Raw genomic sequence first — 60948 nt, 5'->3', positions numbered from 1 at the left:
ATTTGCAACTGACTTTGGACCAATTTAACTACAATGCATATTTACTGGAATTTAATTGTAATTCGTAACAGTCTGACAAACCTATCCCTAATTTTCTTTAGACATCAATGAGTGGCATTACAAAATTAACACTTGATTATACATAGAACGCAAAAAAACACGACTGCCAATACAGCTGTTTTTTTTTTTTTTAAGTTTATTTTTCCCCCAAATGTTTTAAATTATTTATATTATCTACAAAGTAAAAGTTACATAATGGTCAGGTGAGAAGTGGGATCACAATTAATAATGTTTGTCCTTTAGGCCAAACTTGTTATTAATTACAGGAAGATTTTAATTAGTTTTAGTTTGGCTAAAACCTGTTCTGAAGTCTTGAATGCAGCAGCTGTTAAACAGTAACACTGTTTAAGTAGGAAGAATTTCCATATCAAGGTGCAGATCATTTTATCTTTCTCTCAATTGGCAAGCTGAATCAAGTTTCATTAGGGACCCTCTGCAGGTTTCTTAAAAAGGTGTGTGTGGGGGGAAGAGAAAGGGTATCCTTTGTTATTAATAAAACCTCTCCAATGCAACAACCTGTGGAACATTCTTTATGACTGGGAGAGGAAAGAATGTGTAGTAGCATGACAAGAGATCTGCGTCAAGACCCTTGAAGAGAGCGAGGGCTGGATAAGGGGTCCATGTTCTCAGTAGCACCCTCCACAGCTGCTACTGATGGTGCTGTTGCACTGGAGGGACACAAAACGGAGGAAATCAGTGAAATTGGCCAGTCGTGGTTAGAATATTTATCATCAAATGTGAAATGCTTACTTTACAAGCCCTTAACCAACAATGCAGTTCAAGAAAGAGCGTTAAAATATTTACTAAATGAAGTAAAAAATTCTAATCAATCAAAAAGTAACAATGTACATAACAATAACGAGACAATATACCGGGGGTACCGGTACTGAGTCAATGTGTGGGGGTACAGTTTAGTCGAGGTAATTTGTAAAGTGACTATGCATAGATAATAAACAGCGAGTAGCAGCAGTGTAAAAACAAGGGGGGGCAGTGTAAATAGTCCGGATGGCCATTTCATCAGTTGTTCAGCAGTCTTATGGCTTGGGGGTAGAAGCTGTTAAGGAGCTAAATGTATCATTAACGATAAGGCTGGGGAAAATTAGATCAAACATTGACGTGATGAACAAACATATTTGCCCCAATTTAATACTTGGAAGTGTGTTTAGTTGAACAAGCAGTACAGAGACATATGTCAGGTGATTAGAATAGTCCCACCCCTGAGGCATATAGGGATGGGGTGATGTACCTTGGGGGTGTGCCAAGTAAGAGAAGTGTGTAGTGGAGGACACTGGGATGGGGTTGAGGGCATTCTGGGGGAGTTGGGGGCCGCCTGGCTGCTGGGTGGCCATCAGCATCATCTGAGGGTGGCCAGGGTGGGAGGGAACCATCCCAGACTGCATATGGGCCTAGGAGGAAGAGAAAGCGAGAGAGAACATTAGTAGAAAGAGATACATACAACTGTTACTGACTCCATAAAAAGGTTTTGTGTTTTTGTTCCTGGGACCACTAACCTGTTCATATAGTATGTACTCAGAGTGAAGTGAAGGGCTTCTGAAGGTGGAGCTCACCTGCTGCATGTGGGCCATGTGGGAGGGGTTGTAGCCGTGCTGCATCTGCTGGGGGTGGAGGTAGACGGCCTGCTGGGCCGAGGGGAAGCTGCCCTGGGGGGACTGGGGGTTGGTCCCCGAGGTCATGGAGGGCGGGGTAGGGGCCAGGGCCTGGTACATCTGCTGCTGGGGCTGGTTGCCCATGTGCAGGGCCTGGGCGGCTGCAGCCTGGTGCTGTTGGACGGGGCTGGGAGCCGGGTGGTTTCCCCCATGCTGCCCGCCCTGCTGGGCCTGGCCTGTGGGCGTGGCCGAGGGTTGGGGGTGCTGGTACTGCTGCGGCATGGGGCCTTGTGACACTGGAAGCACAAAACAAAGACTGGGTTATTGGCATGGACCAGATTGAATGTAGAGTGTTTGCTTTACCACAAGAAAGTTATCTAAACGTACATATTTTTTTTTTAACTGGGGTGAGTATGCAACGCTATTACAAATCTCTCAACTTCCGGTCCCAGAACATAAATTATGTAGCTAATTTTGTTCTGTGTGCCAAGATAAAGTACACAAAGACAGAAGACTAAACAAAGTGACAATAGAGTGACACACAGAGGGTGGTGGGGGGCGTTGCTTACCATACATGGTGTGAGTCTGCTCGCCATACTGGGTGGTGGAGGAGACCAGATGGCCGGGCTGGCCGTGGTTGGGAGGGGCCATCATCCTGGCCTGACTCTGCATCACCGGGCTGAACACATGCTGGGCCTGGGGGGGGCACACATTGCTTGTGCCCTATTCACAATACACTGCTAATGACTTAAAGGCATACATGCCAATCTTTTGTGATACCTTTATGGACCGTGGAAAGCTGTGAGTCGAGTTGTAATTTTGGCAGATTGTTACCTGTGACTGGTAGTGGGGCATCTGCTGCATCAGTTGCTGGCTGGTAAACTGCTGTGGGCTGCAGGTGAAGTACTGGGCTGAATAGGTGGGGCTTTGGGCCACAATGGGCGGCCCCGCGGCTTGGGCTGGGTGCATCATTGTGGGTGTGCCCTGGGGGTGGTGCTGGTCTGACCTCTGCTGGGGCATGTTGGCTACTGCAACAGCCAGTGGAACACAACATCCAGGATTACAGGAAAGTTGAAGTTGGAAGTTTACATACAGTTAGGTTGGAGTCATTAACACTCATTTTTCAACCATTCCACAAATGTCTTGTTAACAAACTATAGTCTTGGCAAGTCAGTTAGGACATCTACTTTGTGCATGACACACGTAATTTTTCCAACAATTGTTTACAGACAGATTATTTCATTGTATCACAATTCCAGTGAGTCAGGGGTTTACATACACGAAGTTGACTGTGCCTTGAAACAGCTTGGAAAATTCCAGAACATGATATCATGGCTTTAGAAGGTTCTGGCTAATTCATATTATTTGAGTCAATTGGAGGTGTACCTGTGGATGTATTTCAAGGCCTACCTTCAAACTCAGTGCCTCTTTGCTCGACATCATGGGAAAATCAAAAGAAATCAGCCAAGACCTCAGAAAAAAACATTTATAGACCTCCACAAGTCTGGTTCATCCTTGGGAGAAACTTCCAAACGCCTGAAGATACCACGTTCATCTGTACAAACAATAGTACGCAAGTATAAACACCATGGAACCACGCAGCCGTCATACTGCTTAGGAAGGAGACGTGTTCTGTCTACTAGAGATGAACTTACTTTGGTGGAAAAAGTTAAAATCAATCCCAGAAGAACAGCAAAGGACGATGTGAAGATGCTGGAGGAAACAGGTACAAAACTATCTATAGCCACAGTAAAACTAGTCCTATATCCACATAACCTGAAAGGCCGCTCAACAAGGAAGAAGCAACTACTTCAAAACCGCCATAAAAAAAATCCAGACTATGGATTACAACTGCACATGGGGACAAGGATCGTACGTTTTGGAGAAATGTCCTCTGGTCTGATGAAACAGAAATAGAACTGTTTGGCCATAATGACCATCGTTATGTTTGGAGGAAAAAGGGGGATGCTTGCAAGCCGAAGAACACCATCCCAGGGGTGGAAGCATCATGTTGTGGGGGCGCTTTGCTGCAGGAGGGACTGGTGCACTTCACAAAATAGATGGCTTCATGAGGAGGGAAGATTATGTGGATATATTGAAGCGACATCAGTTAGGAAGTTACAGCTTGCTCACAAATGCCTCTTCCAAATGGACAATGACCCCAAGCATACTTCCAAAGTTGTGGCAAAATGGCTTAAGGACAACAAAGTCAAGGTATTGGAGTGGCCATCACAAAGCCCTAACCTCAATCCCATAGAGAATTTGTGGGCAGAACTGAAAAAGCATGTATGAGCAAGGAGGCCTACAAACCTGACTCAATTACACCAGCTCTGTCAGGAGGAATGGGCCAAACGCACTGTGGGAAGCTTGTGGAAGGCAACCCGAAACGTTTGACCCAAGTTAAACAATTTAGAAGGCAATGCTACCAAATACTAATTGAGTGCAAGTAAACTTCTGACCCACTGGGAATGTGATGAAAGAAATAAAAGCTGAAATAAATCACTCTACTATTATTCTGATATTTCATATTCTTAAAATAAAGTGGTGACCTAACTGACCTAAGACAGGGAATTTTTACGAGGATTAAATGTCAGGAATTGTGAAAAACTGAGTTTAAATGCATTTGGCTAAGGTGTAAGTAAACTTCCGACTTCAACTGTATGTGCACGGGGGGGGGGGGGGGGGGGGGGGGGTCCACAGCCTTCTTAAATTCAATATTAGTCTACAGTACTGAATTTACCCTATGACATGGTCTCCAAAAGCACTGTTAATCAGAGCAGCTCCCCAGCAGTTCGCTTCCCAGCAGACTAGACAGCAATATCTAATGTACCTGCACACGTGATCTTATTCTCTTTTGACTCCATCCATTCGACTCCATACGTATTTGTGTGTCGGACATACCCAGATGCTGAACTGTGCAATTAGTGAAGACAGGGACAGACAGAGTTGGCAGTGAGCATTCTCACCTTTACCTGGTCTGTAGGGCTTGGACTGGCTCACCGTCATATGAGGCATCTGGACATGGTACATGGCTGGAGATTCAATATTAGTCTACAGTACTGAATTTACCCTATGACATGGTCTCCAAAAGCACTGTTAATCAGAGCAGCTCCCCAGCAGTTCGCTTCCCAGCAGACTAGACAGCAATATCTAATGTACCTGCACACGTGATCTTATTCTCTTTTGACTCCATCCATTCGACTCCATACGTATTTGTGTGTCGGACATACCCAGATGCTGAACTGTGCAATTAGTGAAGACAGGGACAGACAGAGTTGGCAGTGAGCATTCTCACCTTTACCTGGTCTGTAGGGCTTGGACTGGCTCACCGTCATATGAGGCATCTGGACATGGTACATGGCTGGAGACTGAGAGATGAGATCAGAAGCAAACGTTTAGCTAACTGAAACCTTCCATTGATTCTCCGACCCCCACCCTTTCAACTTTTGACTCCCTTCTCATCCACCCTCACTCCTTGTTCACAGCATGCCGTGTGGACTTGAAGTGAGAAGAAAGGTTGGCTGGGTAATTACCTTAGGCCACATGGATACAGTGCAGCTGTCCACCAATGGGTTCCAACATAGCCCATTTACTAACCTGGATGACCATGCACTTCTTATTCTATATCTATCTGCAAACATTAATGAAGGCTTATCAAATAAAGACGTGAGAATTGCTCTGCATTGCGTCAGTGTTTGTAAACTCTGAGCAAGAATGGCATAATACTAGTCATATTATTCTAGGCCTGGGAGAAAGAGTAAGAATGTCACTTAAGAAAGCTGTTAAAACAAGAATGAGGTTAAGTTCTTGATAACTATTGCCAATTGCAATAACAAATTGGCAAACCAACATCTGATGAGACATATTCAAGCAAGCAAAACATCTCATACGGATTTTGGCAAAAAAGGTAAGAAACAAGTAGATAGCTTAAGAAATGCACGAACCTTCCAGATAATGCTTTTCTAATGGAGAGAGAGGAAAGGGAGAAAAGAAAAAAAAAAGAACCATTCTTTAGTTGCTCGTTTTTTTTTCTTTAACCAGGAAATTACTCTGAACTCAAATGACTGATGATGTTGGATTACCAACAATTTCTTATAGCAAATTCAAAACCAAAATATATTTTAGAACAATAAATCACTTAGCGACAGCGACTCCAGAGAAATCACAATCACACCATTATATTATTTCACAACAGATTAACTTGTCTCACAAACTGCATTCACTCAGAGCTCTATATTACTTCCAACTACCCTATAACAAAACACTTATCTTCAAGGCTACACAAAAGTTTAAGAATGAGACATTCAAGTCAGAGAAAACATTAATTCAACCTCGACTTGAACCAACCTAAAGACTCTGGAAATGTCACAAACCAATATAAACAAGCAATAGGCTACTGTACATGACGATGAGTTTATGGCTGTGGAATGGTGAAGACCGCTCAAAGTGGGGAATGGTGAAACGGTGACCAGACAGGCCAAAGTGTGGAATGGTGAAACGGTGACCAGACAGGCCAAAGTGAGAGGAGAGAGCCTCTAACAAGTGCATGCCACAACTGCATATCCAAATTCAGCTGGACCACACAAATACACCCCCCCCCCCCCACCCCCCTCCTGTTGCATGATACATTCCTTGCAAGGAGAGAGATGCAACAGAGAGGAGAGGACAACAGTGAGAGATATGACGGGAAAGGAGGCCAACTAAATATTTTAGAACACTCATACATTTTCCTTGCTGCTTAGGAACTCTGCATGCCAATCATGAACCAATTATCATTCAAGGGTATGTCTGAGCTTCCACAAGTACTCTTCTGAGCTGCAGAGGCATGCAGGTGGGATGGAGAGTGTGTGCATGTGTCTCACCTGAACTCCAGGGCTGACTGGGGTCAGAGGGTACATCTGGGGGAAGCAGACCGTCTGGCTGTAGACTTGTTGGGGCTGCTGCACCACGATGGAGGGGCTGGGCTGGCCCTGTGGCCGCGGGGGGGTTGGAGTGGTGGCCGGTTTGTGCTGCAGGCCACACACACACACACGACAGGGAAACTCTATAAAAGTCACTACAGCTTAAAAAGGAATGTCTGTCAAGTGGCAAAGTCAAAAAGCAGGATGAGAATAGTTACTCGGGCAGTCAGACAACTAACCTGAGTATTGAACACCCTGGGTTTGAACTCATGGGCATTAGGATTGAGAGTCGACTTTATGATTTGACTGCGGACCGGGAAAAAAGAACAGTTAAGAGAAAATCATTTTTTCCCTCAACGTGAGCAATCCCTTGAGTTCAAGGATGATACATTTTTCGCTGGTCAGTTGTCTTTTTGAGCCACGTTCCGTTATTTGTGCTTACCCTCAAAGAGGCCCATTCTAAAACACCAACTCAAATAGAAATAATGGGAGCAAATACGTGGCCATGACACTCACTCTTTGATTGGCTCCTTTTCTTCTTTGTCCTCAGGCTTGGCCCCTCCGCTGAAGGTGGGTGCAGACGTCTGGACACCCTGCGAGGTCACGTCAGGCCCCTTCTTCTGCTCCGGGGCAGGACAGAGGGTAGAGGAGGATGGTGCTCCAGGGCTGCCTGCCTTGCTGCTCCCGGTGGGGGCCACGTTGCCCTCCTCAGACCCCTCCAAACCCTTGTCCAGAGGAAGCTCCTTGGGCTTCTCTCCCGCGGCATCTGGTGGAGGCTTGGTCATCTGCTCAAACTGTGGATCTGGGTTCGAGCTGGACTGCAACTGAGCGAGAGAAAGAGCGTTTTGATCGCAAGCCGATAGTAAGTCAATACGACTAGCAATGAAGAATTGGTAGTTAGCTATCCACGAAGAATTGACAGCATAATATTAGTTTTAGGTTGGGTTTTCCCCCCCAACTAGCTGGCTAGATATATTATTACGATTCACAAACAGCTAGCAGATAATTATGAAGTAAAACATTTTCTTTGTGTATATACAGTGGGGCAAAAAAAGTATTTAGTCAGCCACCAATTGTGCAAGTTCTCCGACTTAAAAAGATGAGAGAGGCCTGTAATTTTCATCATAGGTACACTTCATCTATGACAGACAAAATGAGAAAAAAAATCCAGAAAATCACATTGTAGGATTTTTTATGAATTTATTTGCAAATTATGGTGGAAAATAAGTATTTGGTCAATAACAAAAGTTTCTCAATACTTTGTTATATACCCTTTGTTGGTAGTGACAGAGGTCAAATGTTTTCTGTAAGTCTTCACAAGGTTTTCACACACTGTTGCTGGTATTTTGGCCCATTCCTCCATGCAGATCTCCTCTAGAGCAGTGATGTTTTGGGGCTGTTGCTGGGCAACACAGACTTTCAACTCCCTCCAAAGATTTTCTACGGGGTTGAGATCTGGAGACTGGCTAGGCCACTCCAGGACCTTGAAATGCTCCTTTACGAAGCCACTCCTTCGTTGCCCGGGCGGTGTGTTTGGGATCATTATCATGCTGAAAGACCCAGCCACATTTCATCTTCAATGCCCTTGCTGATGGAAGGAGGTTTTCACTCAAAATCTCACGATACATGGCCCCATTCATTCTTTCCTTTACACGGATCAGTCGTCCTGGTCCCTTTGCAAAAAAACAGCCCCAAAGCATGATGTTTCCACCCCCATGCTTCACAGTAGGTATGGTGTTCTTTGGATGCAACTCAGCATTCTTTGTCCTCCAAACACAACGAGTTTTTACCAAAAAGTTATATTTTGGTTTCATCTGACCATATGACATTCTCCCAATCTTCTTCTGGATCATCCAAATGCTCTCTAGCATTCTTCAGACGGGCCTGGACATGTACTGGGTTAAGCAGGGGGACACGTCTGGCACTGCAGGATTTGAGTCCCTGGCGGTGTAGTGTGTTACTGATGGTAGGCTTTGTTACTTTGGTCCCAGCTCTCTGCAGGTCATTCACTAGGTCCCCCCGTGTGGTTCTGGGATTTTTGCTCATCGTTCTTGTGATCATTTTGACCACACGGGGTGAGACCTTGCGTGGAGCCCCAGATCGAGGGAAATTATCAGTGGTCTTGTATGTCTTCCATTTCCTAATAATTGCTCCCACAGTTGATTTCTTCAAACCAAGCTGCTTACCTATTGCAGATTCAGTCTTCCCAGCCTGGTGCAGGTCTACAATTTTGTTTCTGGTGTCCTTTGACAGCTCTTTGGTCTTGCCCATAGTGGAGTTTGGAGTGTGACTGTTTGAGGTTGTGGACAGGTGTCTTTTATACTGATAACAAGTTCAAACAGATGCCATTAATACAGGTAACGAGTGGAGGACAGAGGAGCCTCTTAAAGAAGAAGTTACAGGTCTGTGAGAGCCAGACATCTTACTTGTTTGTAGGTGACCAAATACTTATTTTCCACCATAATTTGCAAATAAATTCATTAAAAATCCCACAATGTGATTTTCTGGATTATTTTTCTCATTTTGTCTGTCATAGTTGAAGTGTACCTATGGTGAAAATTACAGGCCTCATCTTTTTAAGTGGGAGAACTTGCACAATTGGTGGCTGACAATACTTTTTTGCCCCACTGTATCTTGTAAAGTTTCTATTGCCATTGTCCTGGCAGGAAAAAGGTTCAGTAAATGGTGAGGTGCAGCCAGCGAGAGGTAATACAGCAGGGAGGAGTGCGAGTGCCTCTCAAATGTAGGTTGTCCACCCACTCTGCCCACTCTGATGGTGATTATGGTGATTAAATTTAACATCCTTATGTTCTAAAATACATTTTACCAAGACAAATATGATTAACCATGTTCTGAATCGTTTAGTGGGGTCTTTCATTAAGAACCAGTTTGCGCTGTTCTGTGAAGGGAGTAGTACACAGCGTTGTACGAGATCTTCAGTTTCTTGGCAATTTCTCGCATGGAATAGCCTTCATTTCTCAGAACAAGAATAGACTGACGAGTTCCAGAAGAAAGTTCTGTTTCTGGCAATTTTGAGCCTGTAATCGAACCCACAAATGCTGATGTTCTAGATACACAACTAGTCTAAAGAAGGCCAGTTTTATTGCTTCTTTAATGAGCGCAACAGTTTTCAGCGGTGCTAACATAATTGCACAAGGATTTTCTAATGATCAATTAGCCTTTTAAAATGATAAACTTTGATTAGCTAACACAATGTGCCATTGGAACACAGGAGTGATGGTTGCGGATAATGGGCCTCTGTACGCCTATGTAGATATTCCATAACAAAAATCTTCCGTTTCCAGCTACAATAGTCATTTACAACATTAACAATGTCTACACTGTATTTCTGATCAGTTTGATGTTATTTTAATGAACAAAACATGTGCTTTTCTTTCAAAAACAAGGACATTTCTAAGTGACCCCAAACATTTGTATATCAGAAAAAACGTACTTCATAACCTAATATATCCGATAATAAGCACCGAGCTCTGTTGCCATATCTGTGCAGGTTTCGGCGAACAACTTGAGAATTTTACATGTTGTGGTGGTTGTCGTCTTTAAAAAGTTGTTTCAACAGGTTACAAAAATAAAAATTAGCATAACACGAGCTGAATTCAATAGAAAAGGCTTTGAAAATAAAAAGCTTGTCGTATGCTCAGCATTCCGTTGACATCTCACAGAGATCAGCTTGTTTTTCTGAGAAATATATATTTTTAATGGAATTTTAAAATATGAAAAGCATATACTAAAATACTACATCGTCTCTCAAAATTGATATCCATCTTACCGCTATATTGTTTTATGTCCTGCGGAGAAGATGACGAGTTCAACAGGAAAGTGAGCCTGTCAGGTAGTCAGTAGCATTAATTATTGCACAGAATCCAGCCTAGCTGATATTTTTAACCACTTTTTCTCTGGCCTCCATTGATTTAGTCACCCAAACTCTTGCCATCCTACAAGGGTAAAAACTTTTGAACAGATTATGAAAGAGACATGAGGTTTGGACCATTTGTTTTCTTAGAGGATTATCTACAAAATTAACATTATTTTACCCATTGGTAAAAATAGACACTTTTGATTGGACACCCTATCCTAAATGTAATATTTGATGCATTCTCCACATAAGAACATTCTCAAGAGAACGTCTGCTGAGAATGCACTCAGAACATGAGGGGAGACAGTAGTATGTATATTGAGAAACACCGTAAGATTCTTTGTGACAACTTCTGTATTTTACTGTCAATACTTCTTAATGAAGGAAAGTGACACTACAATAAATGCCTGATAGTGAGGACACTTAACTTACCCTAAAATCAACACTAAATTTCTTTAAGTTGTCTATTTGTTTTCTGTGGTCTGGTGCCATGGAGGGGGGTCCTGCAGCGAAAGAGAAATAAAGAGAGAGAGAGAGAGGAGACATCGATCATTTCCCCGCTACAATTTCATTTGAGACTTTGAAATCTAATCTTCCTAAAAAGTGAGCTGTGTCCACGCTGCAGACCTTTAGAGAGGGGTCTGCTGATACTAGGGGGACTCTCCAGGGGCTTCATGTTCTCCTTGTTGGCCGTAGGGGAGTTCTGTCTCGTCTCCTGGACCCGAGACTCTTTTGCTAAAATCGAGGGAAGAAAGAGAGGAAAAGAGTCATCCTCAGTTCTATCGTCGAGTGCGGCTGCTTTGCTTCGGACGGTTTAGCCTGAGCTACTTAATCACAGCAAAGGGGAGTCACAATTTCACCATTGTGTATCAACTCTTCCCAAAATGTTCTACGTATAAAAATGTTTAAGAACAGTCTGCATGGATGTGGAAAACAGACTTACCCTCTGAGGGAGTGGCGGCCATATCCCGGGCAGGGCTAGCAGCAGTGGGTAATGGGGCTGACTGCGTGGTAGCAGGTTCTACGGGGGTGGTCCCAGTCTGGCCCAAGGGGAGGGAGGAAGAGCCAGGGGAGGCCCCGCCCATGCTGTTCTGCCGAGGGGAGCGAGGCCTGTGTGCTTTAGGAGAGAGTAACGAACGCTGTTAACTGAAAGTCACACAGAACTACATCCCTTGCACTACATAGCCTTCACAGCTACAATACACACACACCTAGTATGACCATGCAGTGGCTATTTGAGTAACATTTCTGTACAATCCAAGCTATTTTGTCAGGGGGTACCATTCCCATCCCAATCCTGAGAGACAGAGTGGTCTCTTACCTCCGCTGACCACGGAAGACCAGGTGCCACCGGAAGAGGTGCTGCGGGTTGGAGGGGGCACAGGCACCTCTCCTGGAGCATTGTGGGGCATGAAGTCTACTCCCGGAGGGACTCTACCCCCAGGGGGAACTCTGTGGGTGCGTGGGGTGCGCTGTGTCTTCGGTGACATCCTGGGAGGGCCTGGAGGGAGAGAGATTGTCGTGAGACATCACATCATTTAGATAGAAGCGGAGGTAGGGACTGCAATCATCCATTAGTACCAGTAGTGCTCCGTCTGTTGGACCAGGGATAGCCAAAGGAACAGGTTAAATTAAATTAGCTGTGGGCCTCCCAAGTGGCGCAGCAGTCTAAGGCACTGCTTTGCAGTGCTAAAGACGTCACTACTGACCCAGGTTCGATCCCTGGCTGTGTCGCAGCCGGCCGTGACCGGGAGAACCATGAGGCGGTGCACAATTGGTCCAGCTTCATCCGGGTTAGGGGAGGGTTTGGCCGGCTGGGATGTCCTTTTCCCATCGCGCTGTAGTAATCTCATAGCAAAGGGTCTGAATACTTATGTAAATTTGCAAAATTGTATAAAAACCTATTTTCACTTTGTCATTATGGGGTAGTGTGTGTAGATTGATGAGGAATTTTTTTAAAATTATTTTTAGAATAAGGCTGTAACGTAAAATAAAAAAAGGGCAAAAGGGAAGGGGTCAGAATACTTTCCGAATGCACAGTATTAAATGTATTTTCTAACATTTTCACGATGGTAAAACGTTTTCAGTGTAAACTTTAGTGTAAACCTATTTATTTTTCTATAAAAACATCTTTGAGAACAAACAACCACCAGTATAAAAACTAGACAGTCAAAGAGAATCTAAAATTCCCAAAATGTTGTGGAATCAGGTCCCCATTGATTTTGTTACAATATTTGAGTCACTCAGATAGCAAGGCATAAGCCATGGCAAAATGTGTAGAATTCCAGGAAAATTGCTTTTAAACTAAAATTTCTTCTCTCAGACCCAGACAGAATGTGTAGAATTGCATGAAATTTGCTTTAAAACATATACATTTGTCTCTGCACACAAGAGGGCCTCAAATTTTTCGGTTGGAGACCGCACCATTGGCCATGCCCAAACACCCCCCCCCCACCCAACAATAACTGTCACCACTGCTGAAAAAAAGTGCTAGGGGAAACACTGATCATGAATACATACACCATATTTACATTCAACAATACAATGGCCATCAATTCACCCAGTGGATATAAGCACTCACCAGTCTGCCTGACAGCAAGACTTTCACTAGTTTCTGGCGGTTTCAATGCCACACATGGAGGTATTACCGGTGAGTGAGACACACAGAGACCCAGCCCCCTGGGAGACTGCCATGAGTGACCAACACCACACACAATTTACACTACAATGCAATCTGTGTGAGTTGAGGAGAGGGAGAGAGAGAGAAAGAGAGCACGAGAGAGAAACAGTGAGTGAGAGGAAGAAATGTAGAGGTAGGGTGAAGACAAAAACACACAACAACAACAAAACATCTCAAAGTCCAAAGCTGTGACTCAAAAGCAGTGTCAGGAGATTAGTGAGCGAAACACTACGAGAGTAGCACAGGTAGCCCAGTGTCAACTTAGTTCAGTGAGCCCAGCGGTGCATGTGGCTCTGTGTTCGCCACTCTGTTGGGAGGGAGGTAGCTACCTTCGGAGGACATGCGTCTATTGGGCATAGTGGAGACGAGAGCTGGAGTGCCGTGAGCGGAGGGGTGAGACGAGGGCCGGGAAGCCCGCAAGGGAGGTCTGGAGGGAGGCCGGGTGGGTGTGGCCACCCTGGTTGGGAGAGAGGAGGGCCCTGACTGGTAGCAAAAAGGAGGACGTAAGGAGGGAGATGGGCAGGGAGATGGCCACGAGGTGGTACCTAATAAGGACAATTGAGAAAGCAAAGAAAGAAAGAAGACAAAATATTAAATAATGACAAATAATAGGGAGAAGTGGTAAATAGGAGGGATGAGGTCTATGAGGAAAAGGAGGGTGATTCAAGGAAAGGCGGAGAATGGTTTAGGTAGAGATAGAAACAGCGTAGCAAAGAAGAAAGAACTCCTGATTTTCTGATGAAAACGGTATAAACTTAAATGGTCAAAGAAACTTAAGCAGGTGCAGAAAAAGAAGGTTCAGGAAGCGAAACTCAATTGACATTCAAATTGTTAATGTGGGACGACATGCATGTAAGTAATGAAGGTTTTTTTGACAAGAGGATGACCCTTGTCCCTGAAACGCGAGGCCAAACCCATATGGGCCAGTTTCGCAGACACAGATTAAACATAGGCCTGGACTAACAAGCACGTTCCATGGAGATATTCATTGTCAAAGGAAGGTTTCACATTTTTAAACAAATCACACTGCAGGATTAAATGAGGATTACAGTGTCAGCATAACCTGAATCCTACAGGTGAAAGTCTTAAATAAAATGTTGCATTTCGGGAAAAGGAAAGGATTTATATTCAAGAAAAACTGTTCTGAAGACTGGTAAGCATACCGGTGAACTGAAAACAAGGAACGCTGAAAACTAGCGATTGGGTAGATTCAAGAGTCTGAGATGGACGCATGCAGGGACAGCCAAAGCGATGTCCACACAACTGCCCTCTAACTATAAGATGCCTATAACAACCCACTCAGGGTGAGAATCTCAATTGCATTTCCTTGATTCTTCATGTTCTCTCTCCTCACCTCCTTCTCAAATCATATCAAATTGTATTGGTCACATACACATTAAGGCAGACGTTAATGCGAGTGTAGCGAAATGCTTGTGCTTCTAGTTCCGACAATGCAGTAATAACCAACGAGTAATTGCAGTAGATGGTATCGAGTACAGTATATACATATGAGATGAGTAATGTGGGGTATGTAAACAAAGTGGCATAGTTTAAAGTGGCTAGTGATACATGTATTACATAAAGATGCAGTAGATGATATAGAGTACAGTATATACATGTGAGATGAGTAATGTAGGGTATGTAAACATTATTAAGTAGCATTGTTTAAAGTGGCTAGTGATATATTTTTACATCAATTTCCATTATTAAAGTGGCTGGAGTTGAATCAGTGTGTTGGCAGCAGCCACACAATGTTAGTGGTGGCTGTTTAACAGTCTGATGGCCTTGAGATAGAAGCTCTTTTTCAGTCTCTCGGTCCCTGCTTTGATGCACCTGTACTGACCTCACCTTCTGGATGATAGCGGGGTGAACAGGCAGTGGCTCGGGTGGTTGTTGTCCTTGATGATCTTTCTGGCCTTTGTGACATCGGGTGGTGTAGGTGTCCTGTAGAGCAGGTAGTTTTCCCCCGGTGATGCGTTGTGCAGACCTCACTACCCTCTGGAGAGCCTTACGGTTGTGGGCGGAGCAGTTGCCGTACCAGGCGGTGATACTGCCTGACAGGATGTTCTTGATTGTGCATCTGTAAAAGTTTGGGAGTGCTTTTGGTGACAAGCCAAATTTGTTCAGCCTCCTGAGGTTGAAGAGGCACTGCTGCGCCTTCTTCACAAAGTTGTCTGTGTGGGTGGACCAATTCAGTTTGTCCGTGATGTGTACGCCGAGGAACTTAAAACTTACTACCCTCTTCACTACTGTCCCGTCGATGTGGATAGGGGGGGTGCTCCCTCTGCTGTTTTCTGAAGTCCACAATCATCTCCATTGTTTTGTTGATGTTGAGTGTGAGGTTATTTTCCTGACACCACAATCCGAGGGCCCTCAAGACATCCTGGTCCGCAACAGGGCTGGTTTTCTTTTTGTAATCCGTGATTGACTGTAGACCCTGCCACATACCTCTTGTGTCTGAGCCGTTGAATTGTGAGTCTACTTTGTCTCTATACTGACGCTTAGCTTGTTTGATTGCCTTGCGGAGGGAATAGCTACACTGTTTGTATTCGGTCATGTTTCCGGTCACCTTGCCCTGGTTAAAATCAGTGGTTCGCGCTTTCAGTTGAATGAGAAGGTCAGAGGTCCCTCCCCTCTGACCTCATCTAATGAGGAGGCGAGATGACAAGGAATCAAGGAAATGGCTCCCGAGTGGTGCAGCGGTCTAAGGCACTGCATCTCAGTGCAGGAGGTGTGCGTCACTGCAGTCCCTGGTTCGAATCCAGGCTGCATCACATCCGGCCATATTTGGGAGTCCCATAGGGCGGCGCAGAATTGGCCCAGCGTCATCCGTGTTTGGCCGTCATTATAAATAAGAATTTGTTCTTAACTGACTTTTCTAGTAAATGGTAAAAATACAAAAAATGCAATTGTGGTTCTCCCAGGTTGACCTGACACGCATACTTCCTCTAGCTTTGACAATAGTGCCATCTCATTCTCAGTCATTGTGGTATCATTATTGTTCTGTGCTCTAGGGTACAGGGGGTCCTTACCTCCGTTGACAACCCGCTGGTCGGCTCGCTGGTCGGGGCTGTAGTCATGGGGACCTGGCCGCGGAGATCCGCTGCTGCTCTGGACCAACTTGGGGGAGTTCTGACGACCCACTCCCCATGACATCCCCTCTCTGTTCCTCTGGCCCGGGGGAATGTACTTGTTTTCTCTATGAAGAGATCAGAGACCCAGGTGGACAAACTAATGCAATTGCCACAATGTCAAAGCATAGTTGTGAATTGGTGGAATCCTGCAATAAACCTACAAGCTCTCTTCTGAAATGTCCACAATGGAACAAGAGCTTGAAGACACTGCAGTATGCCAGTATGCTAACCCTTCATGACTAAAGGGACGAGTTACGAGTGACTGTCTGAACATGGCTGTAGAAACCCTTACAATCGGCATTTATCCTAGTGGTTAGAGTGTTGGGCCAGTAACTGAAATGTTGCTGGATTGAATCATCGAGCTGACAAGGTAAAAATCTGTTGTTCTGCCCAAGCAAGGTATTTAACCCACTGTTCCCGGGTGCCGAAGACGTGGATGTCAATTATGGCAGCCCCCCGCACCTCTCTGATTGAGAGGGGTTGGGTTAAATGCGGGAAGACACATTTCAGTTGAATGCATTCAGTTGTACAATTAACTAGGTTTCCCCCTTTCCCTAAAGTGTTGGTTCCATATTTCATGAGCTGAAATAAAATGTCCCAGAAATGTTCCATATGCACAAAAAGCTATTTCTCTCAAATTTGGTTCACAAATGTGTATACAATGCAGAGAATTGAATGTTCCTTTCTCTACCATAAACCGCCTACAACTTTGTTGGAGGATTTGGCAGTACGTCCAACCGGCCTCACAACCGCAGACGTGTATGGCGTTGTGTGGGCGAGCGGTTTACTGATGTCAACGTTGTGAATAAAGTGTCCTTATGGTGGCGATGGGATTATGGTATGGGCTACGGACAACACAATTGCATTTTATCGATGGCAATTTGAATGCACAGAGATAGAGTGACGAGACCCTGAGGCCCATTGCCCTGCCATTCATCCGCCGCCATTACCTCATGTTTGAGCATGACAATGCACGGCCCATCGCAAAGATCTGTAAACAATTCCTGGAAGCTGAAAATGTCCAGGTTCTGGCTTGCATACTTACATGTCACCGATTGAGCATGTTTTGGATGCTCTGCATCGACATGTACGACAGCGTGTTCCAGTTCCCGCCAATATCCAGCAACTTCACACAGCCATTGAAGAGGAGTGGGACAACATTCCACAATCAGCCTGATCAATTATGCAAAGGAATTTGTTGCGCTGCACGGACTGGTTTCTGATCCATACACCTACCTTTTTTTAAGGTATCTGTGACCAACATGCATTTCCACTCATGTGAAATCCATAGATTAGGGCTTAATTTATTTATTTCCTTATATCCTACTTGCACATCATCATCTGCTCATTTATCACTCCAGTGTTAATCTGCTAAATTGTAATTCTTCACTTCTATGGCCTATTTATTGCCTACCTCCTCATGCCTTTTGCAAACACTGTATATGGACTTTCTTTTTTTCCTACTGGGTCATTGACTTGTTTATTGTTTATTCCATGTGTAACTCCGTGTTGTCTGTGTCACACTGCTTTGCTTTAAATTGGCCAGGTCGCAGTTGTAAATGAGAACTTGTTCTCAACTAGCCTACCTGGTTAAATAAAGGTGAAATAAAATAAAAAATATGAACTGTAACTCAGTAAAATTGTTGTGTTTATATTTTTGTTCAGTATAACTATGTTGAACTCCCCTACCTCAGAGAGACCCACCTGTTGAGTGTGTGTGGCTCCCGCTCTCCACGCTCTCCCTTCTCTCCGCGCACCACAGCTGAGTACTTCTCCTCCTCGGTGCGCTCGTCGTTCTCCAGGGCCACGCGGGCCTTGTAGGTGGCGCTGGCCTCAATCTCCTGTGCCAGCTGGGCTGCCCGTGCCTCCCGCTTCAGGTACTCCTCTGAGTTATCCCGCTCCAGGGCAACACTGCATGGGGCAACACAGCACAGGGCAAACCATAGACACACACCCGTCCCCAAACACACAAACAAAGCTAGGTGGGTGCTTCACACTGGTAGTGGATGAGGCGAGTTCCACCTTGATACACTTGACTGTGCCTGTATGACGCATGAGTGGAATGAGAGAAGCAAGTGCTGCTTACGTGTAGCTAGACAGGCTGCTGTCGTAGGTCGACATGATGCCATACTGCTCTTCGTTGTACTTGAACATGTCATTCGGGTCCCATCCATTAGACTGGAGAGAGAAGAAAAAGAGAGCAGAGGTTTTTGGTCAGATGGCGTAAACTGATGGTGAGTAGGGAGTAACAGCGTTTTGCTACGGTGTGCAGTAATGAACACACCCCAGTACATGCAGAGCACTAAATGGAAAGCAATACCACGTCTGTGTCCAGGGACTCCAGGCTGCCTGAGACAACGTGCTGCTGCTGCTCCCCTCCATCCCACGGCTCCAGGTCCTTCTCCTTGTGCTCCCCGTTGATTCTGCCGCTCACCGCCGTATCCGTGAAGTTGTCTACATGTTACATCACACATTCACATTTATATACAGTAGACAGACACGCATGCAAACAGAGGGGCCAAACAGCGGAGGGGAACCACATACACGCAAAGCGCAAGTGCACTCTCTGCTTTGGCAGTGACCATGTCAGGTTAGCCAGTCACAACCCAGAGGTAGCAAAATCAAAGGGTTGACATTAGGGAGAATGAGTACAGAAATCAATGAGGGTAAGCAACAACAAAAAGCATGCACTTAGATTGCAGTCATGTAGGATGAAATATTTGACTTATGGCCTGCCTGGAAATGGGATAAGGCAGAATTGAATGACTAAGCAAAATGAATGTTAGAATGCACAAGCCAGACTCTTATAATTGAGATCAGAAGAGAAAAGTGCCATATTTCAGCACAAATCTTTGCGTTGTACACTGGTGTAAATACTTTGATGTTTCAGTTGCATTTATTCATTAGATTCGTCCAAATCACGCTTTGTTTTTCTAAAATCACCCCTCTGGCTTTACTTCGAAGAATAAAGCTCTTTAGAGAATAACGAGACTCGGGTGGGGTACTGGTGGGTCCTCCATTGAAATACAGTCTGACTGAAACAAGTTCAATATGAGGATTGTCCATTAGCAGAGTTTGCATTTCCGCAACGCTTTAGAGATATGACAGCTTAGTCCCTTTCAAAATGATAATGTGTCAACAAACAAAAGTGCAAGAGCAGAAAACAGACATATTACCTGTGTCGGTAGAGACTACACCCATTTGAAGAGAGAGACATGGAAGAGAAGGTCAGTGGAGAGAAGACAGGTAGCCTAAACCTAGCCTACCCCTAGGGTTCCCAACCTTTTTCCTAAAGCACCACTGTATGTTGAGGTTTCCATTCCAACCACTTATTTATGTTTCTTTCATTTTCAAACCAAATGGGTTACTGATAAGGTTACGGGTTAGCTGTTCAATATGGCACATGGCCATCACGTTTTGGAGATATTGTATGCATCTACAATGATTGGCAGACGTGTGCAAGCCTTAACATGTGGCATTTCCTGTTTGTCAGCTGGAAACGGTCGGCTAGAACAAGAACACTGATTCAAGATCATATCCCTAGACACTCAGGAATGCTTCAGAATTGGAAGTGGGGAAGCCCTGATCTAACCCATCTTTACTTCACACAGTGCCACGTCACTAGTTGATTTGATTACAATGCTAACTCCCAGAAAGAGTATCATAGTTCACTGTGAAGTGTATGGGCCCTGACAGGTTTAGAGGTGATTTATGGTGTAGTCAGAAAGTATTCAGACAATCCATTTTAGAAAAAGTAAAAAAGGTCCAATTATTTTCTTCCTCATCAATCTACACACAATAGCCCCATTATGACAAAGTGAAAACAGGATTTTAGAAATGTTGGTTAATTTATTAAAAATAAAACTGAAATATTCAGGCCCTTTGCTATGAGACTCAAAATTGAGCTTAGGCGCATGTTTTTTCCATTGATCATCCTTGAGATGTTTCTACAACTTGATTGGAGTCCACCTTTGGTAAATTCAATTGATTGGACATGATTTGTAAAGGGACACACCTGTCTATTTAAGGTCCCACACAGAGCAAAAAAAACAACAACAAAAAACAAGGCATGAGATTGAAGGAATTGTCCGTAGAGCTCAGAGACAGGATTGTGTCGAAGCAACATCATGCTGTGGGAATGTTTTTCAGAGGCAGGGACTGGGAGACTAGTCAGGATCAAGGGAAAGATGACCGGAGCAAAGTAGAGTGAGATGATCCTTGTTGAAAACCTACTCCAGAGAGCTCAGGACCTCAAACTGGGGCGAAGGTTCACCTTCCAACAGGACAACAACCCTAAGCACAATCTTTGTATTGGCCAACAAATAAAACATCTATTTGTGCATCCAGTCAACTTTAGGGACAGTGACAACCTGGAGTGTAAAGGTCTTGACAGTAGGCCTTACTTTTACTGGCAAAATTGAGGTCCACGTCTCTGAAGTGCACCACCACCACGTCAGAAGCCTTGAAGATGATGCTTTCCACAATGTCTTCCTGTCGCGGGCCCTCGCTGGGTTTAGGGATCTTCCTGTGGGCTGCATCGAGGACCAGGTCACACTGGGTGGACAAAGAGTGGTGAGAGCTAAATCACTTACGGTTGTAAACGCTTGCGTTCGCCTACTTCCTGGAGCAAATGCATGGTTATGTTTTACATTTTATTTTGGTTTTGTGTGCTTGACGTGAGATTATGACCACTGTCCGTAACTGAGCCATGCAATGCATTTATTCTGAATGAATTAATGACAATGCTGTTAAACTTGAACCTAATGTAGGCTAAAGCCCTATTCGCACGGGACTAATTACTATAGAACGTTGGTTATGTAATAATTACCCCAGCATATCAGTTTCTCCAGTGGATGATTCAGACAGGATTTGTTTTAACCAAACTACCCCTGTAATTCTTTCCCCCCCCCCTTCACAATTGACCATTTTGACAGAAGCCTGGAGGCTCTTCTAGGCGTGAAGATATTTCAAATATAGGCCTAATGACCTTCAGAAAGTCTAAATAATAATGTATATCAATAAGAACCATGAACTGTAACCTATACAGATATTACCTGATGTATTTGGCAATTAATTAATTAATTGGCACAATATCGTACCCTTCATCTTTTAAAAGAGAACTAGGAATAAAAGAGCACTAGGAATAAAAGAGCACTAGGAATGTTAATGACAAAACAGATAATTTATCTGTAGGCTATGTAGCAATTTGTTTTAAGCATCAATTTGTTCCCATGTTCTTACCCAAACTGGGTGCTGCACTTGTTAAACTCTAAATATCCCTCAAAACACAGGTATGACAATTCGCATAGGATACTGTACGTGTTATCAGAGAACTCTAGAGTTTGCTGAAAAACAGTAGGTTTAGGGCTGTGATAACCTTCCTGCCAAGTAAAAATTACTGACATGGCAGATTCGAACAGGACAAAAATGACAGTTGTGGTGATTTGTGCTTGTGCACATAATTACATTACTTGAGCTCCCCCAGTAAAACTTATCCCATCCGAATAGGGCTTAAGGTCCAGTTTTTTTTGTGTGTAAGCCTCCTTTTTTATTACCAAGAAAGATTGAATATGCTGGACCTCAGGTTATAGAACACTGCTCCAGCCACAACAATGAATTGACTTGACACCTAATAGGGAAAAGGAGGGAGCAGTATGTATTCCACTGTGGTGAATGTTGAAGAGTTGCCATTGTTTTATGTGATCCTCCTCCTTACCTCTGGGCCATATGTTTTGAACACTCCATCATAAACCAATCCATTTTTAACCTTCAGTTCGCATTTGGATCCCTGAAAATTAGAAAAACATTTTATTTTCATACACATGAGTTATACTGTTTTGTTTAACTCAACTATGACCTTTGCCATGACATTATGAATAACTCCATTGGCAGTCTGAACAACACATTTTAAAGACATACTTACTAGTCAAAGTTATGGAGCATGTTTTTAAACTTCCCGCTTTGGGCTGGATGTGCCAATGTGTAGTTCATACTAGGGCTGGGCAGTATACCATATACCGTATTGATGCACGGGCTGGATTGGGTTTTTACTTGACCTTGTATAACGGTATTTCAATGTTTGGTTTGTTAAATGTCTTATGCCACTCCGTCCTGTACAATAACGTCCATTTCCCTCTCTCCTTCCAAACACCAAGCCCCGCCGCATGTCACTCAAGGAGAGCTGTTTATTGCGCTACCACCAGAGATGGAAGAGAAAGCAAGACATCCCACTCGCTGTTTTTTTCTGGTTCAATGAAAGTAAATGAAGTAAGTAGACCTGCTGTTATAGCATTGGCGTCTATGGGAGACCCACCCCGTTAAGTAGACCGGAACTGACCTTTTGCTCTCAATGGTAAACAACCTGAGTGAATTATCTTCATTTGTCCACCATCTTTGCTACCACACCGAGTCACAACAACCACACACAGTGAGTCTGCATGGTCAATGAATGCAGTGAAGATGCAATGCTGCAGATGGTGACAATGCTGCTTTCCACTTTGCATCTTAATATAAATCCACAAGCATTCTGTAAGCACAATATTTGTTTGTTACTGTCTGTGAACAGCTAGTTTGTCTTTTCTTAGCGAATTGTCTAAAATAAATATTGTTAGCCACTAATGCTAATCGCTAGTTAGCTGGCTAGCTAGCTAAATGTACTTAGTCAGAGCAAAGGTAGCTAGCTAGCTAATACATCCCGATACCAGTACTGGTGTATGCCTAGATCAGTTTGTGAAACGGTACATTCTAAATCGAAGAGGAATAGGCAAAGCATTAATATTTTAGCAACAATATGAGACATTTAATGTAACATTAGTGTCCACTGGGAAACACTGACCAACACTTTGGTTCCTACCCTGTCACAATAGCCTCTCCTTGGCTTTTTCATTTTATGTCATGTCAAACACTATATTCAGTGTCCACTATATTCCAAATTTTGGTTAAAGTTTCATTGAACAGTATTTAACAATTAGAATGGAAAAAGCCTAATTAAAAACCCTTTGACTGTATTTGTTGCCACCAATGATTTATATATACAATTGTTTTATATATTTTACTAGGCAAGTCAGTTAAGAACAAATTCTTATTTTCAATGACGGCCTAGGAACAGTGTGTTAACTGCCTTTTCAGGGGCAGAACGACAGATTTGTACCTTGTCAGCTCGGGGATTTGAACTTGCAACCTTCCGGTTACTAGTCCAATGCTCTAACCACTAGGCTACCCTACTGAAGGGGGGTACTATTTTGAAGCCACCGCACCTCCATCTTGGCACACCCCCACCCTTGTAAAAAATATTTTGGAAGATATAGAAATGAATTTACTCATGTCCACTTGTTTTTTTCCCATGTCTATTACATTAGACACATTAAAGCATACTTTTAAATTACATTATGTGAGCAACAAACACATTTCCTTTAAAGTATATATTTTTTTAGAAGTTACTGTCACCACTACCACAAAGAAATACTTAGGGAAACATTTAATTTTGTCCATGAAATACTGTAGAATTCCATATTGTTTTTCTGAGGAGAGCCAATATGGCCAACCGGTGGCTTCAAAGCCTCATTGGCCAAAACATAGCATCAACAATCCTGGGTTTATATATACAGTGGGGCAAAAAAGTTTAGTCAGCCACCAATTGTACAAGTTCTCCCACTTAAAAAGATGAGGCCTGTTATTTTCATCATAGGTACACTTCAACTATGACAGACAAAATGGGAAAAAAAAATCCAGAAAATCACAATGTAGGATTTTTTATGAATTTATTTGAAAATTATGGTGGAAAATAAGTATTTGGTCACCTACAAACAAGCAGGATTTCTGGCCCTCACAGACCTGTAACTTCTTCTTTAAGAGGCTCCTCTGTCCTCCACTCGTTACCTGTATTAATGGCACCTGTTTGAACTAGTTATCAGTATAAAAGACACCTGTCCACAACCTCAAACAGTCACACTCCAAACTCCACTATGGCCAAGACCAAAGAGCTGTCAAAGGACACCAGAAACAAAATTGTAGACCTGCACCAGGCTGGGAAGACTGCATCTGCAATAGGTAAGCAGCTTGGTTTGAAGAAATCAACTGTGGGAGCAATTATTAGGAAATGGAAGACATACAAGACCACGGATCGATCTGGGGCTCCACGCAAGATCTCACCCCGTGGGGTCAAAATGATCACAAGAACGGTGAGCAAAAATCCCAGAACCACACGGGGGGAGCTAGTGAATGACCTGCAGAGAGCTGGGACCAAAGTAACAAAGCCTACCATCAGTAACACACTACGCCGCCAGGGACTCAAATCCTGCAGTGCCAGACGTGTCCCCCTGCTTAAGCCAGTACAGCCTGTCTGAAGTTTGCTAGAGAGCATTTGGATGATCCAGAAGAAGATTGGCAGAATGTCATATGGTCAGATGAAACCAAAATATAACTTTTTGGTAAAAACTCAACTCGTTGTGTTTGGAGGACAAAGAATGCTGAGTTGCATCCAAAGAAGACCATACCTACGCATGGGGGTGGAAATATCATGCTTCAGGGCTGTTTTTCTGCAAAGGGACCAGGACGACTGATCCGTGTAAAGGAAAGAATGAATGGGCCATGTATCGTGAGATTTTGAGTGAAATCCTCCTTCCATCAGCAAGGGCATTGAAGATGAAACATGGCTGGGTCTTTCAGCATGGCAATGATCCCAAACACACTGCCCGGGCAACGAAGGAGTGGCTTCGTAAGAAGCATTTCAAGGTCCTGGAGTGGCCTAGCCAGTCTCCAGATCTCAAACCCATAGAAAATCTTTGGAGGGAGTTGAAAGTCTGTGTTGCCCAGCAACAGCCCCAAAACATCACTGCTCTAGAGGAGATCTGCATGGAGGAATGGGCCAAAATACCAGCAACAGTGTGTGAAAACTTTGAAGACTTACAGAAAACATTTGACCTCTGTCATTGCCAACAAAGGGTATATAACAAAGTATTGAGATAAATAAGTATTTGGTCAATAACAAAAGTTTCCCACCATAATTTGCAAATAAATTCATAAAAAATCCTACAATGTGATTTTCTGGATTTTTTTTTCTAATTTTGTCTGTCATAGTTGAAGTGCTGTTGTTCTGGGATTGATTTGTACTTTTCGCACCAAAGTAAGAAAAGTACAAAACAATCCCAGAACAACAGCAAAGGACCTTGTGAAGATGCTGGAAGAAACGGGTACTAAAGTATCTATAGCCAAAGTAAAACAAGTCCTATGTCGACATAACTTGAAAGGCCGCTCAGCAAGGAAGAAGCAACTGCTCCAAAACCGCCATAAAAAAAGCCAGACTACGGTTTGCAACTGCACATGGGGACAAAGATTGTACTTTTTGTAGAAATGTCCTCTGGTCTGATGAAATAAAAATACAACTGTTTGGCCATAATGACCATTGTTATGTTTGGAGGGAAAAGGGGGAGGCTTGCAAGCCGAAGGACACCATCCCAACAGTGAAGCACGGGGTGGCAGCATCATGTTGTGTGGGTGCTTTGCTGCAGAAGGGACTGGTGCATTTCACAAAACAGATGGCATTATGATATAGGAAAAATGTGGATATATTGAAGCAGCATCTCAAGACATCAGGAAGATAAAGCTTGGTCACAAATGGGTCTTCCAAATGGACAATGACCCCAAGCATACTTCCAAAGTTGTGGCAAAATGGCTTAAGGACAACAAAGTCAAGGTACTAGAGTGGCCATCACAAAGCCCTGACCTCAATCCTATAGAACATTTGTGGGAAGAATTGAAAAAGCGTGTGCGAGCAAGGAGGCCTTACAAACCTGACTCAGTTACACCAGCACTGTCAGGAGGAATGGGCCAAAATTCACCCAACTTATTCTGGGAAGCTTGTGGAAGGCTAACCGAAACATTTGACCCAAGTTAAACCATTTAAAGGCAATGCTACCAAATACTAATTGAGTGTATGCAAACTTCTGACCCACTGGGAATGTGATGAAAGATAAAAAAGCTGAAATCACTGAAATGTCAGAATAATAGTACATTCTGAAAATAAAGTGGTGATCCTAACTGACCTAAGACAGGGGGTTTTACTAGGATTAATTGTCAGGAATTGTGAAACTGAGTTAATGTGTTTGGCTAAGGTGTATGTAAACTTCCGACTTCAACTGTATGTGATGTAGTACGCAATTTTCGAGGACCCTTTTGTTTCATGAGCGTTACTTTCAGAACTACTGACTAAAAACTATACAAAAGTACCAGAGAATCATTTTAAAACAATGAGTAATCACACATGGCGTAATTATCGCAAGTGCAGATTTGGTGGACAAACATGTGACTATTTCTTGCTTGATATGCAATACAATGCATGTGACCCCTTCAGTGACTCGACAGCTCTTGTAGCGTTCTGTCATCAGGATTCCAGCAACCATTAACTAAAACTATGTCCAGTATTTCCCCTGCGCTGAGGAGTGGGGACAACTTCCATATATAGCTTGCTCTGCCTCCTCTGTCTATGGAAATGTGTCCTCAGTTTGGTTTTGCCAGCCTTGATCATGTATAAAGTGATGGGGGGTAGCTAAGAATAAGAAGAACAGGAGGGTACATACCACTACTGATGTCAAGACATGGACCATCCTCATGTTTGCATATACACCGTTGAAGACAACCTGAAAGACATTTTTTTTTTTTTTATCATAGAATTCAAACCTGAGAGTCCAAAACAAAATAACTCCAAAGAAAACATCTGCACTCATTGTGGACAAAGCCTGTGACAAACCGAGCAACCGAGTACGTACCACTGTGCTGTTATTTTTTCTCTCATTAGGAAAGAAACCAATAGTAAATAAGATACCGTTCAATTTCACAATCTAGGCTCTCCCCCAACTTCACCTGCCCAATACAAATAAATGGGATTGAAAAATGTAATAAATTATTAAACTTAACTTACTGCTGCCGAAGTACCTTTGGTACTATGCCGTCCCCTGAATAAAGAAAAACATAATGGTCAATATAATTTGTCATTAGGGCAAGTTTTACTAGAAATATGGCCTGCTCACTAGGTGTGCAGTGGTTACTTCACTTTAGAACAAACACACAATCATTTCCTTTTGGATTAGGAAATATGTGACTTGAATTACATTCATACTAGACCCCCGCATATGATGAGAGCTTCATTGTATATTATATGCATGGGTCTGGACTCCAAAGTGAAACATGACCAAAAACACAAGCATCGCTGGGACGTACTGTAGTCCTGCCAATAGTTCAGTCAAAATAGACTGAAATGCTGCTGAAATCAAGCCCATCGGGTTAACGGTAGTTCTTACAAATGTCATCTTTCAAGGGCACAATTGTACATAAGCAGCAGCGACAACGCCAAGGTTGAAAGCCCGTCGTCAGACTCTAAATTATCTTTGACCCAAAACCCCCATCTCACACGCACGCACCCACTTATATTACAACTTCAGAATGATTGCAACACTATTGCTGTGATTGTGGCTTCACAACAAAAAAGGTAGCAAGCTATTGAAGGCAATTTTTTTCCTGCAATTGTCGGTGCCAAAGCCTCCATCTTGCAACAAGATGTAAAAGAAAAACATTGCTTAGAAAGGTGGTGGTATCCAGACATAGCCTTGCTACATAATTGGTAACGGGACTTGTGATTCTCCATACCCGTTAGAGCACGTGTCAAACTCATTTCACAGAGGCCGAGTGTCCACTGCTTTTTGCTCCAACCTTGTACTTGATGAATTAAGGTCACTAATTCGTAAAGGAACTCCCCTCACCTGGTTGTCAAGGTCTTAAAAACAAAAACCCACAGACAGTAAGCCCTCCGTGGGACAAGATTGACACCCGTGTTAGAGGTTCACTAATGAAAAGCCTCGCAACTGTTTTCCAACTGTTATTGGCGATACTTTCTTTGTTCCCGATTCGGTGACCAGTTGCAGTTGGTTTTACAAAATCCAGTGAAAACTCAGCAAGATATTAAATCCACATTTTGCACAGAGTGAAGTTCCCTCACCATTTTAGCTGCCAGACAACTTGCATTTCCCAACATATTTGCAGGAACTAGTCATTTCCAGATGATGTGGACACATCAAAGACGATACAGCAGGGTTCCCCAACTGGCGGGCCACATTTTATTAGGCCCCTCAAGTTTTCTATTGGACATAAGAGTGTAAAAACACCAGCAAATCAACTCGAAGTGATAAGAATTTTGGAAATCTGTTCCAACGTATTCCCATGCATAATAGAGACATATGTGCTTGTATACAAATGTAAGCAAGGTTTGAAATGATTGTTTTTTGTTTGGGAATTTTTACGTTCAATTTGCAGTCTACATATTATTTGTAATCATGTTCCGGACCCCCTGACTATCCTCTCCAGGAAAAATAAGATTATTATTTATTTTTTTAAATCGGCCAGCGGCTGAATCTAGTTGATGATCCCTGCAGTACAGTATGAAGACATCACGAAACTGCTTCTTCAATAGAAGCGATGTCATGGCAACGTTAGCAAGCATGGCGCATAGGCAAAAACACATCAACGGGTCTTGCGGTCATTTCGTGCTGAGCTGCGCATGTGCAGGCCATCAAATGAAAGGCACTCTTTCAATATAAATTAGTTTGACAAAAAAATGAAAACATGCGTTTGTCACTTTCACAAGGTCGTTGTATTGACAGGTTCAGTTACTTAAGACATTTACTCGAATCTAGGTTTTGCCTATTGAATTAGAGAAAATATGAACTAGAGACTAATTTTTACTTCTCCCATTTACTTTCCAAACCCGTCTGGTCTGTTGAGTGCGCTTCTCGTGACATGTCCCTGAAAGTATTGCGATGTTGCGCCAAAGATGGTGGATAAATGAAGACAGTTCACTCAGGCCAATAACCATTGAAAAAAAATGGTCAGTTACTGTCTGCTTAACGGTTTTTTTTTTTTGTTTTTTTTTATTTCAAATCAATACATAAAGCACATGAGGGAACACAAGCATACATAGACTACAAACAATAGACAATCAAGCTAGGGGGTACAATATCACATTACAATTACACAAGGACCTTAAGGGACATGCATATACTTACAATTCTAACAGCTTTTTTGTTAGTAGAGCATTTAACTGTATTAAAATACAGTTCAATTTATTTTTGTAGGGTACGAAAATGTGGTTTTCTGTTTGTAAATTTACATTTGTGTATATGAAATTTGGCCAAAAGAATAATGAAATTAATTACATAAAAATTATTCCGCTTATTTCTATTGTATGTAAAGAATCCAAACAGTACATCTCTCCACAATAGTGTAAAATCTTCATAAATGTGTTCAATTATAAACCTACTGATGTCTTGCCACAGTTTTCTTACATGCATACAATGCCAAAAAAGATGCACAACTGTTTCTGGGTGGTCATTACAAAAGGAGCAATTTGAGTTGATGTTTTCCTTAAACTTCTTCATATAGTGGTTGGCAGGATAATATTTATGAATAACTTTAAAGGAAACTTCCTTAATTTTGTTAACAAGTAGGTATGTGTGTGGCAACATCCAAACTTTTTTCAAACAGATATTCTCAATAAATCCATTCCAATAAGGCATGACATAAGGTCATACAACATCCTGCTGAAACAAGGTTCGTATAGCTCTGTTGTTGAATGGACCAAAAGAGAAACAAATCTTTCCTACTGATGAGTAAACAGGGTCAACAGAAGGTAGGCTCTGAGGGTCAGGTCTTGACAGGTTCCTGAATAACATAGCAACACCTGAGGGAATGGCATCTAAAACAATTGCAAAATCTTTAGGTGTTACAGGGACCTTGTAAAGTGATAAAAATTCTTTATAACTGAGTAAAAGACCCTCTGCATTTACCAGTTGGCTCACCAATAGGATATTATTTCGGAACCAATATTCTAAAAACAGAGGTATTTTTATACAATATATCCCGATTATTCCATATATAATATCTGTGTGGAGAAAAATTGTGTTTATAAATTAAGGACCATGACAAGAAAACCTGCCGATGAAAAGCAGAAAGTTTCACTGGAACTTTGTCAATATTATAATTGCAAAACAACATGAAGTTAAGGCCACCAAAAGTAGAGAAGACATGATGAGGAATACAATTCCAGATAGAAGTGGGTCTTCTTAGGAATTGTTTTATCCAATTGATCTTAAAAGTATTATTTAAAGTAGTAAAATCCAGAAAATTCAGTCCTCCATTCTCATAAGTGTTCATTACAACAGTTTTCCTAATGTAATGGGTATGGTTTCTCCAAAGAAAGTTGAAAAGCATCTGGTCTATCTCCTTGCTTATTTTACGGTCAAGATATAAAGATAGCGCACCATATGTTAGTCTAGAGATACCTTCAGCCTTGGTTATTAGGACTCTACCTTTTAAAGATAGGTCCCTCTGTAGCCATTGATTTAGTTTCTTCTGTGTTTTTTTAATAAGAGGGTTAAAATTTAGTAAGCCTCTAGACTTCTGATCCTTTGTAATGGTTATGCCTAAATATGTAAGTTCTTCTTTTACTGGAATACCATAATATGAAGGTGTCGCACAATCTTTGACAGCCATGAGTTTACATTTCTTAATGTTAAGATATAGACCAGACGCTTTGGAAAAGGATTGTATCACATTGATCGATATGGGAATTTGGTTAGCGTCTTTCAGAAAAAGTGTAGTATCGTCAGCCAGCTGGCTTATAATAATTTCTTTACCAGCTATGGAGATACCTTGTACAGGACTATTATTTAAAGAATTTGCAAGAAGTTGGGTGATTAATAAAAACAGGTACGGAGAGATAGGGCAACCTTGCCTAATTCCTCTCTTTAACTCAAATCTAGGTGAGGTGCCATATTTCAATTTGATAGAGCTGTTACCATTTGCATAGAGTGTTAATAGCCTTACAGAAAAAATCCACAAAGCCAAGTCTCTCAAGGGAGTGGAAGAGAAACTGATGCTCTACTGTGTCAAATGCTTTATAAAAATCTAAAAAATAATATGAAGCTATCCTCAGTTATTAGGTCTGAGTAGTCAAGTATGTCTAATACTAGTCTGAAATTGTTAGAAATATGTCTGTTCCTCATGAAGGCAGACTGTGTTTCATCAATGATTGCATCCAGGAATTATTTAATTATTTTTGCAAGTAGTAAGGCTATTATCCTATAGTCATTATTAAGAAGACAAATTGGATGCCAGTTATCGATGAGCAGCACTTATTTTTTAGGCTTAGGTATCAGTGTTATTAACCCCTGACTCATTGTAGGAGGGAGAACATTGTTTTTAATACTCTCTAAAAAGACTTCAAATAGGAAGGGAGCTACTTGTTCAGAAAATAATTTGTAAAATTCTGATGTAATTCCATCAACACCTGGTGATTTATTGTTCTTTAGATGTTTGATAGACTATAATCTCTTCAACTTTGATGGATTCACCACACTGTTTAGATTCTATATCACTGAGAGAGTGAACATTAAAAAACATATCTGTGGAATCCTGACAATACGTAGAGCTATACAATTTTCTGTAAAAATTGTTACACTATTTAGTGATTCATTTTTGGTCATCTGTAATAACACCATCAATGTTTAACTTATGGATAGTGTTATTTTGTGAAATTTCTCAAGTCTAAAGAAATAGGATGAATTCTGTTCTCCCCCAATCCATTTTTTCCTAGATCTAATAAAGGCTCCTTCTGCTTTTAATTTATATATATTATCCCGTTTATTTTGTAACTCAATTGGTTTCATCTTCTCCTCCCCCGAGAGGTCGGCTGGGGACCTCTGAGAAAGGAAAGTTATCTTAATGATCACCTTTTCCTCCTCAGCTCTTCTGGTCTTAGCAAGATTACTACCATATTTTCTAAGGTATTTGGACACCTCAAATTTAAAGAGCTCCCAGTTCTTGCAATAAGATTTTTCTTCACAAGCCTTTTCCCAAAAGTGTGAGAGTAGATCTTTAACCTCAAATGTAACTATATCATTATTTAATAATGAGCTATTTAGCTTCCAGTAGGATGCTCTACCAAGGTTCGTATCAGGGGTAAATATTTTGATATCAATGTAAGCCTTAGCCTTATGGTCTGTGAGGGGAGTAGTACAAATATTTGTAGTAACACACTCACTATCAATACATTTGGATATAAGCCAAAAATCTATTCTGGATTGTCTGGAGCCTGTTTTGTTACTCCGAGTGAATGATCTTTCGGCCGGAAACCTCTCTCTCCAGATCAAAATTTTCCATAAAAAGTATTAAACCCAAATTCTGATTGGTTGGCCTACCTGGGGGCCATCTATCAGTTGAATTATCTATTGTAATGTTAAAGTCCCCTCCTATCAGTAATAACGAATTGGGAAATTTAGATAACCAATGAAGTATATGTTTCTCTATAGATTCAAGCAACTCATCATTCTCATGTTTGGTGTTGTACCCGTAGAAGTTACAGTAATGAGTGTAATGTAACGTAACTGATCACAAGACAAATAAAGTGACCAAAGGGGTCACATTCCGAGTGTAGAATATTACCACCAAAGGTATTTTTCATTGTAGTGACACCAGCAGAGCGTTCAGATCCATGGGAAAGCCAAATATCATTGCCCCACTGTGACCTCCAGAAGTTGGCATCAGCCAAAATTGAGTGAGACTCTTGAAAAAAGCAAAAATCTGTTCGAAATTGTTTAGCAAATAAAAATAAGGCCTTGCGCTTCACACTGTTTCGTAACCCCCTAGCATTAAGAGATAATATAGACAAAGACAAAACAGCAAAGATGATATAAAAGTACAAACTGTAGTAGGATGAGTCAAAGACGCAGGAGCAGTGAACGTAAACGATAAGGAACCGAGATCTGCACCATTTAAGTCAATTTAAAGTGAAAATAGCTTATTCCATAACCTTTGAAATTCAACTCAACTGGAAATTATGTTCAAGACCAAACCATGGGTTCTTGTAGTAAGAGAGACTAAAAACCCTCTTTAGTGTAATCAGGAACTATTCTGAGAAATAAAACAAATAATAATTTAAATAAAAGGGTACCTACTATTTTAAGTACATATGAAAACTGATCATAAAATAATTGAATAACAAAATGTTTTACATATAAACGTTCCTAAGACCTTTTTTGGAAATAAGTATTAATAACTAAATAGAACAATAACCGTGTAAAGCCAGAGCAGACCTGTATGCCATTTAAAACAGTATCTTGGTTACTGTATACATAAAACATAAATTCAGCTTTCAATCTTCTTCGTAATTTTGTAAACAAAATAGGTCTTCTGGTCATACAAGAACAAACTAATGAAATGAAATTCCTGAGTATTCCTGTAAAATAGTCACCTGATGCTTGTTAGGTAAACCACATAAGGAAAATGAGAATACCATGGCTGAAACCATCAACCTGTTCCTTCTGGTGATATTTTAGGGAGGAATATGGATTTCTGAACCGTTGATGAAACCTCGTCCTCCGACGAAGTAAGCAGCCTTCCCCTCACTTCGTGCTATCTTGATCGTTGGCCACAACTTGTTCTTTCTTCCGGGCTGAGATGCTCGTCGGAACGCATACCATGGCTCTGAAGGAAGGCGTTCTTCCTAGCAGCTTTCCAGACAGCATCCCTGTAGAATCTGGTAGTGAATAGGATGATGATACCCCTGGGTCTTGAATCGTTTTGCTGTTGCTTCTTGCCGAGGCAATGTACAACGTCGATGGTATCACCAACTTTGTTCTTTTCTGCAGGCAAAACTTCTTGGCAGATACGGATAGCCTCTCCTCGCACATCTTCATTCTCCACCTCTGGCAAGCCGTAGAGTCTCAGGTTCCATTTTCTTGTGTATTGTTCCAGATCAGTGAGACGTCTATGGTAGACATTGTTATTCTTTTCCACCCTTTCCACATTTTTTTCAACTTTTGCCACTCTCGTTTTCACATCATTAATTTCACCACATGCAAACTCCACAGTCTTTTTCAAGCCTTCGATAACCATGGTGTTCGCGCTTACCATTTTCTCAATGGCGTCACACCTGGAGTTGACGAGTAAGGAGAGGGTAGCCATGATGTCAGAGTTCATGTTGGGTTTTTTGGAGGGTGGAGGTTTGCACGGAGTAACCGGTGAAGAGGAGAATTCGTCATCTTCAGCATTCGAAAGCATGCTATTATCCATAGGCGAAGCGTAGTTATGGCAGTTGTCTATAAGCACGTTTCTCTCTTGTTGATTAGCAATAGAACGGCTAACTTCTTCCTTTCTTTTTTTGTCACGACTTTGCTTGGGCATGCTGAAATAAATGATCCAATTATCATTCCAGTCACAGGAAAAGTCTTATATCTTGAACAAATAAAAATAATAATGACTAAACTTTTTTTTTCACAATCTTTCTGAAGTTTGGTACGGAGCTCGGTAAAAAAAGCGTCTGTTCAAGCAGCCATCTTGGCACACTCCGGCTGTCTGCTTAACGTTGGCTATTCCATAGATGGGTTAGGTGACGTCATAAATTATGCGCAAGCTTCAATGGGGCATTAGTCCATGAGTTGATGTTATTCTGGATGGCCAGATAACTACCAACATTGACAAACTGCCACGTGGAAAATTGTTAAGTGACTCATTTCAGCTAGATTCATCTTGTTTTTGACTGATTTCATGTCAATGCTAATATGGCTAAAATCGCTAGCTAACAATGTATGAGAGACGTTCTCATTGTGAAAATGTATTTATGTTTTCAATAAACATTGGAGAAATATAGTTTACATGTTGGCAACCATCTAAGCCAGCCCAGTCTGTTTTGCCCCATAGTTTAGCAGGCTTCGGTTTTGTTAAACAACCAACCAACCCTTCAGTAGACACCAACGTGATAGCAGCTAGATCTGGCCTACTTATAAACTGAAACACATTTATATAAGTATTTAGACCCTTAGTACTTTGTTGAAGCACCTTTGGCAGCAGTTGCAACCTTGAGTCTTCTTAGGTATGACGCTACAAGCATGGTACACCTGTATTTGGGGAGTTTCTCCTATTCACCTCTGCAGATCCTCTCAAACTCTATCAGGTTGGATGTGGAGCGTTGCTGCACAGCTATTTTCAGGTCTCTCCAGCGATGTTCGATCAGGTTTAAGTCCAGGCTCTGGCTGGGCTAATCAAGGGCATTCAGAGACTTATCCTGAAGCCACACCTGCTTGTTTTGACTGAGTGCTTAGGGTCATTGTCCCTGTTGGAAGGTGAACCTTCGCCCAAGTCTGAAGTTCTGAGCGCTCTGGAGCAGGTTTTCATCAAGGATCTCTCTGTACTTTAATCCATTCATCTTTCCCTTGATCCTGACTAGTCTCCCCGTCCCTGCCGCTGAAAAACATCCCCCAGCATGATGTTGCCACCACCATGGTTCACCGTAGGAACGGTGCCAGGTTTCCTCCAGACGTGACACTTGGTTTCATCAGACCAGAGAATCTTGTTTCTCATGGTCTGAGTCTTTAAGTGACTTTTGGCAAACTCCAAGCAGGCTGTCATGTGCCTTTTACTGAGGAGTGGCTTATGTCTGGCCACTCTACCATAAAGGCCTGATTTGGTGGTGCTGCAGAGATGGTTGTCTTTCTGGAAGGTTCTCTCATCTCCACTGAGGAACTTTGTCAGTGACCATCGGGTTCTTGGTCACCTCCCTGACCAAGGCCCTTCTCCCCCGACTGCTCAGTTTGGCCAGGAGGCCAGCTCTAGAAAGTCTTGGTGGTTCCAACTTCTTCCATTTAAGAATGATGGAGGCCACTGTGTTCTTGGGGACCTTCAATGCTGCAGACATTGTTTGGTACCCTTCCCCAGATCTGTGCCTTGACACAATCCTGTCTCAGAGCTCTACGGACAATTATTTGGCCTCATGGGTTGGTCTTTACTCTGTCAACTGTGGGACCTTATATAGACAATTGAATTTACCACAGGTGGACTCCAATCAAGCTGTAGAAACATCTCAAGGATGATCAATGGAAACAGGATGCACCTGAGCTGAATTTCGATTCTCATAGCAAAGGGTCTGAACCTTATTTAAGTATCTGTTTAAATGTTTTTATAAATTTGCCAACATTTCTAAAAACCTGTTTTCACTTTGTCATTATGGGGTATTGTGTGTAGATTGCTGACAATTTTTTATCTTATCCATTTTAGAATAAGGCTGTAACCTAACAAAATGTTGAAAAAGTCAAGGGGTCTGAATACTTTACAAAGGCACTGTAGATGACAGCACGTTACACAGTGCAAACAAAACATATCTACCCACATGCAAGAAGCATATCTCACTCTGTACAAAACATGGATTTCATATCTTTGTGTTTTTGTTGAACCAAGGACATTTCGAAGATACTTTTTTTGCCAAATCGAGAACAAAGGCGGCATCACCAAGAACAGATTAGTTTTAAAATCTATGGCAGCGTATGTATAGGGCTTTCTTGTAACACCCAGTATGAAAACACATACTGAACAAAAATATAAACCCAATATGCAACAATTTTACTGAGTTAAAATAAGGTATTCAGTCAATTTAAATTAAAACAATTATGCCCTAATCTATGGATTTCACATGATTGGGCAAGGGCCCAACCACTTGGGTGCCAGGCAAGGCCAATCGGAATGAGTTTTTCCCCCAAAAAAGGGCTTTATTACAGACAGAAATAGTCCTGTTCCATCAGCTGACCAGGTGGTCTCAAACAATCCCACAAGTGAAGAAGCCAGATGTGGAGGTCTTAAGATGGCGTGGTTACACGTGGTCTTTAGTTGTGAGGCAGGTTGGACATACTGCCAAATTCTCTAAAACAATGTTGGAGACAGCTTATGGTAGAGAAATGAACATTTAATCCGCCAACAGCTCTGGTGGACAAACTTGAGACATCTGTGGCATTGTGGCCTTTTATTGTGTATAATGCCAGGTGGATGGATTATCTTGGCAAAGGTGATATGTCACTAATAAGGATGTAAACTAATTTGTGCGCACAATTTTAGAAAATATTTTGTGCAGATGTAACATTTCTGGGACCCTTTATTTCAGCTCATGACACCAACACTACATGTGCATTTTATATTTTTGTTCTGTATAATTATCACATTGCTGATTGTTGCAAAACGTTTTGCAACAAACCATTTACTCAAAACGGAAACTCAAAGAGTTTCTATTGGACAAAATCAGGTAGGTCCCTCCCAGTTTCGTTTGCTCCTTTTATTTATGGTTCTGAAATGGTAAACAGTTTCCGTAATGAATTACACCCCTGGCTTACAAATTTGTAGCTTGAAATAGCCGACTTATCCAATAATACCATTTGATGCTGATACAATGGCATGAATTAATGGTAGTCTGCTAACGTAGCCTAAATCTAGTGAAGAAGTTAGTTATGTAGTATATACGTTTGATTAGTTGCTGTATATACAACGTCTTGTCACAGGGTTATTCTGTGAAGCATTTGACACAGGACACAAACCAGCAACCACTGCTAGTTTACTAAATGTTCTCAATACTCGTTCGCTACTAACAAACAGATGGAGCTACCAAAATAACTAAGTACCGCAATACTGCTGGATTGTGTGTCAGCATGATTCGTAGGCCTAATTTGCTAGCTGGCTGGCTAAAAACTTGACCACCACCAACGACGTAGTAAGCAGTCAGGCCCCACTGAAATGTGCATTCACATAACACACGTTGACGTTTATCGCGGAAATGTCAGCTCCTGTAACTACGAGCATAATTAGCTTATGTTCATTTTCAAACGTTGGCATTATATTTGCTAACTAAAATGTCGACAATAAATCACCGACCTGCCCAAATTCTGTCGTCCGGCCCCAGCGGCAGCACCACCGCCGAGTTTGCGATTACCACCGGCCTGCTTCATTGACATTATCCCATAAACGACAACGTTTGCGGTGTGTTCCTAATATCTCAAAAACACTATACACTGTAACCAAATTATGAAAAGAATGTTAGCGAGCTAGATAGCGGTCATTAAAAAAAGCTAACGTCAACTTGTTAGTTTAGCTACTCGCGCATGTGATTCAAAACCTTAGAGGACCTTGCTAGCTATTAGCTTATTTAGCAAACAGCAGGCTAGCTAACGTATGTGTAATGCCTATTAAAATAGAACAGTTAGCTATCCTCTTTAAAAATAAATGACTTGAACCTCCGGTCAATTTATTTTTCGATTTGCTCAAACGGGATTTTCAGCTATCTCCGATTCTCTCTTCGTTGCTAACAGCGAAAGGAGCAGGTATAACGTACGCCGGCTTCTTCTTCTTTGAGGTTTGTTGGCAGACTCCGCTCAGCGTATTGTCGCCACCTACTGTACGGGGTTGTAAAACATCCCCAAAAACAAAAGATGTGATACACCTACTTTCCAGGCACAACCTGTTAAATCAAACACAACCTACGCCATTTGCTTGCGCATGTCATGATTAACTCTGATCATGCCCTCGAAGCAGGTGTTTGTTGGATATATTGTTACAGGGCAAACCGTGACAATATATCCAACAAACACTGGCTTCAAGGGCATTATCACTTTTATGCAACGGGTTACCAACATATTCAAATGATGATCGACATATTTTCATTAAACGTTATTTTTCTCAATTTATTCGCACTAGTTCATCTTTCCACAATATATAGTCCCGACACAAATCTAGGGGCGTAGGCCGTCATTGTAAATAAGAATTTGTTCTTAACTGGCTTGCCTAGTTAAAAAAAATGAAGGTTTGGTAAATAAAAAGAGACGCGACGCAGTCGTTCGTTATTTTTGTTCTGTATCTATAGACGCGACCCAGTCGTTCGTTCTAACTGTTCCGTTGCCATACTGACTGACTGGCAACGTTCTTATCCCTTGCTTGCTAACTAGCCAACTACGGCTAATTTACAATCATGTCAAAAAGTGCAGCCAGAATAACAGCAAAGTAGGCGCATTTGATTTTTTTAAGCTGTTTTCGAGTTAAGATTTATTTGGAAACATCCATAACAATGAGTTTATGATGTGCGACTTTGCCTGGCAGAAAAAAATGTGCTCTCTTGTCAGGACACAGTTCAGACAAAAGAAAGACAATCCATGGCCTTCATTTGAGCTGATTTTAATAAATTAAACCATACATTCGCGTTGTTATCCACCAACAGCTGACGTAGCTATGGCTACTTATTGTGTCACATGTATCTGTACATTCCCCTGGATTGTGCATTGGTTGAAATATCTGCTACTACTTCTGCTGCCTTGCTTCAGCCTTTTGGGTGTTGTGCCGAAAATCTCCCCTTGACAGAAGGGGTTCTGTCAAGGGGAGATTAAAGGCTGAAGCAAGGCAGCAGAAGTAGTATCTAATTTCCTTAATTTTGTGGCTATTCAAATACTTTGTGTGGCACACATCAGAGTCAAATACTTTATAAAGAACAAACTTCAGGATAGGGAACCGATATTTATAATTAATGTATGTGTGTTATATTAAACATAGAGGAGGGAGTAGGGCGGCACTTTGCCGGGGACGGCACCTGGGTGACCCCGGGTGCGGGAGAGCGCTGAAGAGGTGGGGTTCGCCCAGGGCGCCAGGCAAGCTAGAACCGCCACATACACTTGAAACAAATAGAAAACGAAAACTGCAGACAAAAATGCTTTCTGCTACTAAGATCAGTGAAATGTAGGCTAATCTGACAACGGGGTGAAGAGCAGAAATCTCAACTAGCAAGCAAGTCGCAGCAATGAAGAACGGGGGGATTCTTTGAGATGGTGCTGCAGTGTTCCCTGTTTTCGGCCAGGATGTTGCTTCAGCGTTTTCTGTCTGTCAGTGACGGACGCCTGTAGATATAGAGCGAACCTTCGTACCGATGCCCACTCACTGACATAATTAAATCAGGTTTTTATTTTATTAACTTGTCACATGCGCTGAATACAACAAGTGTAGACCTTACCTTGGAATGCTTACTTACAAGCCCTTAACCAACGGCGCAGTTCAATAAAGAGTTAAGAAAATAAAATAATAATAACGAGGCTATATACTGACAGGCTATACGAGTGTTGTGTTGTGTTGTTGTTGAGTGTGGTGTTGTGCCGAAAATCTACCCCTGACAGAATCAACACCGGTACCGAGTCAATGTGCGGGGGTAGAGCCATTGACCAGTTTCTGGACTGTGTGGTCCTGATGCTGTGATTTGTATATGTAATTGTTCACAGCCTATCAATGCCAAAAGAAACGGTGCAGAGGTAGCCTTAAAATAACATAAGATATATGCATGTTACGTACCGGACAGACGGCTAGCCAGCTATTCTCAAAATATTGGATTACCAATTTGAGCGGTGAAGTCTCAGTTTGCAGCACATTTATATAGACTGAACAAAAATATAAATGCATCACGTAAAGTATTGGTTTCTTTGGCTGAGGCAAGTAGCCTAGTGGTTAGACTGTTGGACTAGTAACTGAAAGATTGGAAGATCAAATCCCTGAGCCGACAAGGTAAAAATATGTTGTTCTATTCCTGAACAAGACAGTCAACTCACTGTTCCTAAACTGTAATTGAAAATAAGAATTTGTTCATAACTGACTTGCCTAGTTAAACAAAGTAAAAGATGCCAGACATTTCCATATCCACAATTTTTTTTTATCTCAAGTGTTGCATCCTTCCTCTGCTGCCTCAACAGTTTATACATTTTTATAAAACCTTTTAATCCAGCCTTTGTGGTTTGGAAAGTGTAGCGACTATTATTGCTTTGATTTATTTATCAAACAAACGGGGTTTTGGAAAAGTAGGTACTTTTCTCAAAACAATCCTATCTGGTGGATGTAAAGTGTAATTTTTTTCTACACATGGACTTAGAGCTTGATACTTCAGACAAGGAAAAATGATGGACAGATAATTAAAATAAGAAAATACCTTTATGAATTATGAAGCCTTTATATGCCTTTTTTCAATACATAATTATTTTGTTTTTATCATAAAATGTGACGTTAGCGACCAAATAAGTTCTCGGCAATTATCCAAAAACAACTCCTAAAACACCATTCCTTACCCAATAAGCTGAACAGGTGTAATGAATGCATGTAACAATGTGCCCTTAACACACGTTCTAATCACCTGTAAATGAACACTGAACAGGTGTGCATTTACCTTAGGTTGTTTTTTTAGTCTTTTAGTTTTAAATGGTTATTCTTTTGTTGTTTTTATCCTATTATGTTTCTTGCGTAGTAAATATTTCTGTTTTTAGTTTCATATTTATTTCCTGTGAAGTAAGTGAATTGTGTTGCATTCATGTCTGAAATGTGCTCTATAAATAAAGCCTGATTTGATTTATTACTTTGTTCCAGAATAAATGGGCTTTGGTTCAGGTTCTTCCTCCACTGCAGCTTCCTCAACAGTTTATTAATTCCTTTGTAAAAACAATATTTTCATCCAGGCTTTGTGTCTTGGAAAGGGTAGTGACTATTAAAACATTAATATAATGAAACAGATGTGGTTTTGGAAAAGTAGGTACTTTAGTCAAAACAACCCCATCTAGTGGATGTATAGTGTCATTAGAATGAGTAGGAAATCACTATTCAAGCTGGAGGAACATATTGTTTCTATAAAATAATGAATAAACGATGGAAGGGATTTGTTTTCACATGGCCTTATAGCTTGTAACTTCAGAGGCAAAATTGTTGAAGTATAGAAATTAAAAAAGATCAACTGTATTCGTGGCGTTGAACTCTAGAATGGCATTTACTTGTCATCAAAGGGAGCCTGTAGCGCAGTTTGTCAGTTGGACCCTTTTCTGATGTCAATGACAACAGAATTTGGTTTTATTACTCACAATAAAAAATATTAATAATACATTCTGAATTAACAAAATAAAAATAGCATTAAAAAAACAAACACAAAAAGAGCCAAATATGGATTACACAATGATTAAAGACACAGTATGCATCCCAAATGAGTCCATGGCCCAGAGGGCCAAATTTCACATTTTCACACATTTTCACATTTTGGCGTGGAAAAATCTAATGACAATTTTCATTAAGGCCCATGTCTGTGGGTTATGTTTTGGTCTGATAACCACATTTAGCTACCTAAAGTGTTTTTCACTGGCATTGGTTATTTGGACCAACATAACTGAGGATATGCAATGTAATGTTGTATTATAAGGGAACAATCATAGCAAAATAAGGCAATTGATATGTTATTAACTTGAGGTATGAAATAATGTATAACATAATTGGAATGTTAATGACATCTCCATGGGTCCATCTTGGGGGATCAAAGGTCATACCTGTGTGCATTTTTGGGTATATTGATGAGACAGAATGGGCAGCATTGGGATGTGCTTTATTATCACATCGTACCATAGATGATATCTACATCAAACTTCCCACAGAACACAGAGACCCATTGGAAAAGTTTCATAGAGTCATTATAGATTTAATGTCAAATCTGTCACAACAGCCTATTTTCAAGTTGGCCCCCATCCATTTTAATGTGGAGGAACTAGATTTTTCAGGGCATAAAATAAGATCAAATTCTTATTTTCAATGACAGTCTAGGAACAGTGGGTTAACTGCCTTATTCAGGGGACAAACGACAGTTCTTTACCTTGTCAGCTCAGGGATTTAATCTAGCAACCTTTTGGTTACTGGCCCAACACTCTAACCACTAGGCTACCTGGATGAGAGATGTCAGGGGCTAGACATTACACACCCACTATAGTGTTACAGTGCATCCTACCCGTGAGAGAAATCCCAAACAGTGCAGCACAATTACTCTCATACTCATGTCTCCCATAGCATTGATACAGAAACAGACGACTGCACGGACATGGATACACATGCACGCACGGACCCACACATACATACACATACACACAGAGTAGAACATTGAGACACAGGAAGTGACTCATATTCTACTAGTCAAAGGAAAGACTGACAGTGTAATAGAAAACTAGCTTGAGCGTTTGTTCCACATGATTTCAATCACTTTCTGACTGCAACCCTTTTGATTTAAACAAAACCTTAAATGCATGTTTGCCCATGGTGGAAGTGGTCAGAAAGTGGCTTGTGTCATCGGTTGAGGCACAACACTGCCACAACACAAGTCCTATGGAACGACCCTGAGGTGAGTCAGAGGAACAATTTGATTAACACAGAACACTGCAGGTAATGAAGCATGAACTATACTTACAGAAACCCATCAACAGGGTTGCTACAGATAGGACAACACAGTCTCAACAGAGAGCTGGGAATTATGTTTGAGAAAATCTCCTGTTGAAAATGTATCTTGAAAATGTATTTTTGTGTTTGCAAAGACAAAGCAAGTTTGTGATTTACCTCTTTCTGAATTCCAATGACATAGAACGTTTTCCCTTCAAACTTCAAATTACTGGAACAAAATTCATATTTGTGTAACACATACAGCTAATCCAAAACCATGATGACAGACTGTATGATAATCCTCTTGACAACATTATGAACCAATGCCAATATTCATGGTCCATACCAGCTCATCCAGTAGACTCCTGCCAAGACTCTACTGTATTACATCCAATCTCACTCTGCAGTACTGTACAGTGTACTGTAAATGCATGGTGACACACTGACTCAGGCTTAAGCCACAGCTGCAGTTCATTCCCGAATTAAAAGGTCTTTATGACACAAGCAGAACAAATAAGTGAATAATCAAACATAATAAATTAAATATCTCCTTTAATCAGCTTAGGTCGATTTGATACCCTGGCTGTTACCCGTTCAAACAGTGAGTCACAGAGAGGATGAGAGGGAAGCAGAGGAACACCGTCTCCATCACAACTGTCACGTTCTACTCATTAAACCTATCAGTCCCAAGACCCAAGCAAAAATGGGCTTTTCATTTACGTCCTGGGAATTCCTATTATCTATGTAGAAGAACCCATTGTCCAGCTTTTCATAGATAGATTTTAATAGTTTTAGCTCAAACCATTCGGACTACAGATGTTTGTTTTTTTAAGCCCCGGGCCCTTTCAGGATCCATCCACCCTTGTCTCACAAATGCAGCTCTAGCTCAGCTCCCATTAATCAAACAGACTACTGATTGGTATCTACGGATGCAGAAGACATAGACAAAGCCAATGGTACAGCCCAGAAGTCTGTAGCTCAAACATACCAGCGTTATGGTGGGACTCATTGAAAATAAAGGTGAGCGTTTGGGGGAGAGGTGGTGGGAGTTACCTTGCAGGGGTGAGGGTCCACTCCGTACGTCTCTAGAGTTTGTGCTCTCTGGAGGAGACAAAGCTCAGTTAGCAGCAACACTGCAGGTGGGTACTACACAATGGGGTTATAGCGGGCAGTTATTACTCCAACACAAGTGCTTTGTGTTTGAGGTGAGTGCTACATAAACACAAATCATCTCTATCATTACTTAATGTCAGAGTAATATAACAATACCGTTGAAATATATTCTAATGTTAGCTTTACATTTCTCTTGTTTTCGTTGGCCCAATGTAAGCCCGTCCCTAGATTGCCAGAGGTGTTGCTCAGCATCTTGTATTTGGACTAATGACAGTCTGCTTAATAAATTAATGGGGCACCATCCTTTTTACATGGATGATACACTGGAGATATATATACATGCCTGGACTATTTACATTTTAGGGAATTTCTTGTATAATGGGTTAAAGTTATGTATCGCAACCCTTATGTAATATAGCGACAAAACTAGGACCTGCCTTGTTGATAGTGTTTTTAGGAAGGCAGAGCAGCACTTTGTTATGGACATACTTCTCCCCATCTTAGCTACTATTGTGTCAGTATGTTTTGACCATGACAGTTTACAATGCCTGGACTATTTACAATCCAGGGATACTCCAAGCAGTTTAGTCATCTCAACTTGCTCAATTTCCATATTATTTATTACACGATTTAGTTGAGGTCTAGGGTTTAGTAAATGTTTTGTTCCAAATACACTGCTTTTAGTTTTAGAAATACTTAGGGCTAACTTATTCCTTGCCACCCACTCTGAAACTAATTTCAATTAAGTGTTGCAGTCATTTCAGTCACTTTAGTAGCTAACATGTATAGTGTTGAGTCATCCGCATACATAGACACTCTAGCTTTACTCAAAGTTAGTGGCATATCGTTAGTAAAAAAAAATGAAAAAAACAAGGGGCCGAAACAGCTACCTTTGGGAATTCCTGATTCTACCCGGATTATGTTTGAGAGGCTTCCATTAAAGAACACCATTTGTGTTCTGTTAGACAAGTAACTCTTTATCCACATTATAGCAAGGGGTGTAAAGCCATAACACATATGTTTTTCCAGCAGCAGACTATGATCGAAAATGTCAAAGCTGCACTGAAGTCTAACAAGACAGCACCCACAAAAATTTTATCATACATTTCTCTCAGCCAATCATCAGTCATTTGTGTGAGTGATGTGCTTGTTAAGTGTCCTTCCCTATAAGCTTACTGAAAGTCTGTTGTCAATTTGTTTACTGTGAAATAGCATTGCATCTGGTCAAACACAATTTTTTCCAGAAGTTTACTAAGGGTTGGTAACAGGCTGGTTGGTCAGCTATTTGAGCCAGTAAAGGTGGCTTTACTAATCTTGAGTAGCGGAATGACTTTAGCTTCCCTCCAGGCCTGAGATAACACACTTTCTAGTAGACTTAAATTGAAGATATGGCAAATAGGAGTGGCAACATCATCTGCTATTATCCTCAAAAATGTTCCATCCAGATTGTCAGACCCTGGTGGCTTGTCATTGTTGATAGACAATCATTTTTTCACCTCTTCCACACTGACTTTACGGAATTCAAAAGTACAATTCTTGTCTTTCATAATTTGGTCCGATATACTTGGATGTGTAGTGTCAACGTTTGTTGCTGGCATGTCATCCCTAAGTTTACTCATCTTGCCAATGAAAAAGTCATTAAAGTACTTGGCAATATCAGTGGGCTTTGTGAAGAATGATCTATGATTCCTACCTGACATGATGACTCCTTGCTGTCCCCAGTCCACCTGACCGTGCTGCTGCTCCAGTTTCAACTGTTCTGCCTTATTATTATTCGACCATGCTGGTCATTTATGAACATTTGAACATCTTGGCCATGTTCTGTTATAATCTCCACCCGGCACAGCCAGAAGAGGACTGGCCACCCCACATAGCCTGGTTCCTCTCTAGGTTTCTTCCTAGGTTTTGGCCTTTCTAGGGAGTTTTTCCTAGCCACCGTGCTTCTACACCTGCATTGCTTGCTGTTTGGGGTTTTAGGCTGGGTTTCTGTACAGCACTTTGAGATATCAGCTGATGTACGAAGGGCTATATAAATAAATTTGATTTGATTTGATTTGATCTGATTCAATGAATGATGGCATTTTCCCCCAACATTTCTTTATATAATTCTTTATATAATTTATCTTTATTTCATAGTAGAGTTTATTTTTATTTAATTTAGTCACATGATTTCTTAATTTACAGTACGTTTGCCAATCAGTTGGGCTGCCAAACTGAATTGCCATACCTTTTGCCTCATCCCTCTCAACCATAAAATGTTTCAATTCCTCATCAATCCAAGGGGATTTAACAGTTTCTACAGTAATTGTCTTCATTGTTGTGTGCTTATTAGTAACTGGAAAAAGCAATTTCATAAAGGTGTCAAGTGCAGCGTCTGGTTGATCCTCATTACACACCATAGACCAGCAAATATTCTTCACATCATCAACATATGAATCACTACAAAACTTATTTTTGTATGACCTCTTATACACTATATTAGGCCCAGTCTTTGGAACTTTGGTTTCCCTAGATATGGGTATTATAGTGTGATCACTACATCCTGTGGATGTGGATCCTGCTTTAAAGCAAAGTTCTGCATTATTAGTAAAGATGTGACCAATACATGTTGATGATTTAATTCCTGTGCTGTTTGTAACTACCCTGGTAGGTTGACTGACAACCTGAATCAGGTTGCAGGCATTGTTTTTATCTTGAGTGGGCGGCTTGATGATAGACCGTCAATATTTAAATCACACAGAAAATATAATTCTCTGTTGATATCACATACATTATCAAACATTTCACACATATTATCCAGATACTGACTGTTAGCACTTGGTGGTCTATAGCAGCTTCCCACAAGAATGGGCTTTAGCAGAGGCAGATGAACCTGTAGCCATATTACTTCAACAGTATTTAACATTAGATCGATCATCTCTAAGCTTTACAGGAATGTGGTTCTGGATATAGACCGCAACAACGCCCCTGTTGGCATTTCTGTCTTTTCGGTAGATGTTATAACCATGTAGTGCTACCACTGTATCATCAAAGGTATTATCTAATTGAGTTTCAGAGAATCAGAATATGAATGTCATCTGTTACAAGCTGTAACGAGTGCGTTGAGAGTCTGGAAGCAAGTTCAGGGAGTGTGTGTTTTATTAATAAACTCAACTAAATACAAAGCAAGAAACACAAACAACGCACAGACATGACACTGGAGAAGAAACAATTAGGAAGGGGAAGTAACCAAAAGGAGTGCCATAAATAGGGCAGGTAATCAAGGAAGTGATGGAGTCCAGGTGAGTCAGAAGATGCGCAGGTGGGCATAACGATGGTGACAGGTGTGTGCCATAATGAGCAGCCTGGTGACCTAGAGGCCGAAGAGGGAGCACACGTGACACAAGCAAGTTATTGACTTCATGGACCTTGTTTCTCAGGCTGCATATGTGCTTTTTAACACTTTTATGGGATGCTTGATTGTTTTTAATGCTTTGCTGGGGAGATTATCAGAAGTAGACTTACTCATGTTATTTATATTGGAGCTGATTGTGCAGGGTGAGCTGCACAAAGTGGTCTTCCTACTAGGGCACACCGCCTCAGTGCTAACAGTGTAACTCTGGATCATAGGCTCATGATTACTGCATACAATAGCTGTAGGAAAAACAGAAGTATTTGGTGCAATTAGGGGTACATAAATTTAGTTATTTACATTGTGTTTGCCAATGCCCCTAGGATCATGTACATTTGATGCAACATTATGATGACTCATTGTCACAATTGTAGGGATTAACTGAGCTGGTCTTAGATCATTGAACAGTCATTGTTTCAACGCACCCTTGAAATGCGTGGACAGAGTCCAGGAGCCAAGATGATTTGGATGGACTCCGTCATTCTTGTAGAGTATCTTCTGTTTCCAGAAGGTGTCAAAATTATCTACAAAAGTGACTCTAATTGAGCTACAGTAGTCCTTTAGCCAGATGTGTAATGCCAGCAGTCTGATTAATCTTTCACAACTGCGGCCCAACGATGGTACTGGACCTATAATGATTGACCGTTGTTTGTAGTCTTTTAATGCTGAAATCAGTTCTTTAAAACCAATTTTGAAATGTTTCAAGTTAGCCCTCCTGATGTCGTTTGACCCCCCCACATGTATTACTGTATATACAGGGTATACGATTTTGTGGCGGTCTGCAATTTTTTTTCTGAGGTCTTGGCTGATTTCTTTCGATTTTCCCATGAAGTCGAGCAAAGAGGCACTGAGTTTGAAGGTAGGCCTTGAAATACATCCACAGGTACACCTCCAATTGACTCAAATTATGTCAATTAGCCTATCAGAAGCTTCTAAAGCCATGACATAATTTTCTGGAATTTTCCAAGCTGTTTAAACTTCTGACCCACTGGAATTGTGATACAGTGAATTATAAGTGAAGTAATCTGTCTGTAAACATTTGTTGGAAAAATGACTTGTGTCATGCACAAAGTAGATATCCTAACCGACTTGCCAAAACTGTAGTTTGTTAACAAGAAATGTGTTGAGTGGTTGAAAAACAAGTTTTAATGACTCCAACCTAAGTGTATGTAAACTTCTGACTTCAAATGTACAAATCTCACCCTTTTTTTGGGGTAGGCTCAAAATGACTTACGTTAGTTTTGGCATAAAATTGGCATAAAAAAAAAAAAGTGTACCAGTTACACTCTCTCTGTACTTTGCTCCTTTCATCTTTGCCTCTGTCCTGACTAGTCTTCCAGTCCCTGCCTCTGAAAAACATCCCCACAGCATTATGTGGCCGCCACCACCATGCTTCACCATAGGGATGGTGCCAGGTTTCCTCCAAATGTGACGCTTGGCATTCAGGCCAAAGAGTTCAATCTTGGTTTCATCAGACCAGAGAATCGTGTTCCTCATGGTCTGAGTCTTTAGTTGACTTTTGGCAAACTCCAAGTGGGCTGTCATGTGCCTTTTACTGAGGAGTGGCTTCTGTCTGGCCACTCTACCATAAAGGCCTGATTGGTGGGGTGCTGCAGAGATGGTTGTCCTTCTGGAAGGTTCTCCCATCTCCACAGAGGAACTCTGGAGCTCTGTCAGAGTGACCATTGGGTCATCTCATCTCGGGAAACCAGCTCTAGGAAGAGTCTTGGTGGTTCCAAACATCTTCCATTTAAGAATGATAGAGGCCCCTGTGATCTTGGGGAACTTCAATGCTGCATAAATGTTTTGGGACCCTTCCCCAGATCTGTGCCTCAACACAATCCTATTTCGGAGCGCTACAGACAATTCTTTCGACCTCGTGGCTTGGTTTTTGCTCTGGCATACAACTGTGGGACCTTATACAGGTATGTGCCATTCCAAATCATGTCCAATCAATTGAATTTGCCAGAGGTGGACTCCAATCAGGTTGTAGAAGCATCTCAAAGATGATCAATGGAAACAGGATGCACTTGAACTCAATTTTGAGTCTCATAGCAAAGGGTTGAATACTTATGAAAATAAGGTATTTCTGTTTTTTATTTTTAATAAATTAGCAAAAATGTCTTAACCTTTTTTTGCTCGGTCATTATGGGGTATTGTGTCATGTTCTGACCCTAGTTCTTGTATTATTTGTTTGTTTTAGTTGGTCAGGACATGAGTTGGGTGGGCATTCTAGGTTTTGTGTTTCTAGGTTGGTTTTCTATGTTCGGCCTAGTATGGTTCTCAATCAGAGGCAGGTGTCGTTAGTTGTCTCTGATTGAGAATCATACTTAAGTTGTATTACTTTCTCTTTCTCTATTTTCTCTTTCTCTACATTGTTGAGAATGGCCCCTTAAGTAAGCATTTCACTGTTAGCCTACACCTGTTGTTTACGTAGCATGTGAAAAATACATTTGATTTGAGTGAAACACTTGAAGAAACATCAAATTTGGCTTCACTGCTATGGGCGGATGGAGTGGATTTAGATGCAGCCCATGCAAAGAAAAACGTATCTCTATCTTAAATAAACAGATTTTTTGGGGATGTTTTTATTATGCTAATTAGATTTCCTCATGGACATCAACTCTAGGGGCTTAATTTAACACTAGTGTTTACTTTCCCATCATCCTTTTCATAGGGCATTTAGTCATTAGAAATAGATGTGACTTTCCATGCCTTTCATTCAGATAAGTGTTAGGAATGTCTGACACCTTACCTATATTTCAGCACAACTGAACAGAACAGGATATTTAATTGTAAAAATCTATTCAATCGCATGGTGTTATTGTTACTTGACTGAGTTCACTTCAATGGATGTGCTACCTTATCCAGACCTGCTGTTTCACTCACACTCTCACACTGCTGACCTGTGGCCCCTTCTATAACCATTGTGCTTATTATTTGACCCTGCTGGTCGTCTATGAACCTTTGAACATCTTGAAGAACGATCTAGCCAAAGATTTTCATAACTAACCCAAGATAGACCAGAGCCTGTCGTTTCCAATGGGAGCAAATTAATCATAGTGGGCAGAACAAGCAAGGAGGTGGGCAGAGCCAAGCACAATCTAGCAAGATCCTATTGGCGTTACGGAATGCCTACACTGTGAAGTGTGCATGTCCAATAACTAAATTCGCCCTTGCACTTCTTATAAACAACGCAATTTAAAAAAAACTTTGGCAAAGGGTTGTCACAATTTTGCCAGGGTTGTTCCGGTTTTTGCCACTACATGCCCCCATTGTGCTTTTTGACCCTTTTGTTTTCGTTTGTACCCAGTTATTATTTGCACCTGTGCCTCGTTTCCCTTGAATGTATTTAAACCCTTAGTTTTCCTCAGTTCTTTGCTCTGTGTTTGAATGTCAGCACCCAGCGATGCTGTGAACATTTGTTGCTCCAGTTGGACTCTCTTGTGGTACTCTGTTTTTGTTCCTGTTTATTTATTTTTTGATTATCTTTTGAGGCCTTTTCTGCTGTACTTGAGACCTTGTGGATTTATATTTTTGCCTGAAGAACTTTCCTTTTTACTTTATTAAAACACCGTCTCAAGTACTGCTGTGTCTGCCTCATCTTCTGGGTTCTGCTGACTATTAGTGGCTCAGTTTGCTACGTGACTGGTTCTCACACCGGAGACCCGAGTTCGTAACCGGGTCTTGACAAGGGTAACGTCTTCAAAACGTAGTTACTCTTTTTGTTACAGATTCTAGTATTGGAAACAGAAAGCTCTATTGAAATCAAATGTTTCATCAGGGAGAAAAATTGCAGAATGTCAGCCAAAATCCATCTCGCTTTCACGATCGTTATAATGAATGTCGGACCAAGGCGCAGCGTACGTAGAGTTCCACATGTTTATTAAATGAAACAAACAATAAAGAGTAACGTGACGCAAATGCAGTCCTCACAGGCACTAACACAAAAACAAGATCCCACAAAACACAGTGGTGAAATGGCTGCCTAAATATGATCCCCAATCAGAGACAACAATAAACAGCTGCCTCTGATTGGGAACCATACCAAGCCAACATAGAAATACATGCACTAGATCACCCACCCTAGTCACACCCCACCCCAACCTAACCAAAATAGAGAATAAAAAGGCTCTCTATGGTCAGGGCGTGACACTCGCTCCATCTTCTCCCACTGCCAGCCACTGGGCTTCCTCTCATCACCATATTTGGTAGTGAGTGAAAACGCCAACCGGATGCTTCACATTTATATATCCGGGGAAATATCTGGCTGATTGTTCTGTCTATGATATAGCGTTAATGGCCATGTACTCTTATAATCTCCACCAGGTACAGCCAGAAGAGGACTGGCCACCTCAGAAGAGGACCCTGGTTCCTCTCTGCGTTTCTTCCTAGGTTCCTGCCTTTTTAGGGAGCTTATATCTCTCAGCATGCTTTGTTGTAGGTAGGTTTGTGTTGAATAGTTTGTTTTAATATCTATGTTTCCTCATGCACAATGATTGATTAATTGATCTTATACTATACTATGATAAAGAACTTACATTTTAAACTAATCCAATCTGCAAGGGGTTGGATTTATTGCACCCGCTACTGAGATGGTTGTTCCAGTTAAAATGGTTTAGGTAGTCTTGATTGATGGTAATGTCAACATAGCAGTCAGTCTTAGTGTAGGTTCTGGTTTATAAAATATTCCCATTGTTGGATATCCTTCCTCCTGCTAGTTTATGATAGGAATGACTAATTGCATCACAAACCAGTGCATTGTGACTTGCATGGATGATAGCCCATGTGTATAATCTATTTAGGATTCAGTACATATCTCACTTTCTGGCATTTTGATTTCTGCATTGGGTGTGATTTCAGTGCCAAACAGGAGCAGAGTAAGGATGGGACAGGGGGAATGGAGACAGGGTCAGAGGTTGTAGTTCACAGGACACAGAATGTGGCCACAGAGTCAGATGGTGTAACCAGAGGGTCAAAGAAGTGTGTGGTACTGCAGGGTCTAACAGGGAGTGTTATTGGGTGGACGTCTCTGGATCTGAACCCTGTCTAGAGCCTCTGAGCAGGCTTCCATACATCACCCCACTGCCCTGCCTTCACATGGAGCTGGTGCTATCCCCTGAGCCACAAGAGGATCCCAATGACCAAACACAGTTGCTTGGCCTTGACAACCTTCAGGCAGCACAGACTATCAATACCTCCTCATCCTGTGGGGAAAGATGGTGCTTCCATCAGTGAGAGTTTGAAAGACAGACAGCAGTGACAGAACCTGAAACACCTCAGTGGACAGAGACACTATCCTACGGCTGCCTGGGTATGATCCTTTATCCAGAGTCCATGACCTCATATTTTCACCTGATACAAGCGAAGGGGCCTGGGGAGAGAGAGAGGATAGATTTTTTTGTGGTGGATGAGGACCCTAGAAAAGGCCTTGAGGGAACTAGAAGTATCATACCTGATGGATCATCCAGTGTCATGCTAGAGGGGAACGTCTAGATTCGGGAGCCAGCGGCCAGGTATCAGAGGACATGAGTGTGTATGAGGAGTACCTGCAGTGTGTGTCCTGTTTGGACCACCTCAGAAAGGGGCAGAACCAAGCACCTGCTGACGTCATGACCCTGCCTGCGGACCAAAGGACTGATCTGTCTAAACGATCTGTGAGGGCTCCTGCTGAGCTGCTGGTCGCTGAGCAACCTGTCCACCAGAACATCCCCAATGAGGGGAGAAGTGCGTTATTCATGAATTCAGAAGTGAAGAACAGCAGAAGTATGGGTCTAATAAAGGATCCTTATCCTATACATGCATTATATACATAACACATACTTTACCTACTGATGACATACACAGTCAGCACATAGAGCACTTACATAATATTGTTCTTTCTTTGTCTTCGGTCAGTGTTGCAGCCCAAGTGCAGCGTAGGTCAATTTGGTGTCTGTGGTTAAGGCTCGTATCAAAGGTTGCAGTCGTTCCTCGAGGTTCTGGGAAAGGTCAAGCCTCTCCTGGTCATACTTCACTGAGAAGTGCTACCACGGTAACATCTATCATACTTACGTCAATATCCTCTCAAACAACCAATATGTTTGTGTGTAACTGAGGAATAAGTTATTGGTTGTTACTTGGATTTGTATTAATAGCAATCAATGACATCAAATTAAGAATGGTGAAATATAAGTGAGTATTGGTACCTTTTTGATTCCACGAAGAGCAAGAGAGATAGCCATGTGGTGAGTATCACTCACATGGAGTTACACTGCCCTCTGTAGTCTGTCAGCGGGACAGCACCTTTACACAGAAAGACAGCAGCAGGGGTGTATTTTTTTAGTTGAACCTTAATTTAACTAGGAAGGTCAGTTAAGAACAAATTCTTATTTCCAATGACGGCTTAGGAACAGTGGGTTAACAAGGCTAACAAGGTTAACAACGCTGTTCATAATGACAGATTTTTATTTTGTCAGCTCGGGATTCAATCAAGCAACCTTTAGGTCACTGGCCCAACACTCTAACCACTAGACTACCTGCCACCCCATTAGACCACCACATAGCAAACTGTAGTGTTGTGTTGTTGAATTAAAGAAGTAGTTGTGGTTCTCGTTTAACTGGCTTTAATAACAACTCATACTTTCCTAGGTTTCACAGTTCAAAGTCATTTTCATTCTCTCGTTCTAGTCACATCTTCATCACTATAACAGGTAGGTAATCTCACGATAGTCCAATCACTATACTACATCCCTTACCTTGTTAAATTGAAAATCCACTTTAAAATCCACTTTCACAATACAATTATATTCCTGTTTCTAACATTTATGTTACAATAGCAATTTTCTTTTACATTCAAAAGATAACTACTTATATTTTATATAAATTTAGGCAAAAATTGAAAAAAAAGGGCTGCAATCCCGTTAACGGGATGATATGACAACAGCCAGTGAAAGTACAGGGCGCCACATTCAAAACATCAAAAATCTCATAATTAAAATTCCTAAAACATACATGTACTGTATCTCATACCATTTTAAAGCTTATCTTGTTGTTAATCCCACCATAGTGTCCGATTTAAAATATGCTTTACAGCAAAAGCACCACAAACGATTATGTTAGGTCACCACATAGCCACAGAAAAACACAGTCACAAAAACCACAAATAGAGATAAAATTAATCAATAACCTTTGATGATCTTCATCAGATGACACTCATAGGACTTCATGTTACACAATACATGTATGTTTTGTTTGATAAAGTTCCTATTTATCAAAATATGAGTTTACATTGGCGCGTTACATACACTAGTTCCAAAAACATCCAGTGATTTTGCATAGCCACATCATTTAACAGAAATACTCATCATAAATGTAGATGATAATACAAGTTATACACATGGAATTATAGATATACCTCTCCTTAATGCAACCGCTGTGTCTGATTTCAAAAAAAGTTTAAGAAATAAGCGAACCATGCAGTAATCTGAGACGACGCTCAGAAGAATTAGTCACAATAGCCGCCATGTTGGCGTCAACATAAACAAGAAATTACATGATACATATTCCCTTACCTTTGATGATCTACATCAGAAAGCACTCCAGGAATCCCAGGTACACAATAAATGTTTGTTTTGTTCGATAATGTCCGTTATTTATGTCTAAATACCTTCTTTTGTTAGCGCATTTGGTATACATATCCAAACGCTCATTCTGGTCAGCGTTAGGTCAGACAAAAACTTCAAAAAGTTATATTACAGGTCGAAGAAACATTTCAAACTACACTGTAAGTACAGAATCAATCATTAGGATGTTTTTAACATATAGCTTCAATAAAGTTCCAACCGGAGTATTCCTTTGTGTCTTGATGAGCAATGGAACGCAAGTGGATACCATGAGGAATGCGCGTGATCAGAAAATGGCTGACTGCCAGACACCTGATAGATTCTGCTCTCATTCACTCCCACAACACAGTAGAAGTCTCATTCACATTTCTATAGATGGTTGACATCTAGTGGAACCCCTAGGCAGTGCAATATCATTAATATCTCAAGGGGATTTCATTGGGAACTGTGGTGAATACATACAAGCTCAGATTTCTGACTTCCTGTTTTGATTTCAACTCAGGATTTTGCCTGCCAAATGAGTTCTGTTATGCTCACAGACATCATTCAAACAGTTTTTAGAAACGTTAGTGTTTTCTATCCAATACTAATAATAATATGCATATATTAGCAACTGAGACTGAGGAGCAGGCCATTTACTTTGGGCAATTTATTAATCCAAGCTACTCAATACTGCCCCCCAGCCATAAGAAGTTAAGAGGTTTTAAAGTTTCAACAGCAATTTTTCTGTGATTCTATATGAATAAAATTTAACAGTCAAATTGAACATTTCTGTAACTCTTTTGATACTAATCTTTAATCAGTTCTTTGATTTCAGACATTTTTACATTACCATGTCCTTGATAATGTCCATGTCTCACAACTCTACCACTTCTGGTAGTCACTTGTGATTCAACGTTTTCCAAAGAACCATGAGATACTTCCACAGATGGGCTGTACTGAGATGTCTCAGCTTCTAAAGATTCATTATTCACACGTAAGTCATTTGCAGGTTCTGGAATGCTAAACTCAAGTCGGAAAGGAGTGTGTCGAAGGTGACATTCCTTATGGGTCTAGCCATAGTGAGCTATATTCTGTGCTCACTAGTTCAAATTAGTTGTCTGAGGTTTGTCCCAGTAATACATAGCGTTTGTCTCTGAACTTGGTTTACAACTTTCCATTCTCCATACTTGCAATGTACTGTACACAATGTCTTCAACAAGTGTCAGTCCTCTCTTGGAATCCTTGGAAGACTTTCCTCAGTCTCTGTTCCAGTTCACTAGACAACAACATTGTCCATGTAGCAAACTACAACTGTAATCCACATAGCATAACGTCCATGGCTTTCTGGTAGGCCTCAGATGCGATTGATAATCTGAAAGGAACTTTGTTCAATCTGTAGCATCCTCTGTTGTTGGGTTTCTTGATTCTAGTTCAATTTGCCAAAATCCTTTTCTCGCGCCCAGTTTTGCAAACACTTTCGCTCCTTGCATTGCTTGCAGTATACTGTCTACTGTGGGAACTGGGTGTCGTTCTCGTATGACAGCTTTGTTCGGTTCTCAGCACAAACTCTGACTTATTTTGTGTCTTTCTTTGGAATGAGGAGAATATTGGAAATTCATTCTGATGCTTCATTCACTTCTTCGATGATATCATCATCTAACAACTTGTCTAGTTCTTGATTGACAGCTTCCAGCATTGGATAAGGAACGCATCTCAGGCCTTGAGCTACAAGGGCTATTTGCTTATTCACCATAACTTTGTGACTGTTTCCAATGATATGTCCAAGTCCTTGGAAAAATTACTCATATTCCTGTGCTAGCTGCAGAAATCTGCCTGGTGATTGCTCTACTGAATTGACTTTATCTCTTGTGCTCAGTATTTTCAAGTCAAACATGTTTTCCTTTACAAGTGTTAGGTTCTTATTTTTCAGAGTAAATAACTCACGGACACTAGAGAAGCTTTAACCAAGTATAATTCTTCCCAAAGGATCGGTACAGCTGTAATTCAGACAACCCAACATTTCTTCCATCACAGACATATATATTCCCCTTAAGACACTCCTCCTTCTCTCCAATCCTTACATGTTATAGTTCCACAGGAAAAGGGTAGTACACCTTTATTACTCCCTTCAGGGGATCTGACCTCACCTCCTGACCTCAACCCCTCCTTCACCTAGTCCACAGATGTCCATCTGTCTCCCCTATAGCAATCCTTTGGGATCCTCCCGTCCACCCAGCACATTCCTCAGCCACTCTGTCTTTCTACAGATCTCACTCTGATCTGGTCTGATCTATCATGTTTTTAATATCTCAATGTTCAAAATTTCAAATCCAACAGTAGCAATGCCTCTGCATTTTGTCTGATCACAAAGCTCTGGCCTTTTGTTTCTCTTTTATTCCACACTAACTCTGCATCGAAGTAACCTACACACTGTAGTGGTGTAGTCTGAGCATAAGCATAACTTATTCTTAGTCTCTTTAAGTTTCATTCCTGTGTGGCAACGATTCTCTTGAACAGGGCTTCTCCGATGGAATTCCTTCCACTGCTTGTATCAATGCTCATGTTCAGCTTTGTCCATTGACTTTCACTGTTTCTTTCCCCTCATGACCGATTGAATACACAAACTTGTCGGATTCAGGTTTATTCACTGCTCTAACTGGTTTGTCAGTTTTAGCTTTGTCTCTGTCTTTATGTTTGTCACCTTTCTTTTGTTCTTTTGTTCTGTTTATTTTTTCTACAGACCCTGGCAAAATTGTCTGTTTTCTTACAGACAAGCATTTAGTTGCATTAGCTCCACATTCAACTGCTTTGTGTGTTGTCAGTCCACATCTGAAACATTTTGTGCCGCTATTGCATTCCTCTGTATCAGTGCTTTTGTTTCCATTTCGTGCTCTACCGCTCTGTTTATTAGCATTTGCACATCCTCAAATATAATAAACAAGACTGTCTTTAGCCTGCCAAAATGATTAGAAGGCACTTTTGATTCTGCCTGTGCTGCTTCAAATATTCTAGCAACGGTGAGAGCTCTTTGTAGTGCTAACTCTTCTTCCTGCAGCAATTTATCTCTGTCTTTTGTATGCACATTTTTCCACTAGCTGATCCCTCAACACATCTGACTCCAGTACATCAAACTCACATGATTTAGCCAGTTCTCTTAATGCATTCACATAAGCATCAATAGTTTGTCTTGAGCCTGTACTCTTTGTCTGAACTTGTGCCTTTCCAACACCACATTTCTCTGTGGTGTAAAGTAGGCATCAAGCACAGCTACAGTCTGTACCTTTTCTCCCGGTAGATTGGCGAATATTCTCTGCACTGGTGCTCCAATACAACGTAGCAATGTAGCTTGTCTTACCGCGCTCGTGGCTCTTCCGGTTCCACTGGCAATTTCAGAGAAATAAGATTCCATCCATATTTTATTTTCCATGTACATGTCTGCTGCTCCGAGATTCAATGGAATTGGCCGGTCTAACAGATCATAAGCCAGAACAGGCAGCTGCGGTGCCGGCGCTGGTGGTGCTTGTTGTTCCAAGCCAACCTTTTTTTTGGGGGGGGGGGGGCATTTGAATGTGTTATCACAAGCCCATCCTCCCCAATTAAGGTACCACCAACCTCCTGTGCTACACATAGCAAAACATTTTTGCAACAGAAAACATTTTGCAGTGAAAACTGGCATTTCTTATTGGACAAGTTCAGGTTAGTCCCTGCCCGTTTTGGCCCATTTGATTCCATTTGGTTCCTAGTGAATATACTGCTGGCCTGACCTCTAGAGATACTGTAGACAGACATATTTTCTCCTTTGGCTGCCAGCTCCCCACTCAGCAGGTGTAGTGTCTAAACGGAAGTCCCTACCTGAACATTCCTGCTGTAGATGTAGACCACCCCCATAGCCCCCTCTGGGTGAGCAGAGAACAACTCCTACACTAGATTACTGATGCAAATTAAATTGTATGTGGAACCTGTGAGATGGATTGTCACGATTTGTGACTTGTTGGTGGCTACTTGTGATTTTAAGAATATATCTTAACGGTTATACTTTACATTAGGTTATATTTTATAAAGAGTTTGTAAATGGTTTATAAGACATTTTTGTAGAATAAATAGTAGTTAGTTTAGTTTATAGATACTTTATTATTGAGTAGTTAATAGATGACTCACAAGTTAAATAATCACTGATTCATAAACAATAAACTAGTTCTAAAACCCTTTATGAAGTATAGAGTGTAAAGTTTCTAGCACAGTAATTCATTAACAAGTTAAATAAACCACTCTTGTTATAACTTTAAGTGAAAGTCACCAGTCATTACAGAATCCAGTTCCTTAGATTGTAAAGTTATACAAGAATCATGCACAAAATGTCATGCAGTGCAAAAAAGGTTGAAGAACTCAAATAATACATGTTATGTTTTTGGGAAAACCCAAGATCTTGGTTTGAAATTAATTTCGACCCTCACAACCTAGTCATAAGACTCTTCCCGGATTAAGACAGAAAGAGATCCCACTTGCGCCCTCCCTCCCTCCCACACACTCACACACTGTAACGTCTGCTTCCAACTCACACTCTCAAACACGTAAATCCCCTGAACGCAGCTCACTTTCCAGCCCACTTTCCAGCTCACACTCTCAGTCACATAGATCCCCTGAACGCAGCTCACTTTCCAGATCCCAATCACCCAAATTCTGATCACCTGTTCACACACCTGTATGTCATTATCACACACTATTTAGTTCAGTTCTTTGCACCCCATCAATGTGAGGTATTGTTTGTTTTGTGACACACTTCTATCTGGAGTGCTGTTTTTCCTGTAATTTAATCCTCCTGTGTATGATAGTGAGGCAGGCAAAAACTAACGACTCCTTATGCCTATTCCCTGCCTGTACTTTAGCCTATCGGGTTTCCTGTTATCAACCTATTGCCTGATCTCCCGGACAATGTTATTAGCTTTTTCCCTGCCTGTACCGTTGCCTTTTTGGACCCCCTGTGTATGACCTTCTGCCTGCCCCTGGACCCAGCTACCTGCCTCCTCCTGTGGTCCTTTACAAATAAACACCTTTTTAATTTTTTTTAATTTCACCTTTATTTAACCAGGTAGGCTAGTTGAGAACAAGTTCTCATTTGCAACTACGACCTGGCCAAGATAAAGCGCAGCAATTCGACACATACAACAACACAGAGTTACACATGGAATAAACAAAACATCCAGTCAATAATACAGTAGAACAAAAGAAAACAAAAAGTCTATATACAGTGAGTGCAAGTAGATGGGCAGAAGATAGGTCATGGTGGCGAAGTAATTACAATATAGCAATTAAACACTGGAATGGTAGATCGGCAGAAGATGAATGTGCAGATAGAGATACTGGGGTGCAAAGGAGCAAAATAAATAAATAAATACATTATGGGGATGAGGTAGGTAGATAGATGGGCTGTTTACAGATGGGCTATGTACAGGTGCAGTGATCTGTAAGCTGCCCTGACAGCTGGTGCTTAAAGCTAGTGAGGGAGATGTGAGTCTCCAGCTTCAGAGATTTTTGC

General features: G+C 41.3%; 1 protein-coding gene across 9 annotated transcripts; it reads right to left on the bottom strand.

The window, feature by feature from the left end:
* Nucleotides 1-205: 205 nt before the first annotated feature.
* On the bottom strand, nucleotides 206-38477 carry LOC110535687 (ataxin-2). Of its 9 annotated transcripts, none has more exons than XM_036935446.1 (25): nucleotides 37998-38477; nucleotides 27178-27211; nucleotides 26837-26896; nucleotides 21976-22047; nucleotides 20663-20813; nucleotides 19436-19450; nucleotides 18580-18713; nucleotides 18346-18437; nucleotides 17949-18170; nucleotides 16158-16324; nucleotides 13455-13670; nucleotides 11767-11946; nucleotides 11389-11562; nucleotides 11073-11180; nucleotides 10878-10948; nucleotides 7085-7392; nucleotides 6808-6874; nucleotides 6530-6676; nucleotides 5612-5629; nucleotides 4969-5035; nucleotides 2502-2695; nucleotides 2237-2390; nucleotides 1629-1963; nucleotides 1307-1466; nucleotides 206-728 (listed from the first exon to the last, which is right to left on the bottom strand). In XM_036935446.1, the coding sequence occupies exons 1-25, from the start codon at nucleotides 38075-38077 to the stop codon at nucleotides 709-711; spliced, it is 3246 nt and encodes a 1081-aa protein (XP_036791341.1). In that variant the 5' UTR covers nucleotides 38078-38477; the 3' UTR covers nucleotides 206-708. The 9 variants fall into 9 exon arrangements, with proteins under 9 accessions (XP_036791341.1, XP_036791346.1, XP_036791342.1 ...); XM_036935451.1 differs by having other exon boundaries at nucleotides 2237-2363; XM_036935447.1 differs by having other exon boundaries at nucleotides 17964-18170.
* Nucleotides 38478-60948: the final 22471 nt, after the last annotated feature.

Source organism: Oncorhynchus mykiss, chromosome 11 (genome assembly GCF_013265735.2).
Source record: "Oncorhynchus mykiss isolate Arlee chromosome 11, USDA_OmykA_1.1, whole genome shotgun sequence".
NCBI classification, from domain to species: Eukaryota; Metazoa; Chordata; class Actinopteri; order Salmoniformes; family Salmonidae; genus Oncorhynchus; species Oncorhynchus mykiss.
Note: the sequence above shows the minus strand (reverse complement) of the source record. Positions and strands in the feature narration are given on the sequence as shown.

Excerpts from the sequence above, each read along its gene's own strand:
- LOC110535687 (XM_036935446.1), bottom strand. The coding sequence starts at position 38,077 with ATGTCAATGAAGCAGGCCGGTGGTAATCGCAAACTCGGCGGTGGTGCT. Across the intron at positions 27,212-37,997 it reads GGACGACAGAATTTGGGCAG|GGGACGGCATAGTACCAAAG; the intron begins GTCGGTGATTTA and ends TTCTTTATTCAG. Across the intron at positions 2,696-4,968 it reads GTCCAAGCCCTACAGACCAG|TAGCCAACATGCCCCAGCAG; the intron begins GTAAAGGTGAGA and ends TGGCTGTTGCAG.